The sequence below is a fragment of the Mesoplodon mirus genome (genome assembly GCF_964341445.2).
Source record: "Mesoplodon mirus genome assembly, chromosome: 16".
Classification (NCBI taxonomy): domain Eukaryota; kingdom Metazoa; phylum Chordata; class Mammalia; order Artiodactyla; family Ziphiidae; genus Mesoplodon; species Mesoplodon mirus.
Window position 1 is genome coordinate 20,731,983 of NC_138992.1, and position 72,089 is coordinate 20,804,071.

The 72,089-nt window shown below is 40.4% G+C and overlaps 1 protein-coding gene across 1 annotated transcript; it reads right to left on the minus strand.

The window, feature by feature from the left end:
• Nucleotides 1-26,417: 26,417 nt before the first annotated feature.
• MED30 (mediator complex subunit 30) lies at nt 26,418-45,784 on the minus strand. The gene is made up of 4 exons (XM_082600702.1): nt 45,441-45,784; nt 38,297-38,455; nt 36,254-36,358; nt 26,418-26,813 (listed from the first exon to the last, which is right to left on the minus strand). Exons 1-4 carry the CDS (start codon nt 45,615-45,617, stop codon nt 26,718-26,720), a joined length of 537 nt encoding a protein of 178 aa, XP_082456828.1. The 5' UTR covers nt 45,618-45,784; the 3' UTR covers nt 26,418-26,717.
• Between the last annotated feature and the right edge of the window lie 26,305 nt (nt 45,785-72,089).

The following is a 72,089-nucleotide window of genomic DNA, read 5'->3' on the forward strand; positions in this document are numbered from 1 at the left end:
GTGCCCCGGTCCGGGAAGATCCCACATGCCACGGAGCGGCTGGGCCTGTGAGCCATGGCCGCTGAGCCTGCGCGTCCAGAGCCTGTGCTCCGCAACGGGAGAGGCCACAGCAGTGAGAGGCCCGCGTACCGCAAAAAAAAAAAAAAAAAAAAAAAGACTGCCAGTCAACAAGCCCCACCTCCTTACACAAAATTGAAATTTTAGTGCCTCCTCCAAATATTGCCTAACATTTGAGGAAAATCTTCAACATGAAAGACTGAGACCAATATAACAAACAGAAGAAAGGAATTGGGATGAGAGTGATATGAGTGGAAAAAGAAATGCTGAAGAAAATGCACACATATACACACACACATTTATCTCAGGGAGATACAAGGATATATTGCCTCCCTGCCCTGGGAACAGGAACAATCAATTTAAAAAAATGATTGCTAAAATTAAAAATTCAATTCAAAGTTTTGAAAATAAAGTTGAGAAAATAGTCTAGAAGACAGAATAAAAGGACAATGAGAAGAAAATTCAAGAAAAAAAATAAGAAAATTAGACCCCATTTTACATTTTAAAAATTCAACACATAGAAATTCCAGAAGAAAAGTGAGTAAGTGAAGAAGTAATACAAAAAAATTGCCCAGAACTGAGTAACATCAGTTTCCAGATTGAAATGGCTAATGGGTAATGCCCAACACAGTGAATAAAAGAAAACCCACACCAAATACAGTATGATAAAATTTGAGATACCAGATATACAGAGAAGATCCTAAAATCAGAATGAAGTTGGCTCAGAAGACAACAAAAGGACATTACAAACATTCCGAGGAAGCATGTCTTCACCTTGAAATTCCAAATCCTCCCAGGTCTTTTTTTTTAAAGATGTCTTTTTTTTTTTTTTTTTTTTTGATGTGGACCATTTTTAAAGTCTTTATTGAATTTGTTACAGTATTGCTTCTGTTTTATGTTTTGGATTTTTGACCTCGAGGCATGTGGGATCTTAGCTCCCCACCCAGGGATTGAACCCGCACCCCCCTGCATTGGAAGGTGAAGTCTTAACCCCTGGACCGCCAGGGAAGTCCCATCTTCCCAGGTCTTGATCAAGTGAGAGAGTAGCATTAAAAATATTTTCAGGGCTTCCCTGGTGGCGCAGTGGTTGAGTCTGCCTGCCGATGCAGGGGACGCGGGTTCGTACCCTGGTCCAGGAAGATCCCACATACCGCGGAGCGGCTAGGCCTGTGAGCCATGGCCACTGAGCCTGCATGTCCGGAGCCTGTGCTCCGCCACGGGAGAGGCCACAACAGTGAGAGGGCTGCGTATCACGCAAAAAAAAAAAAAAAAAAAAAAAATTCAGATATGCAAGGACTCAAAAATCTTACCTCCTAGGCCCTATTACTCAGAAAAGTACTGGAAGATGTGCTCTTGCTAAACAAGGTAGTAAACCAAGAAAGCTCAAGACGTGAAACCAAGAAATAGGCCATTGAGTATAAAATGAGATGAAGAGAAGTCCCAGAACAGTGAGAGACCTGGCCTAGAAGGCAACTGCTCAGATTTGGGCAGGAAGATGAGGGCTCCAGGAAAGAGTTGGAGCTGATAAATTATCAGATGCATTTGACAACGTGGAGAATTGTGTGTGTGTGTGTGTGTGTGTGTGTGCGCGTGTGTGCGTGTGTTGGGGAAGGGGTGGTAGAGTAGATCTTTCAGAGCTGTAGGGAAGAGGTACTGATCGGCGCATAAGAAAATTAATCAAGTAAAAAATAAAAGACAACATAAACTCCAGGAAAAATAGAAAGGAAAATTTGCTGAGCAGAGAACAATATTCACATAGTCATAAAATATAAGCACACAGTCTGACTTAACCAAAAAATGTGGATAGAAATAATTTTAAAGGACAGGCTTATGAGTGAGACTTTGTGTGTTAGTGTCTGTGAGGAGGGGTGCTAGCCTTTATCTGCTGGAATATAAGTAGTGCCTCAAATTGATAACATGAAAAAATAAAATCAGTGCATTATGAAATTAAGGAGGTATATTCTAGAAAAAACAGCTAAGCGAGTCAAAAGTAGCTGCTATTGGGAAAGAGAAGAGATACTTTCTTTTATAAGCCCTTTTCTACTATTTGGCTTTTAACAATGTTTATGTATTGCTTTGATAAAAATCAAAGTTCATTAAAAATAAAGAGCATGGATAAAATTTTTTAAAAAGGTATTGAATAGATCTATGCAACTGATGACTGGTTCTTATCCGTGGCATAGAAGTCCAGGATAAATTAAAAAGTGGAATATGCTGCATTTTTAAAAAACAAGCATCTGAAGATGTCAAACTCTTCAGCCATACTTTGCTAAATTTTACTGGGGCAGGAAGCAGAGAATATGTTATAATGACCTTTTTGCATTTGGAAATTCTTGAAGATCTCTGATTATATCCCTATGAATGTCAAAGATTTATTGAACTAAATCCAAACTAACAAAGCAAATAAATTATGAAGAGATTTTTTGGCATTAGGGAGAATTCCTTTGTTTTTTGAAGTGTTTGTGAGAATTCCTTTAAATAGCAGCCTCCTCTGGTACACTGAAGTTTTAGTAGATATCAACCTCTAGCAAGAATCTAGGGAAGATCAAAAGAAGAGATACTTAAATCTAAAGAGCTAGGAGTTGCTGCTGTTCCTTGATTGCTCAGGAGATAAGATAAAGCAGCTCTGGCACCGCAGTGCAGTGTGAGTCAACAGGAAAAGACTTTCTTCGCCAAAGTTTGACATCTGTGCCGCGTGTAAGGAGCAGACCCACTGCTTTATTAAAAGCAGGGTGCATATTTACAATCGTTGAGTGCAATGACCAAACATGTGAACTCTTCTCAGCTTGACTTGGAAACTGCTGAGATTCAGAAACTTCCAAACCACTGAAAACATTTTTTAAAGAAAGAAAAATCAATCCCCTTGAACAGAGCTAAAGGTGAAATTTACTTCACTTTCGAAAAATTTCTGGCCCTTCTTGTTGCAAAAATAATGTAACTGTGAGAGTTGCCCTCACTGGCAGGAAAGTAGCAACCTGTACTGTCCTGAGGAAGTAAACCTAAAGGGTAGGTCATCTTGAAGCCTCATTAGGCAAAGCTCGCTTAAGACTAGGTCCCCAGGGCTCTGTGAATGGATGGCGACAGCCAGCCCCTTTTCTGTCACCTGAGCCTGAAAATTCATCCGCAAGTGATCAGATGACAGAGCTGGTTAAAGAGCAAGGCTGAGAACAGCTCCCTCTCAGTGCATTTTCTCACCTTTGTTGTCTTCTAGAAAGCTACCGCCTCTGCCATCAGTACCTCCAGCACATCCTAATGTCTACTTGAGGCATCCCCGTCCCCCCCACCCCCAGGTGGGCCGATGCATCCAGTTCCCCCAGAGTGTCTGGGGAAAAGGAGAACAAGAAAATCAAAGCAGCAGCCTCTTTTGTTGCCATTCCAGAACAGAAGGACATTTCAGAGTCTTTAAGGCATCTCACCAGGGAGAGAAGATTCCGGTGTAGCAGGAAGGAGGCCGGCAGTGTTCTGCGGCAGATTTAGATTTACACGGGGCTGGTGAGAAACAGCCGCTGGCTCTGTCGGTGCCGAAAGGACGTATGAGCCCTGAGCGGCAGCCGGGCAGCCTCTTTTTGCAGGGAACCTAGGAAGAGGCCTTCCCGCCTATTTTCCCTGTGAACCTGGGCAGCCCCTCCTTCCCCCACCCCTTCCCTTGCTAATTTCAAAGGCCCTCACAGATGCCAAGGCCAGCAGCCAAAGCTCGCTGAGAAAGTTCAGCAAGGGAAGAGCTCGAATGATTCGGGATGACGATTCCTTCTCCTTCATCTGCTGGGTATTAATAATAGTCACTGCTTCATGGGGTTGTCGTGAGGATTAAAGGAGTTATTAATTAAGTGAAGATGATGAGAAGGATGTGTGACCCAAAGAGGGTTAGCGGTCTTTAGTCATAGTAGCTGTGGTCGTATTCAAAAGATCAGCAAGAATGTGAGAGATGAAATTACACTTCATCTAAGGAGGCAGTTGGGTGACCAGATGACTCGATATTATCTGATTGAAGTGAAGTGTCACAGCTTTGAATGAGGACTTCTGTGCTGGAGGAAATGGGTCAACAGAGCCCTGCAAGTGAAGCCTAGAGAGGTTACAGAAACTGAACCCGTCGGAAGTTGGCTGTTGATTACAGAACCATTGAATGTAGGAGAAGAAATGTTACTAATTTATTCATTGATGAATATTTTGGAGACTTTGGTCCAAAGCTTTCTTGAACAGTTGAGAACATTGAGGGGTCAGGTTAGATCAACTTTTCCTAAGGACCTGATCCCCAAGGAAGTAGGAGACCCTCAGAAAGCCTTTCTCCTTCATTCCGTGGTGTCCTCCTATGAAAAAAAGGTCGCAGGGTGGAAGGCCCACTCTTCCTCAGTTTGTAGCCAGTTTTGAGCCTTGACAGTGATACAAGTGGGACATGGTCTGGCTCCTTTAAACAAAGGTAGAGCAGGTGATCTCGTTACACATGTAAAACTTGGTCAAGTATGCTACCTACCTCTTAGAATTGTGAGGATTCAAAGGTGCTTGACCCAGAACCAGGTAACTGATCAATAAATGTTGATTTATCCCCCTCCTGAGAGGGATTCATAGTAGTGTCTGTGGAATGCAAATAGTATTGTCAGAATTGAAATTTGCACACAGTACTCTCAGACTCCAAAGCCTGCTCCCAAACTCGACTATAACGTAGGCAACTGTGGTGCAAAGCAGAATCGAAGCAGAGAGAGAGAGGCGAGAAAGTTGTAGCTCCGTGTCCCAAGTACTGCTCAAATGCTCACATTAGATTCCAAACTTGAGAGTAAATTAAATTCTTAAGTTGGCACTGTGGTTGCAATGAGATGCTAATATATATTGCTTTTGTATCCATTCGGGACTGGTTTGAATTGCCAGTATCCTGTTCAGTGCAGAGGGAGCCCAAGGGAGAGGCCCCGAGTGAGGGAGATTGGGAGATTGGCCCAGGCCGTGTTGGGAGGTAGAAAGTGGGAACTGGCTCCTGACCTTCAGCTGCGATGCCCCAGGCAGTCACTTAGCTTGTGAGAACCACAGTGCATTCAGCAAAAGTCTTCTTTTGTCAAGGATGAATGGGAAGAATCCCTCTGGAAAAAGATGGCAGCTGAAGAATAGAAGGGGCAATCAGGGCTCTTAATATCAGGAGCTGCAGAACTGGTATGCTGAAGAGGTGAAAAAAAACTCTTATGTGCAATTAAACAATTTGCATCCTTGGAACAGGGCTGGATCCAGAAACTTCTAATATATGTTTCTGGAGATTTGGTGTCTTTCCCACAAATGCATGTGCCCCTCCCCTACCATAGCTCAGCATTCATTCATGCAACAAATACTACTACATGCCAAGTGGAGTTCTAGGTGCTAAGGAAATGATAGTGTTTCGTTGTTGTTTTCTTTTGTTTTAATGTGGACAAAGCTCATGGGTCTTATATTCTAGAGAAGACAGACAACAAACAAGTAAAGAAATACATAATAAAATACCAGGCTATGGGGCTTCCCTGGTGGCGCAGTGGTTGAGAGTCCACTTGCCGATGCAGGGGACAGGGGTTCGTGCCCTGGTCTGGGAAGATCCCACATGCCACGGAGCGGCTGGGCCCGTGAACCATGGCCGCTGAGCCTGCGCGTCCGGAGCCTGTGCTCCTCAACGGGAGAGGCCACAACAGTGAGAGGCCCACGTACGGCAAAAAAATACCAGGCTATGGTGTGGAGAAAAAGTAAGCAGGGTAAGACATAGGAAATGTTTGGAGAAAGCTGTTATACACTGGGCTGTCAGGGAAGGGCTTTCTGATGGATGATCTTTGATCAGAGAATGATGGGAATGACCAAGCAGGTATCTGGGGTAAGAGAATTCCAGGGGATGGAAAGGCAAGTGCAAAAGCCCTGAGGCAGACACGTGAGGGATGTGGGCCAGGGCTGGGGTAGTCAGAGCAGAGAGAGCAGGAAGGAAAATGCAGGAGATAAGGTCAGACTGAGGCAGGAAGCAGAGCAGGCAGGACTTGGATGGCAGGGAAGCTTGACTTGTCTTCTGAGAGAGAAAGTCTCACTTCTCATTTATGTTTTAATAGTATCATTTCATCCAAGATGAAGGCCAGAATGTTTGGTTCCTAAACATTCCAAAAGGAACAGTTCATTAGTGCAGAAAAGGAGACAGTAAAGAGGAGGGTACCTTGTAGGAGAGGTGTGTTTACATTCCTTCAAATTTTAAGTGAACAGAATTCCTACACAATAGAGGTCTGCTTTCAAGCATGATAGGATGGCTGTCCATCAACCCCTCTCTGCTGTGGGGATACAAAAGGAGGAGAAATTGTACAGAGAAAATTCAAAATAAGCAGGGGTTTGTTTGACTAATGTCTGAAAAAGTCATATAAAAATTAACTAGTGTCGATGGCAGGGCAATAGATACAGGAGGCAGGAGCCCAGTGGTTGGCCTGGGAAAGTCACACCAGTATTAAAACCTTCCTAGAAATGGCCCACAAAGTGGATAATCCACAGGTGAGTAACAAGCGACTGAAATACAACAGTTAAGACAGAAGTTTGATGAAACAACCTCCAAAGCTTATTAAGTGATTTTTCAAAAGAAAACAAATTGGCTTGAGCCTCCTCCTAAAATAGGCAGGTATCTAGCAAACTATTGATATAATGATCTTGGGAGGTTAACACAAGCCTTGCTCTGGCCTTTTGCTTCTTGTTGCTCTACTTGTAAAACCGTGGTCTCTGGATTGTTGATTAGGAATAACTTTGCTTTTAATGGTTCAGAATCCTCCCAATACTGTGGCCTCGGTGTGGAGAAACCCTTCGTATCATGACACCTTTGGACCTTTGAGTCTCCGAGCCACCAACGTGTACAGTCCTGATACCTCGACTCTTCTACTATCATCATTCTCAGTCCTGAAACACAGGCACTGGGTCTACAGAGCCCAGACTCTGGAATCGAACTGCCCATATTTAGACCTTGGCACTGAACCCTGGCTCTGAATTTACTGGTTGGGCTTGGATGTACCTAGATTTCCTCATGCATAAAATAAGGGAAAATAATAGAGTACTTGTAAGAGCTCAGTGTAAATACAGACACACACACACACACACAGAGTCGTGTGTGATAAAGAGTTCCTTACTGCTAGTTATTCATATTATTAGTGATATCAGCTTATAGTTTGGTTATTTTTCTGTCTTTAATTCCTTCCTTCCCTTTTTTCTTTTTTTCTTCCTTCTTTTAAGATTTCTCTCTTGTTGTTTGTTTCTTCTTTTCCCTTATTACCATCATTAATCTTCATCCTGTCCTTATTGTTATTGTATCCCAAGAATAGGCTGTAGACCCACTTGATTTTGGCAAAGAATATGGCGGCATGATGGTGAGTGGAATGTAGGCGGAGTCCGTGCTAGTACTTTACAGATGATACAAAGGCTAATGAACACACCTTCTTACAATCCCTGGCCCAGAAGGAAGGTGGGTGGAGGAAGGGGCAAGGGAGAGGAGGCGTGAAAGGGGAGGAAGGAGGGGGAAGATGGAAAGAGGATAGAGTGAAGAAGAGCCACAGAAAATGCTGAGGTGGGGGGGACAATACCCACAGTGTACAGAGCATAAACATGAACTATGTCCTGAAGTGCTTTGCCATCTTATCATGGGGATAATTTATCCTTGATGATAAGCACTGCTGCAGTTAACACTTCAACATAAACACGTGCATCAGGAAAACCTGCTCTTGTATGAATGAGGCCCTTATGGGCCACCATAAAGGTTGGGAAGATGTATAAATGGAGTGGGAGGTGGAGACCAAGAGAACATTGGAAGCTTTAGGGAAATGGATGAGCAGGTTGATACAATATCAGCTAATGGGGTGCATCTGAGGCAGATAAAAAGAGCACTAACTCACAGGAGGAAAGTCAGAAAACACTCCATCTTTGGGGAGCAGCCGTGTCACCTTGGCCATGACAAGCTACTGTATGTCTTGCTGGTAGTACATTTTACAGTGCTGGATGGCATCAGTGAGAGTGAAGAATCCTTATTTTGGTTTTCAGGTGACACCAGGGACTGCAGAGAGAGACGTTTCCTTCTGGAACTGGGGAGATGGACCTGAAACCCAGAAAAAACGGAGCCATTACCTAGAGATAAAGGGATGAATTCCCTGGCTGGGAGAGGGATAGGGAGATGGACAACCAGGCCGGGACTCAGACTCATGTCATCCCACTGAGCGCCAGGGTGCTTCATCCGTCTCCCGACCGGAGTGTGCATCTTCTCGCTTGCTTACATCCTGGTCCTGGAACCTGACCTGCGGCCGAAGGAGAGGTAAGTTTCTGCCCCATCTCACCATGTGAACTTGGGCAAATTGCTTACGCCTTCAACAGCTCAGCCTCCTAATCTGCAAGACGGGCGATGGAAGAGTGCCTTCACATCAGGTTAGTGTCCTTAAACGGTGTCCTTTGGAAGCCCTTCAAGGACAAAGGTCTCGGGGGACAGGGAGAGTGGGAAGAGGTTGTGTTTCAGTTTTCCTTACATCCACATTCATCCCCTACCCTGCCGCCACCGTGGAGAACAGCTTTTTCTTGCATGAACTGTGTGTTTGCACTGCAGGGCGATGTTAGGTCTGCGAAAGGCTTTTCAAGGCTAAGGTTGAAAACCCACTGCGTCGGCCATCTCTAGGATTGCTTCTGCCTCTTATTTTCTGTTCTGTTTTTTATGAGGTGACATGAGAGTACCTTGTGCTGAACACATGGCGGGAAAAAGGCCCAGAGAGAAGTACATTGGAAAAATGAGTGTGTGGAGGGTACCAGGGCTTTGGCTGGGGGGACCCCCAGGGCTTGCTGAGCAAGAGGCAGAGGAAGGGTCTGCGTCTCGCTGGAAGGGGTCGTTCTCCCCTACCCCCCTCCCGGTGGTGTCTCTCAAACGCAAAATTAATTCCTCCTACTTTAGGTTACAGGAAGAATCCAGTTTGGAGCACCTATTTCTTACTAAGAGTGTGCTATGGAGTCTGTAACTTAAGGTACATTACCAAAGACAGTATGATAAAAATAGGTGCTGCTAATTGCCCTAATTGGGATACACATTGCAGGGCTGGTTCCCTGCAGTGATGGTTGCTGTAAATGCTCAGCTTTCTTTATCTCCAGTTGGCGGCAGAGCTTCAGATATTAGCATATTGTTATAATAGGTTAACATTGAGATGACTGGTGTTCAAAATATGTGGATTCTAGAAATCTCATATTATAAAAACCACTCTTGTTTTTGCATAGAGCGCTGCAATCCAGGGAACTCAGCGGTCTGTACTCTTCACAGTGCTGCCTGAAGCTTGATTCTGAAACTGCCCTTTATCTGGCAGTTGATTCTGCGATTGCCGGATTCATCCTCTAAAATTAACAGAATCTCTGCTTCCAGAACACTGTCACTTTGGTTTATGCAAGGACATGGTCAGAACAGTTAAGAGGGCAAAGTTTTGGGAGTTCATCCAGTTTATAGAGCAGGTTGGACGCCTCTTTTGTTCCTTTGCAGACTTTGGTTTGAGGCCTGTTTCTGATAGAACCTGGGAGCAAAGTTTTGGGGGCAGAAACTTACATGTTTGCCACTCAGCATGGTGGATGCAACCAGCAGCATAGTTATCACCTAGGAGTTTGTTAGAAATATAGAATCGGGCCCACCCCAGACCTACTGAATCAAAATCAGTATTTTGATGGGATCCCAGGCGATTCATGCACATTCTGTTACAGACTTCACCTACCTCTGACTTTAGTTGTTGGTACCAAAAAGAATCCAATAATTGTGAAGCATGAGATTGGTTTAGGCCAGTTTGCAACAGAAAGGAGAGTTTCCAAGGATTTTATGCTGAGAGGAGCTGGGAAGGAAGAGGGAAAGGGAAGCAGGGATGGAAGTAAAGCTTAGTAAAGGTTGCAAACTCACATGCTTCCGTGGACAAGGCCAGTATGGGAAACAAGGAAAGCGGGCGTGATAGGAAATACCGCGACCTGGAGAATTTGTGCCGCTTTCAAACACAGCCATCACTGCTCCGCTCTGGACGGTTGCCACACAGAAATGTGGGCCCAGCATTGTTAGACCTTCTGACTTTTTCAAGAGCCTGGAACATACATTTTAATGGGAAATTCTCTCATTTTTATTCATTGAGGCCCAGTAGACTAAATCTAATTCTATCAGCTAATAACAGCTGAGCTTACACAGTCACTAACTGCTTAAAAGGGCTGTGGCAAGTCACTTCTCTCTATTTCTATTTGTGCATTCCTTTCATGGGTTATTATTAGAGAACATGTAATTTCCCAAATCCATTAGGATAATAATGACGTGCTTGGGAGACCTGAGCCAAAGGCTCTGAGAATACATCGCTGGTTTCAGTTGGAGATGATATCCCTTGGAAAGCTGGAAACCTGCAGTTTTCTTACGGGGTCTCAATTTTCTGATGGTGAATCCAAGGGTTTGGAAGACACGCTACTTAACCATCCATTGCTATGTGAACAGGTGGCTACTATAAGCTTTGCAATTTGGTGTTATGTAACTGAGTTCAGAGTTGAGGTGTTTGATTGATAGAATTTTATTTCTCTAGGGAGACACCAGGCATTGGGAGTGAGCAGTGGTAGAGGGTGGGAGAGCTCGGAACCCCCAGGTGAATGCAGTGAGCTACTTCCCTGGGGATGTGCCTCAGAATTGATCATTTTCAAGGCTTTGTCTAAAGACCACCTCCATAAAAATCGCTTGGAGCGTATTTTGAAATGCAGAATCCCAGGTGTGATTACAAATCTGCTAAATAAAAATCCAGGGAATGAAGCTATGAAAAAATTTTAACAGGAACTCCAGATCATTTTTATAAAAATTAAAATTGTAGGGCAGTAGCATTTCAGTGAGATAATGCTAGGTGGTAGCTGATTGTTCTCCATTTCTACTGAGGATAGAGCAAAAAGAAATGCACTTAATCTGCTGCAAAAAGAATGCGACCGTGTTGGAGAGGACAATAGGACTGAGATGCTTGAATGACAGTATCATGCCAGTGAGAGAGCACCCCTGACTTAGACCAGGTCCACATGTTGTCCTGTAAGCCAGTTCTCTGGGAGGAAGAATACTATGACTTGTAGTGTCTCCCTATTGCTGTGGTGCACATACTCCCATCATGGCCAGTTTCTTGCTACCAACATGTCGTCACTGAATGGGAAGTTGGGAAGGGACATGAGCCTGTGCCAGCTGGCTCTAGCTGACCACAGGCAGCCCCTCACAAAGCAGTCCCAGAGGAAAATGTAAGTGCATGGAACAGTTAATGCTATCAGTACATACAGGAATTAGATATAAATGTAACTATATATCTAAATATATAATTATATATATATAAATGTAAAAAAAGTATATATATAAATGTAAAAAAAGTTTATAATTATATATATAAATGTAAAAAAAGTATATATATATATAATTAATATAGTTTAACCATATAGAAATTTATACGAAATCCCACTGTAGTGTTCCAGATAGCTAGGTTGGGCTAGGTGCAAGGTTTCTTTACCTTAATGAAGCCAGTTTACACACCTGGGGCTGTGCTTCCCAAAATGTCCATGTGAATCACCTTTGGATCTTGTTAAAATGCAGATTCTGGTTCCATAGGCTGTGGGGCGTGGCCAGAGAGTCTGTGTTTCTAACAAGCTTCCAGGTGAGGCAGTGATGCTGGTCCATGGACCGCTTTGAGAATGTCAGCCGAGAGTCAAAGCAAGTTGACGCATTTTGCCCCTTTCCCTTGAACGCAAATCAAAGCCTCAAAACTTATATTCCAAGGGGTTGAAACGTCATACCTTAGTTAGCACCAGTGCAAGCAGAGATGGAGAGCTCCAAACATGAGAAAAATTGTCCTGGTGTTTGGTTAACCAGTTCCACAATGTTCTTCCTCAGGAAGGGAGTAATTGGAATGGGTAGAAAGATTTCTTTTGCCTAGGGACCAAAATCAAAGGGCAGTTCCCTGCCTGTCTGTGTGACTGAAAATAGGGATCGTAAACAAAAGCTGACTCTGAAATCTGCTTTACTAAAGATGCCTGCAGACGTGATAAATCGATTGCCTGTAGAGGCCACGTTGGACTTGGGAGGACCAGGGACATCCACTGTAATGAGGGGTTCTGCCTGATGTCCCTCTTTTATATGTACCACTTTAGGGTTCCTAAACAATCTTTTAAATATTAGGACTGGCTCTTGGGGCCAAGAAACCCAAGCTTGATAGTGAGACACAACATCTCTCTTCCGATTGAACAGGAATAGAGTGTTTTGAGTGTTTATGGGTGTTAAGCATTGTGCTGGTGTTTCACCTGCTTTTGTTTTTTCCAAATCCCCCACCAGTTACACAGGGAAGGTATTACCGTCCTAATCCTCAAGTGAGAAATTGAGGCACAGTGATATGATTCAATGTGCCTGATGTCAAAGGGCAAGTAAGTGGTAGAGCCAGAATGGAAACCCAAATCTGTTTCTGCGTTGGCTGTGCATGTTTGTCCTTTTTGCTTCTTATCTGTAAACTTTTGTGAATAAGGATTTTGCCTTCTCTCTTTATTTCATCGTTGAATACCCAGGTAGGATTGTGTCTGTGTGTGTCTGTTGTTTATATACACAAAAAGTCTACACACAATGCTTTGTTTCTTGGAGCCTTTGGGGACTGATAACTGTGCAAAGGCAAATGAAAATGTTAAATCCACATTATTTATAGGCTTATATGTTCACACAGTCAGTGTGTTACAAATAATTCCAAACTATTCAATGATCATTGTATATAATTTTCAATATGCAACTGATAGAATTGGCTAATCATGTACAAGAAAATGTGTATGTGGTATGGTATGAGCACACATATGGACCACTCAAGGAGAAGTTAACAAACCCAGTAGCAGAATGGAGCTGGAGAAGCTCTGTACATCGCAGCGGGCCCACGAGAGAAAGACATGTAAAAGCCTGGCAAGGTCAGAGCAAGATGATGGAGGAGGCAAATCCTGAGCTCACCTCCTCCTGCAGACACACCAAAACTACAACTATGTATAGAACAACTGTCTCTGAGAACAACCTGAAGACTAGCAGAACAGATTTTCTATACCTAAGGATATGAAGAAAAGGCCCCATTGAGATGGGTAGGAGGGGCAGGGATGTGGTCTAATCAGAACCCACACCCCCGTTTTGGCAACCCACAAGCAGGAGGGATATCACAGCCACAGAGGTCCCCACTGAGGGGCGGGGGTCTGAGCTCCACGTCAGGCTCCCAGCTTGGGAAACCTGCACTGGGAAGATGAACACCCATAATACCTGGCTTTGAAAACCAGTGGGGCTTATGTCTGGGAGAGCTGGAGGGGTGTGGGAAACTGAGACTCTGTTTTTAAGGGGGTTGCACACAAACTTACTCTCCCTGAGTCCCAGCGCAGAGGCAGCAGCTTGAAAAGCACTTGGCTCGTACAAGAAGGAGAGGCACTGACTAATTTTAGGGCATGTGCTAGAGGGACCAGGATCTATTGGAACTTCCTCTGGGTAGGGAGACACTGGCAGGTCACATTTCTTTTTGCTCTCCTTCTACCTAGCTGGCCCAGTGCTGGTGGATATCATTTCTGACTCTCCCCATCTACCTTGCTAGCACCTGTCCTGTCGCTCACCTGGGGACTTGCCCCAGCTGGCACTCCTCCAAAGTGTCCCCCTGCCACATCACACCTGGTGGGCAGCCTTAGACAGCACTGGTACTCCTCCAAAGCAGCTCCCGCTCTAGGGGGATCAGTGCTGCTCACCAGTGCCGCCCACAGCAGCCATAGCCAGACCTCGTAGACAGCTGGGCCAGGGACCAGCCCCGCCCAGCAGAGTGTCTGCAGCAGTTGTGGCCCAACCACAATGAAAGCATTCATGCAGCCCACACAGGGGATACACCTAGAGCCCCTGGCTCTGTTGATCAGGGGAGATTGCACTACTGGGCCCCACAGGACACCTTCTACATGAGGCCATTCTTTCAAGACTGGGAGACTTAGCTGAAATAACTAATGCATAGAAACAAACACAGAGAGTTAGGCAAAATGAGGAGGCAGGAATACCCTCTAAAGAAAAAGCAGGTCAGGGCCTCCCTGGTGGCGCAGTGGTTGAGAGTCCGCCTGCCGATGCAGGGGATGCGGGTTCGTGCCCCGGTCTGGGAGGATCCCATATGCCGCGGAGTGCCTGGGCCCGTGAGCCATGGCCGCTGGGCCTGCGCATCCGGAGCCTGTGCTCCGCAACGGGAGAGGCCACAACAGTGAGAGGCCCGCATACCGCAAAAAGAAAAAAAAAAAAAAAAAAAAAAAAGAAAAAGCAGGTCAAAACCTCAGAAAAAGAACTAAACTAAATGGAAATAAGCAATACCAGATAAAGAGTTCAAAGTAATAATCATAAACATGTTCACCAAACTTGGGAGAAGAATGAATGAGCTCAGTGAAAACTTCAGCAAAGAGATAGAAAATATTAAAAAAAATTTGAAGAATGCAATAACAAATGAAAAATGCACTAGAGGGAATCAGCAGCAGATTAGGGGATGCAGAAGAATGGATCAGTGATCTGGAAGACAGAGTAGTAGAAATTACCCAATTGGGATAGCAAAAAAAAAAAATTTTAAAGAATAATTTAAGGGACCTCTAAGACAACATCAAGCATACTAACACTCACATTATAGGGGTTCCAGAATGAGGAGAGAGAGAGAAAAGTACAGAAAGCCTATTTGAAGAAATAATGGCTGAAAATTCCCTAACCTGGCAAAGAAAACATATCCAAGTCCAGGAAGCATAGATTTCCAAACAAGATGAACCCAGAGACCCAAACCAAGGCATATTATAATTAAAATGGAAAAAATTAAAGATAAAGAGAGAATCTTAAAAGCACCAAGAGGAAAACAAAAATAGGTACATGAAAGGAAACTCCCATAAGACTATCAGCTGATTTTTCTGCAAAGTTTGCAGGCTAGAAGGTAGTGGTATGATATATTGAAGGTAATGAATGGAAAAAACTTACAGCCAAGAATATTCTACCCAGCAAGGATATCATTCAGAATTAAAAGAGATATAAAGTATTTCCCAGAGAAGCAAAAGCTAAATGAGTTCATCAACACTAAGTTGGCCTCACAGGAAATCTTAAAGGACCTTTTTTAAACAGAAAAGGCCATTACTGGAAACAAGATAATTATGAATGAAAAAAATCTCACTGGTAGAGGCAAACATATAGTAAAGGTAGTGGATCAACTAGCTATAAAGCTAGTATGAAATTTAAAAGACAAAAGTAATAAAATGATCTATATCTAAAATAATCAATACAAAAAATAAAAATATGTAAAATATGACACCAAAACCATAGCACATTGGAGAGGGATTAAAATGTAATGCTTTTAGAATGTGCTTGAGTTGAAGTGACCATCAACTTAGAATAGACTGCTATATAGAGGTTGTTATATATGAATCATGGTAACACAAACCAATACCTGTAACAGATGCACAAAAAATAAGAGAGAAAGGAATACAAACATAACACTTAAGAAAGTCATCAAATCACAAGGGAAGAGAACAAGAGAAGAAGAAAAGAACAGAGAAGAACCACAAAAACAACCAGAAAACAGTTAACACAATGGCAATAAGTACATACCTATCAATTACTTTAAATGTAAATGGATTAAATGTTTCAATGAAGAGATATGGGGTGACTAAGTGGATGTAAGATGCATCTATATACTGTCCACAGGTTACTTCAGATCTAAAGATGCACACAGACTGAAAGTGAAGGAATGGAGAAAGATAGTCCATGCAAATGGAATCAGAAAGAAAGTTGGGGTAGCAATAACATATCAAATAAATAAATAAAAATTTTAAAATAATAATAAAAATAAAAGCCTGGCAAGTGCCTTGACCTAGTGAAAAGTCTGAATCAAGCCAGATATGAGATGCCCTTCTCAGATCCCCACCCATTCTCAGACCCCAGAAGTGTGGGTTCAACTCCGGCAAGGCCTCCTCAAGCGGAGGTCTGCTTGGCTCCCTACAGACCTCAAACTCAAGGGACACTCGGGAAAGGGAGTCGGATCACCCATGCTCTGGAGAAGGAATCTCAGTTCCACAGCACCATCAGTCTTCTTGGCAGCTTTTCATGTTTTCCTTTAAGAATAGAGCACTGGTATTAAAAGTTGTGGGCTGCTCCCATCTGAGGAAGGGTTTTCCTTCCTCATGCTTCTGCATACTGTGGGGTAAACGGTACATGCTTCTTGAAGTGAGAGTCAGCTCTATCAACTTCTAATCTTTGTAAGTATGCAGATAGTGTGTATGTTGGCCCAATTATTATTCTTCTCTGCTTCCTTCTGGCAGAGCCAGCATCCAGTGCCAATGACTAAAATGCTATATACCCACTTGCCCAGTATCCCTTATGGCTACAGGTGGTCATGCCATTCATTCCTGCCAAATTAGATTTAAGGAGACGTGTGTTAGGGAGTTCAGGGTAAAATTTTCTTCCCTGATGAAAAAAGGTAGCCAAAGAAGTCCCCGCTCCCCTCTGTCTTGCTTGTGGTCTGGTGGTGTAAACATGTGGTGTCTGGAACTACAGCAGCCATCACACAACCATGAGACACGAGGCCTAAAGACTGTAAGCCAACATGTCAAAGGTGGAGGAGAGGAAGGATGGATAGAGCTAGGGTCCTTGATGTCATTGTTAATTTAATGACCCAACCCTGGGACCCAGACTTCCAGACTCCTTGTTCTCGGGGATAACTTGAAGTGTTTTTGTTTAAGCCATTGTTAGGTATTCTGTTGCCTGCGGTTCAGAGCATCCTAAGTGAGACCCAAGTTATGTGATCTCTCTGAACCTAAACTTTCTCATCTAAAAAGTGAGGTCAGCACCACCTAGGAGAATTGGGGGTAACTAAATAATTTGATCTACATAAGTCACCTGACAAAATGCCATCTCAGAATAGATACTCAGCCCATTTTAGTTAAATGTAAAGAAAAACTGGAAGTTTGATGCACTGCTTTTGGCTGAATATGAATATTGCTACAGCTATTTTATGAACCTTCTAATGTATAGAGTGAGCAGTACAATGATTTTTTTTGCTTTACATTGCTTTATATTATTACTTTGTAAATATCATGTATGTGTAAATATGCATACCCACACTTACATGTTTTTTTTTTCTCCTAACATCTTTTTCACTGCTTAGTTGGGAAGCGGACTATTTCTCCCTTCTCTGGGAGGGAAGGGAGATGATCACAGTAGAGTTCAAAGGCTCAGAAAACAGTCTGAGTACTTAACAATAGCTCTCCATTTAAGGACTCTTTCTACAGCTGGCTAGACTGGTTTAAGCCTCATCCTATCAGATTTTCCTGGTAACATTTTCCAAGTTTGTATAAGCTTCAGCAGGCTACAGACTTTACCAGAACCTTAGACAGGATGCTCACTGATCTACTATGAAAACACTGTGAAACCCATCTTCCTCCCAGATGGAGGAAATGCGTTCGCTGGTAAAGCTTCCTCTCTTTTGTTTCTCATCTCTTTGTCATTTCATAAGTGGCTGCTCTCACAGACTCTTTGGTGGTTGCTGAAATTGGCTTTATTTGTCTCCTTCTTAGAAAGCAATCAACTTATCTATGAAAATCATCTTCCATTGTCAGGCCAACAATGGCTCTTGCAGCCTCCTCTGTGTCTTCAAGGGGAATTCAAAAGGCATTGGTCTCTTCCAATTCCAAAGGGCCAGAAAGCGCCCAAGGCTCCGCTCTTGAACTGCCTGACTAAAGTACCCCTGTGTCTTCCTTCCTTTTCAAGGAAGTGTACAAAATGGTCCTTCCTCACTGGAAATTTTCAAGAGTGCTGGAGTGGACAACTTCTTATATGCTCCTCTTATCTACTTTTTTGCGGTACACTATACTGCAAGATGCAGAGACCCATGTCTTTGGTAGAAGTGGCTGCAGGCTGATCTGGCATAGGCTGGTGCTGAATTGCACCAGCTGCCAAGGAGGGCAGCCCTGGTCCCCATACCCACACATTATTTGCCTTGCAGGCTGAGGTCATACGGTTGTGACATCTCACCAGATTCAGAACCAAACCATTGCTCAAGATGCCCCTTTCATGAGTAGTGTGAACTGGAGGCAGATGCTCAGTACAGACGGTCCCTGACTTACGACTTTTCGACTTTATGATGGAACGTGATAGGCATTCAGGAGAAACTGTACTTTGAATTTTGATCTCTTCCCCAGGCCAGGGATTTGTGGTTCGATACTCTCTTGTGATGCTGGGCAGTGGCAGCAAGCCCCAGCTCCTGGTCAACCAGTCACGAGGTAAACAGCCGATACACTTACAACCATTCTGTCACTTTCGGTACAGTATTCAGTAAATCACATGAGCTGTTCAACACTTTGCTATAAAATAGGCTTTGTATTAGATGGTTTTGTCTAACTTTAGGCTAATGGAATGGTTCTGAGCAAGTTTAAGGTGGGCTGAGCTAAGCTATGATGTTCGGAAGGTTAGGTATATTAAATGCCTTTTTTTTTTTTTTTTTTTTTCTTTTTGCGGTATGCGGGCCTCTCACTGTTGTGGCCTCTCCCGTTGCGGAGCACAGGCTCCGGATGCGCAGGCCCAGCGGCCATGGCTCACGGGCCCAGCCGCTCCGCGGCATATGGGATCCTCCCAGACCGGGGCACGAACCCGTATCCCCTGCATCGGCAGGCGGACTCTCAACCACTGCGCCACCAGGGAGGCCCTAAATGCCTTTTTGACTTACAATATTTTCAACTTGTGATGGGCTTATCTGGGACCTAACCCCAACAGAAGTTGAGAACGTTCTGTATTTACATTCCAGAACATTCTGGAACATAGTCAAGCAAAGCTGCTCCTTCAAGAGTGGCAATGAAGCATGATTCTTAGGAGCATATGTTGTTTTTTTAAAAAATTAATTAATTTAATTTATTTATTTTTGGGTGCGTTGGGTCTTCTTTGCTGTACGCAGGGCTTTCTCTAGTTGCGGCGAGCGGGAGCTACTCTTTGTTGCAGTGCACAGACTTCTCATTGTGGTGGCTTCCCTTGTTGCAGAGCACGGGCTCTAGGCACGTGGGCTTCAGTAGTTGTGGCACACGGGCTCAGTAGTTGTGGCTCGCAGGCCCTAGAGTGCAGGCTCAGTAGTTGTGGTGCACGGGCTTAGTTGCTCCACGGCATGTGGGAATCTTCCCAGACCAGGGATCGAACCCGTGTCCCCTGCATTGGCAGGTGGATTCTTAACCACTGTGCCACCAGGGAAGTCCCAGGAGCATATGTTTCAATCTACGATTATCTGAATGTCTCCCAGGCAAGCTGTTTCACCTTAGTTTCCTCATTTGTAAAATGAGGGTTTTAATAAAACCTACCTCATAGTAGTGTCTATAAGGATTAGGTGAGGCAGTGGCTATAAACCACAGGGCACAGAAGTTAATAACTGTTGTGTATTATTTTCATAAATTCTTTATAACCTTATGAGTCATTTTTCCAAGAAATATTTATTGGGTGCCTATTATGTGCCAGGAAGATTCCCTTCTTGTTGATGTTCAAAATGATACATTCACCTTGAATGACGTGTGGCCGACAAGCCCCATCACAGGTCAGTTGTTCATGTCCTCTGAGATGCTGCTGTTTCTTCAGGAGTTTCCTCCAGAAAGCACTGCTCTGGCTGAAGAAGGCGATCTACCCCGCCCACCCCCCCCACCCCAACCAGGTAGTAAAACCCCCTCTTGCCCAGCTTTTGTGCTCTGTAACCAACTGTGGCTTGTAAGAGCATTTCAGACTCTGCCAAGAGCCCTTGGAGCCCAGGTCTTACTGAATTTTAGCTAACAGGCCTCACAGAGTGGAGTGCTGTGCTCAGCCAAAATATTGCTCCGATTTGCTGGATGCATTTGGGTTCTCCTTATGGTGAAATGCCTGGTGGCTTCTGAACAAGTGTGTAACTAGAGACAAGGAAAATAGATGAAAGAAAGTGCAAAAGATATCTAGGGCAGGAAATAAAAAAGGAAGACGATGTTAGCTCTGTTTTTTCAAATATTACTTTTTTTTTCCTTTCCACGACCTGCCTGTTCACATAGTCCTTTATAACACTGCAGAAGGAGAAAATAAGATAAAGCGTACTGCATCTGCTTCTGTGAAAGCAAGCAAGAGTCCAGTCTCATGTTCTAGGAAGTCATAGTTTTGAAGTGGTGCTGGTCCTTCCGCCGCACCTGAAGGGAAAACAGCGGTGGCCATGGCAGGAGTGCCTGACATTTACCAAGTGCTTGTACGGACCAGGCCCACGCTAAGGGCTGTACTAATATTATCTCATTGTGTGTGTGTGTGTGTGTGTGTGTCTGTGAGGGGTCACCTGATTGCTAAGAGGAGCTCAAGGTCTAGATCTTCCAGGAGCATTCAGATTTTTATACCATACACATCTGTCTATGTTTTACCCATGTTGTTGAATCTTCTAGTCCGTGTACTGGTTTATCAACCAAGTTGATTGTTAGGTGAGGCAGTGGTAGATTTTAAGTATATAGCTTTTTTAAAAAATGGTATTTGTCTTTCTCTTTCTGACTTATTTCACTTAGTTTGATAATCACTAGTTGCATACATGTTGCTGCAAATCTCAGCACCAGTTTTTTAAAAAATTTTATTTATTTAGTTAATTTTTATCTTTGGCTGCGTTGGGTCTTTGTTGCTGCTCACAGGCTTTTCTCTAGTTGCGGCGAGCAGGGGCTACTCTTCTTTGCGGTGCGTGGGCTTCTCATTGTGGTGGCTTCTCTTGTTGTGGAGCACAGGGTCTAGACGCATGGGCTTCAGTAGTTGTGGCACATGGGCTTCAGTAGTTGTGGCTCGTGGGCTCTAGAGTGCAGGCTCAGTAGCTGTGGTGCATGGGCTTAGTTGCTTCGTGGCATGTGGGATCTTCCCAGACCAGGGCAGGCAGATTCTTAACCACTGTGCCACCAGGGTAAGTCCAGTATATAGCTTTTGTAAATATAAACTTTCCAGTTTTCAGAGCTATCTAAAAATATGATCCACATAACATACTATGTGTCCCTTGTACAGAGGGGAAAACCAAGTCATAAGCAAGCTGAAAAATTTGCCCAGGGGAACAGCTGGTAAGCAGCAGAGCTGGGACGTAGGGAGTTTGTCTTTAGGGTTCACACCCTCGCCCACTATTCAGGACTCAGTCTCATAGAGTGAGAATTCTCTAAGAGCTGAGATATTTCTCTCACCATCTAGAAGCAGAAGACCCTCTCCTATCTATGCCCATCCTCCTCCCCCACAAATACAGAGTCTTGTAAACAAGTAAATAACCCAGTACTTATACAAAAATCCTTCAAAGGCTCAGGAGAAAATATGTGCTCAAAACAGAAGCTAGCAGCTCCAGGAAATGCCCCAAACTCTCTGACCTCACTAGGCCAACAAACTGTATTGCTACAACCTTGCATGTATTGGCAAGAACAGGCAACATGTAGGAATCCATCAAGACGAGCAAGGAAATAAACTCGCTACAACTCTGTTTCATGCTTTAGTTATTTCTCACCTGGACTGTGGCTGGCACCTTGGCAATTCCTTTTCGTTCATCCGTCTTGCTTTTACTGTCTATTCAAAACACAGAAACACATTTATTTTTTCCCCACCAGCTGTAATTCTCAAATCACCCTTTACTCAGGCAATTATACCAGTTTTCTGTTTCATCAGAGAATTCAATTTAAAATTTTAGTGTCAGTGGTTAAAATATTTCATACATAACTTCAAGTGTGTATGGTTTTAATTCACGTTTATGTTTCCATTCACACCCTGCATTCTTTAATTGATTTATTTGTTAGTGATGCCATCTGTAGATTTTAAGTACTGAGCTTTCACACATGACTTTTCTTCCCCCTCCCAAAGCTGCTTTGAAAGCGATTTCCCTCACCTTATTGCAATTAAAGCTCTGCTACATTCTCATTTCCGGAGTTGAACATTTTTATAGCATTGCCTTTTTGTGTCTTTAGATTGTTACAGGTCTGGGCATACGTAGCAGTAACTTTTTAACCACAGAGATAATTTTTTTGTGTGGAACCCCTGGGAAGGAGACCTCTAGCTTGAGCTCTGTAATCTGCTCTGTAGGCACCAAGATAATCTAAGTCCCCATGGAATAAAAGCAGGCCATTGGTTCTTTGGTTTGGTTGGTGAGCATCCAATTTGTAAATGTGAAGAAGTCCCCTGAGAAGCCTAGAGTTTGTGTATAGGGACAGCTCTCTTCTAGCTTATATTCCGTAACCTTTGAGCAAAAGGTCCTTTCCAACTTGTTATATCCACCTCCTAGCCTGGTGCCCAGAGTCTGTAGGTGATCAACAGATGGCTGTTAGATGAGTAAATCATAAATCCAGCTTAGTTATTTTATCAGTCTAAAACAAGACGTGGCTGGAACTTCCCTGGTGGCTCAGTGGTTAAGAATCCGCCTGCCAGTGCAGGGGACACGGGTTTGATCCCTGGTCTGGGAAGATCCCACATGCTGCAGAGCAACTAAGCCCGTGTGCCACAACTGCTGAGCCTGTGCTCCAGAGCCTGCGAGCCACAACTACTGAAGCCTGCGCACCTAGAGCCCGTGCTCCACAACAAGAGAAGCTGCTGCAACTAGAGAAAGCCCGTGCGCAGCAACGAAGACCCAATGCAGCCAAAAATAAAAAAGATAAATAAAGAAATAAATTTATTTAAAAAATAAATAAACAAGACGTGGCCATATACAGCATGAAACAGGGAACAAGGAGAAATGTCATCTTCCTTTTGTCTTCACTCAACCTCTTAAATGTCTTGAAATTATTACGATCTATAAGGATGGAAGATCATGCATCAATCCCATTGCCTCTAAAAGTTGTTGACTGGATGGCGTTCTCTCTTCAGTTTTTTCCTAAGCGGTAAAATTGTGGTTGATGATGCCCACACCCCTGACACCCGAGAGTGTAGAGTCAGCCAGCTAGCCTTCAAAAATACATTAGTGTGGGCTTCCCTGGTGGCGCAGAGGTTGAGAGTCTACCTGCCGATGCAGGGGACGCGGGTTCGTGCCCCGGTCCGGGAAGATCCCACATGCCGCTGAGCGGCTGCGCCTGTGAGCCATGGCTGCTGAGCCTGCGCGTCCGGAGCCTGTGCTCCACAATGGGAGAGGCCGCAGCAGTGAGAGGCCCGCATACTGCAAAAAAAAAAAAAAAAAAAAAAAAAAAATACATTAGTGTATAGGTGAGTTTTAGGACTTTTTCCTCTTGAAGTTCTTTGCTCCAAAGATTTAACTATTACTGGAAAAATCAGTCCTTGAAGATTCTTTCCATGCTTTTAAATCTGCATACAGCAGTGGCTCTTACCTTGGCTGGACGTTGGAATCACCTGGGAGCTTTAAAACACATTGCTGCCTGGATCCCACCCCAGCCATTCTGATTGAATTGGCCTGGGGCATGGCTTCACAGGGGATTTTAACATTTTCCAAGTTGATTCTTATGTTCAGCCAAGGTTGAGAACTGCTCATATAAAGTATTATTTCTAAACTTTTTTTTTTTTTTTTTTTTTTTGCGGTACGCGGGCCTCTCACTGTTGTGGCCTCTCCTGTTGCGGAGCACAGGCTCCAGACGCGCAGGCTCAGCGGCCACGGCTCACGGGCCCAGCCGCTCTGCAGCATGTGGGATCTTCGCGGACCATGTTAAAAATATATATACATCTTTCAGTTTAGGCTTAAAAAAATCAGTCCTTGGTCCACAAATGTTTTAAAGGAATAGAAAAAATTTTAAGGCATCCAGTTATGTTGGACAAATTTGATAACAAAGTCTTTGAGCTTTAGGACAAAGCACACATTTTAGTTTAAGGCTGAAAGACTCCTCTCTCTACCTTAAACTTCCTTGGGAATTTAAGGAAAGAAAATGAATTACTCAAACTGGAACTACATCAAAATGTCAAGTTAACACATTTTGTCTTGTAATGGTGCCAAGGGATCTAATGTCTGAATGATGAGGGCCTTCGGTTTCCAAACCATTTTAAAGATAATTTCATTACCAGGATGCTGAAGTTTTCATCTTATGTTTTTCTTAGCTCTTTCGTATCTCTGCTTTAACCCATGTGAGGCTAACCAAGACCTGATAAGATCACATTGCAATTAATTGAAAAAGCTTCAAAGAAAAAAAAAAGGCTGTAAAGAAAAATGTCAACACAGAAGTCCACAAATTGAGAAAAAAATTAAAATTAACAATTTTCTCATGATAGTCAATGATGCATTTAGTTTTCTCTAAAACTTTTCTTGGGGTTTGAGAGTTGAATAACTGATGTTATCTGAGACAGTATTAGAACCAAGGAAGAACATCAGTGGATTGTGGTTGCCATTGTTGTATACTTTTCTTGCAAATTTTTCTGATTGGTATTTTTTCCCCTAGTATTTGTTCCCTGCTCAGTAACTTTTCCATGACTCTCACACCCAATTCCTAGCCACAGAGATGGGCTTATAACCTGGCTGATCTAATTATAGGCTTAAGCCATTTGGAATTGGGTTTCTAACATTTGCAACTAAAATTCTAACATAGAATATAAGATCAACTAATCCCACCTATCATTTTACAGACAAGAAAACTGAGATTTACTTGTCCAAGGCCACACATCGTGATTGAATTGCCTTTCTGGCTCTTCAGTCTCCCGGCATGCTGTCCCTCAAAAAGCTGAAACTTTGTTAGTGGAGTCTATGTTTTTATAACCCCAACACATTCATAACAAGCCTCACGTAGACTAGTGAGTGACTGGATAAACCAGCATCAGTTTTTTTTTTTTTTTTTTTTTTTGCGGTATGTGGGCCTCTCACTGCTGTGGCCTCTCCCGTTGCGGAGCACAGACTCCGGACGCACAGGCCCAGCGGCCACGGCCCACGGGCCCAGCCGCTCCGCGGCACGCGGGACCCTCCCAGACCGGGGCACGAACCCGCCTCCCCTGCATCGGCAGGCGGACTCTCAACCACTGCGCCACCAGGGAGGCCCACCAGCACCAGTTTTGAGGACTTCAAGAACACACAGAATTTGAGGTTCCCAGAATTTGGGGCTACTGCTCTATAGCTGATAGTAGGTGCATTGATTATTGCTCCATATTGAGATTCTCTATAGAACCAAGCCCCCAAAGATACAATTTCCACATTCCTTTCAAGAGTTGAGTTTGTGACACCTTGAATGATATAAGGAGTTGAGTGTGATTAAAACAAAACCAAAAAACTCCATTTGGTTAAAACATTTTTTATAACTGCTTTACAAGTTGTCAGTACCAAAACACTAAATTCCCAGTAGTCATCAGCAATCTACCATGCAAAGAACATACAGTGAAAACCTGTAAAAAAACAAAACAAAAAAAACCCTCCATGTCCAACTGGTGATAGGCTAAATAAAATAGATACTGCAGACTTCTGGAGTGGATTGAATTATTGATCCTACTTCTTCTTGTCTTAGCTTCATATACCATTACCTTCTGCCTTATAACTGCTATGCTTTCCACTGTGGGGTCATTTCCCCATTTGACTAACACTGGGCTCGCTCAGGGGAACTTGCTCTGATGAACGTACAGTTAGAGAGTCTAAAGATGTCTCCGTGGTTTGGCTTGTCTTGTCGTGCTTCTGCCACTTATTAGAGGTGGGAATCTGTATAACTTAAAATGAATAGGCAGTATTTGCACATGCTGGAAAATTCCACAGGTATACAATGAAGAGTAGACATCTTCTTTACCCTCATCCTCAACCACCCAGGTCCCCTCCCCAGAGGAAGCTGGTACCCTCCAGAGAATCCATATACTACAAAGGCAAATAGCAGTATTTATTGAGTCAGAACCAAGGCCAGTAGGTAGGGGCTTCTGGATCAGGCTGGGAGAAATTTTTCCTGAGAAGAATCCAGCTCTCTTATTTGAGGATACATTATTTATAATCTGAGAAACCAGCTCCTGTAGGCAGACCTGTAAAGGACTTATTACTGTAGACCAACTACCAGTCTACAGAAGCACTTGTCGTGTAGAGCTATCTCATTTAAACTCTTAAAAATTCACTGTTTCTAAAACATGCTTAAGATTACTTTAGGATATATCTGAAAAATCAGATAGGGGGTTGTTGCTTCTTGGCCTAAAGCAGGTAGCAAATAAGCACATAGTTGGGATTTCAACAAATTTTTCTCTCCTTTTAGGGAGAGATCATTCCAATTAAGGCCAAACACCTGAAGAACCACAATAAAAACAATTTCAATTTTCATCTGCTTACAACAATAGAGAAGTTAACTGTTTTCTCATTCTAACTTCCTTGGGACTCAAACTAAATTTTAAAAGTTGAGCTGAAATGGTAACTTATATGTTTAATTTGTACCACAGATGGACTGAACTTGGTATTTTCATCTGCAAAAATGTTTAGACCTTTCATTTTCTCCTAAAAGGGTAATGAAATGAACAGAACAACCATTGATTAAATTTAGAAATTTATTTACAAAACCTAATTACTTTGCTTTTATTTATTATTCAATTCATGAAGATTAACCAAAAACAAACCCCATCAAAGTTTATTACTACTATAATCTTTCACAGAATCAATAGCTTAAAGAAAAACCACCAACGAATGCTTTCATGTAAAACCACAGTGTAAAAAATAGAAACTTTCATTCTAGTGACTAGAATAAAAGCAGATAAATAATCTTCTTTAAAGGGAAAAAATACTTGAGGGGAAAAAAATGGTATAACGTGTAATGCTGGAAATTTAAATATCAGTTTAGTTCCTCATTGCTAACATGGCATTTATATCCCAGATGAGATTTCTTAATTGATCCATAATTTGCTTCAGCTGTTGATTCTTCTGTTTGAGTTTCTGTAAAAACAAAAGAATTTATCAAAAATGTTTCATGAAATATATACCATGAAGGTAGAAGACTAAAATGTCATGAGTTAGAACTCTAATGATCCAGACAGAAGTTAAGCTAATTTCCTTAAGGCAGAAGGTCTCAATCCTTTTCTGGCTGCAAACATTTGCTGCAAGGCATGATGAATTCTAATGCAGCCCCCAGCGGCCTACAGCTCCATCCCCCACCTCCCTTCACTCCTCCACTTCTACCACCAAAGAAAATAAGCTAAATATTTACTTGTTATAAAACCTAAGTACATAGGTTTTCCAAGAGGCAGTGTAGCATAATGGTTAAAAAACAATCTCTAGAGCCAAACTCTCTGGGTTTATACTCAGCTCCTTCACTAACTAAATATATGATGTTGGCCAAATTACTTAAACTCTCTGTCCCTCAGTTTCCACAACAGAAAAATGGGGATAATAACTGAACCTACCTCATAAGAGTTTTTATGAGGATCAAAAGATTTGATTCATGTCAAGTGTTAGAACTGTGCCTGGCATACAAGTAAGCATTCAACAAATGTTACTGGTAGCCACAGAACATAAACCGTCAATATAGAATATAAAGTATAATAAAAATGCAATGCCTGATGCAATTGGGCTTTCAAACATGTGGCAGAAGTCACTGTTTGCTCTCAGCGTGAAGTGCGATCTAATGCTGAAAACTGAAGACAAGATGGCACAGCCCTGATATAATCTTCTTCGTAACTGAGATTTGCTGGATGCCCTGAATGCACATGGCAGGTGTCTCTGTATCTCTAGATCTGGGTTTCTACTAGACCACAGTTTGTAAACTTCTTTTTAAGCATCCTTTCTTCAAAACCTATGTAGTAAATGTCTGTGTAGATAAAACAAGATAAACATAGAGAATTTCAAAGTGCTTACTAGTTATTATAATAATCATTACTATTAAGTAACCTCTTGGAAACATTACATTTGGAAGTAATATATTTAGTTAGATAATTTTAACGATACTATATTAAAATACCTCCAGATCAAGTAGTACATGTTCATTATAAAGAGACCTAAAAATCTTAAATTCTTATTGGAAAACAGAAAAGCAGTTTAAAGAGACTTCAATATTAATTAAATTTAATTCATATTTGAAAAGACAATTAAGACAACACAGTCAGATTAAAACATATGGCCGTAGAGAACACAGGGTAAGCATACAGTATTCAGTACCATAAAGCTCACTTTAACATAGTTTTGGGGAAAAAGATACTATTACTACCTTAGGTACTCAGTCTCCTTGTTCAGTTTCACACGCCCGATCTTCTAAGTTCTGTTTTCAGAAGTATGTGTCATCCTAGAGAGCAAGAAACTTCTGCCAGCAATCAAGGGTGGCAGCAAAACAGGAATATACGAATAAAGGTGTATATTGGGAGGTTGAAAACCTCAGTCCCAGTTCTGACTTTGCGTCTAACTTGCTATTTGATCTTAGACAAATTCCTTATCCTCAGTTTTCTTCTGCAAGAAATTGGATTATATAATCTATTAGGCCCTTGCCAGTTCTAATTTGTTTACACCCATACATAAGAAGAAAATCAGTTACACAGACACATGTAATGAAAACCAGTAAGCTTAGTTCAGGGAACTAATTCAAAGCTTCAAAATGATTCAGTCAGCTGCCCTTTTCCACCAAGCCATCATTCCCCTAAGCTGTGAGAGACTTCAGCTACCATGATTCCCTGCTCAATTCTCATTTTTCAGGAAGAAAGTAGAGAAGAGCAACTGAATAAGAATAAAAGGAAGAGAAAGAATATGAGTTGATTTTTAAAAAATTATTTGAATTAGTACCTTCTGACATGTCTTGAATATGGTCACTTTAAAAAAATTCAGAACTTCTCTTTGGAATGGAATTCTTAGCCTGTAACACATTTTGTTCCATAAATATTTACTGGGGGTATATTATGTGCACAGCTCTGGCTTAGGCACTGTAAGGGAAGAAAAATGAGTAAGAAACGGTCCATTGCCTTGAAGAAACTCAGCATGAAGTAGGAAGAAGATACTGCCCAAACGACTAGACCATAACCTGGTTAAGGCAGATGGCAGGGGAAAAATATCAGATGCTGTGGAACCCCAACTGGTAGGGTCAGCAAACAAGGAAAATATTTTTGTTTGGGGTCTAGAAAAGTTGGTGGTGAGCAAAGAGTGGAAGGAAGGATAAATTTGGTCTTGTTAGTAGATAATGGGGATCCATTAAAATTCTTGAAGAAAAAGAAATATGATTTAAACTGCAATGAAAAAGGCTAACTGGGCAAATGTGTGTGATGGGTTCTCCTAAATAACTTCAATAGTGACAAATCTGTATCCATGGAAAAGGAGAAAGAGGAGGTATTTAAGTTTTTGAAACAGTTGAAGACCATTCAAAGGCCAAGTCTGGTGAATGAAGCTTAGTGATCACATTTTCAGTATAAATTAAGGAGTAACTAGAAGTAATAAAATTATATTCTTGAGTGGTTAAAAACAGACTTTCAAATCAATATCAAAACAGAGGTTACAGATGGCTCCCACAATGGTTACATCACTGGAATAAATGCTACTTTCAAGAATATTCATTTGGAAATATAAATTCTGATATACTCATTTAAAAAATTTAGTGTCATTAACTCTTTTTTTTTTTTTTTTTTTTGGCCGTATGTGGGCCTCTCACTGTTGTGGCCTCTCCCGTTGCGGAGCACAGGCTCCGGATGCGCAGGCTCAGCGGCCATGGCTCATGGGCCCAGTCGCACCGCGGCATGTGGGATCTTCCCAGACCGGGGCACGAACCCGTGTCCCCTGCATCAGCAGGCGGACTCTCAACCACTGCGCCACCAGGGAAGCCCCGTCATTAACTCTTAAATAAAGTAAGAGAACTAAAAAATGTGGGATATTTTCAAGGTAATATTCAACTCTAGGGAATAGTAAAACTTTTAAAAACTATGATATGTCATAAGGCATTTGGACAGTTTGTCTCAAAGAGGCCACAAAGTTTTAAATTAAAAGAATTAGCATACAAGTAAAATACCTAGAGCCAAAACACATCATGAAAATATCAACAGCAAAGCTGACAGTTATGCTTATTAGTGGTTAAACCGTAAATAAATTTTCATGACATGATACAGGATTTAATATATATAATCTTGCCACTGATTGATTTTAACAGAGGTTGACAGCTGCTGTTATCAAAATCCATCATCTGTGCCTAATTTGTTACATTAACAGGTGAATGTGTAAGTAGAGTAGATACTTAAAAAAATGTTTATGCTAAGTCATACCATGTAATTTACTATTCATACAAAGGCTGTGACAATTGGTCAAAAATGCTTTAACTTCTAACTGCTTGAACTCAATTATATGTCAACTCTGTAAAAACTACCCACATATCTTTCAGTTTCATTTTACCATTAACAGAATACTTGTAAGCAAAATAGAACTCATTCTGATATCCTTAAAATATAGTCTCAAACAAGTGTACATCCTTTACTTGGGTATTAAGGCTTATGGATTCAAGGACATATGAAAAGAAAATGAAGTACTTTAAAAAGCCAAAAATTTGACTATTAAAATTAGGCCATTCTTCATCTGATGATTTATATCAGATACTGATGACAAATTTCATGCCCCAAAGTTTCATGCCACTATGGTAGACATCAGTGATATATATGTTGTTAGAAACCAGACTGACCATCAATATGTTCTGTACGATTTCAAGTACACAGTGACCCTTAAACAGTGTGGGGGACTGGCTCCAGGACCTGCCGCGGTACCAAAATCTGAGGATGCTCAAGTCCCACAGTCTGCCCTCTGTATCCATGGTTCTGCTTCTGCAGATTCAGTCAACTGCATATTGTGTAGTACTGGAGTATATTATTGAAAAAAATCCGCATATGAGTGGATCTGCATATTTCAAACCTGTGTTGTTCAGGGGTCAACTGTAGTTGAAAAATTAACTCAATTAATTTAAACTACTTTTAATAGCATCTGTGTGATTATGTAATTAGGCCAACATTTTACCATCTGAAGGTGGCTATTTAAAATAAACATTTTTCACAGAAACACTCAGGTAGGTATGTGTGCCATTAAGGCAGAAAAATATATATCAATTGATCATGAGTTTACTCAGTGTTTTAAAATTTTTCAATTATACTTTAATCTTATATTCTAGAAGGGAGGTACAAAGTTGGAAGAAGTGGGGGAAAAGAAAAAATAAAATACCTTAGTACCACTAATTATACATAAGATAACTTGGTTAACAGTCAGCATATGTATTACATAAATCCACTTTGGTTTTCAGCTGTTAACTTTATTCTCTTCTGCCTTTTTTAGGGGAATTTCAATTTGAGTTAACCAAATCTTAGTCCTCTCCCTCTTTATTTTGTTTTGTTTGTTTGTTTTTGGTTTCTGTTTACTGCTTAATTCTCCAGTACTGTCTCAAATCATAGTAACAATTCCCAGGAAGTAAGAGAGAGCCATGAGGCCAATCAAATGAATACTTCCTCTGCCATTCAAGAGAAGATATTTTCTCTCTAAATTCTCTTAAGAAAAAAATTCCCATGGAAATATAGCGCTAAGCTTTAAATCTGTTTAATTTAAAACATGTATGGATTCTTTCCTCTTTGTATAATCTTCAGTTCAATACTATGTTAACTAAAACAAGTTTTATCCCAAAGTTAGAAGTATGTACAACAGCAAATTCAACAGATTCAAATGGTTTATTCAAAATCAAAACGAGTTCTCAAATGCCTGAAGTATAAATGGGAACACAATTTAAAATATGGGCTTTTATTCCATAAATAGATGAACGTTCAAAAATACTACTTTGTGCATTGAAATAAGCCTGCTGCAGGTAAACACTGCGGACTAAACACATGTGTTGATCTTTTCTTTTTTCTCAAACCCTAATAACATGGGAGGAGAGGAATGAAAAAGCTATAAATCCATGTGGAGAAAAATGATCAGAAAGGAGACAACAGTAGATGTCAGGTGTCCCTTTTTTGTGTGTTTTTTTTTTTTTGCGGTATGCGGGCCCCTCACCGCTGCGGCCTCTCCCGTTGCGGAGCACAGGCTCCGGATGTGCAGGCTCAGCGGCCATGGCTCCCGGGCCCAGCCGCTCCGCGGCATGTGGGATTTTCCCAGACTGGGGCACGAACCCGCGTCCCCTGCATCGGCAGGCGGACTCTCAACCACTGCGCCACCAGGGAAGCCCAGGTGTCACATTCTAAGAATGAAAAGTAGAAGGGGAGCAATAAATGACATGGGAGGAAACTACTGTACAACCCAGATGGATGCAGGAAGGATGCCAGTGAGAACGGGCTGATCCTCCACGGAGAACTGGAGACAGGTGCCATCGCAAAGTCAGCACGTGAGGCCCAGGGGGCAGAAACTGGAGGGAAACAGCCACAGGGACTAGCGGGAGCCCCAGGTGCTCACTCCCACTCCCCACCAACAGGGGACTGAGTACCCTCTCCCGTGTCCTGTCCCACGTTTCAGGGAACGAGAGGTTTGTTTCCTATGAAATTGAACCAGAACAGCTGGGGATTCAGTGCCACCAGCACAGCAGACGGCAAGAAGACATGAGACTATACTCTGTGTAGGGCACTGGAAGATTCTTCTCTGAAGAAACGGAATAGCCCTCAAGAAAAAAAGCCTCAGTAAATGATAGTTGGGGGTCCCCCCAAAGAGAAGAGCCAACTTGCTTCCAAATCTCGCTATGATGAAGCCAACTCACAAAGCCTATGATAGGCTTTCTAGTGCTTCCCTCCCAAATATAAATGGCTCATGTTTAAGCATCAGATGCTCACTAGATCTTTTAGAGCCTCTATCTGCAAAGACAACAAAGCATAATGGGTTGGCAAACTATGGCACATGACCTGTTTTTGTAAGGCCCATGAGCTAAGGATGGTTTTTACATCAGAACAAGGACCATGGGCTTCCCTGGTGGCCCAGTGGTTAAGAATCTGCCTGCCAACACAGGGGACATGGGTTCGAGCCCTGGTCCGGGAAGATCCCATGTGCCGCGGAGCAACTAAGCCCGTGCACCACACTACTGAGCCTGTGCTCTAGAGCCCATGAGCCACAACTACTGAGCCCATGCGCCCAGAGCCCGTGCACCGCAAAGAAGAGTAGCCCCCACTCGCTGCAACTAGAGAAAACCCACGCGCAGCAATGAAGACCCAACATAGCCAAAAATAAATAAATAAAATAATTAAAAAAAAAAAAGAACAAGGACCACATGTCTCACAAAGCCTAAAATATTTACTAACTGGTCCTTTAAAGTTTGCCAAACCCTGTATGAGAAGATTATGGAAGAATACCTTCTAATTTCTGAGGGAACTTAATTTACAACATAGAATTTTATATCTAGCCAAACGATCAACTGGACAGATATGTGAAGGCTAAAAACTTAAGTCCCTGCATTCCTCCTAAAGAAGCCACTGGCGTGTGGACCTTACCAAGGGAGAAATAAACCAAGAAAGAGAAAGATAGGAGATTGAGGAAATAGTGAAACCAACAGAAGAGGTGAAGGAAAGCCCCAGGGCAATGGATGAACAGCAGGCCTAGGGAGCATTCAACCCAGACCTGAAGAGATTGGGAGGACTCGGGGTGGGGGTGGGGGGAAACCTGTAAGTCGTCTGATAATTTGATTCTGGAAAGTTGGAAAACAGTACTGAGGTGCGGCCACAGATGCATAAAGAACTAACCAAAAATTTTCAAAATTACAGAACTATTAACTTTAGGAAAACAAAATAATTATTCGAGGAAATGTAATTCTAGTTTACTATGTGGCTTAGCGATAAGCAGTATTTATGTGCCATAATAATATGAACACAGAATATTTATTGAACCCCAATTATGACAACTGCATTGAAAGGACTGGGGGAAGGGAAGTATGTAGGTGGGTTCAGGACAGAGGCTGTACAGAGAGCTACATCCTCATGTGGAGAAAGAAATACTTTTATACATTACAGTCTTGGTATCAATTACATCCTTTACTTAAAATTCACAAAATTCTACGTCAATAGCTAGTAAGAGTTTTTGATTACACACTGTCAAAGTATTACTATAGTCTGATTATATGATAGGTCTTTAAAAAAAATCAAGAATAGGTTATGACTAAACCATCAGATTAGGAAAAAAAGAGGAACTTAGAGAAATGGAAAGTGAAATGAAACTTACCTTTAGAAAAATTACATCTTTCTGAAGTTACACAAGCTTCCCCCCACCCTACCCCTGACCCCCCTGCAAATATCATAATATCTTCTATGGTAGAGAACAAACTATATGTATGTCACATGTGGTACTCTGAAATCAAAGTTACCATCACAATTGTGTTTTATTTATATATACATTTCATTGTATTTTATAAATAATATCCTTACTATAGAGAAAAATAACAGAACACATCCATTGTGAATTAATACATAGATTATCAACAGAAACATGTAACACTTAATAAATGAATGTCTTATATCTCTGTACTACCAAACACCACTTATTCTTCAAGATCGAAGTTAAAAGTTCCCAATCCCCTCCTAATCCCCTTGTAGTTTCCTACTGTAAATTGTTTATGCTTATTACTGTCAAATTTGCTGGAACTATTCTTCTTAATTTATATTTCACCTCTTAAAAATTGTTTTAAATGTTATTTTAGAAAAATCTATCCATCTTTTTCTTTTTTCCTGAGTTTTGATATACATTTTTCTTTTAATTTTCCAATATTCTATTTTGCAAGTCTTATTTTCAACTCTGAAATTCATTTTGACACATGGTGTAATGTAAAAGCTAGCTTTATTTTCCCCAAAAGCGTCTCTTTTTAAAGACTAATTTTCCACACAATCCCTCTTATGTCATATTAAATTCTCATATACAATAGGAAGACTTTTTCTGGCTATTATTTTACTAATCTATTCTTCTGCCGGTATTTCACACTTAATTATTGTTTTTACAATATACTTGATATCACGTTTTATTTTTTGAAGCAAAGAGTTATTTTATTACTCTTATAGGAATTGTTTTATATATGTATTTTAGTATGCTCTCAAGAAAAAAATTCCAATTTGCATTTTATTTGGATTTGTTTTTTGATTGGTATTGCACTAAAATCTTACTAGTTTTGTGCAGTTTCAAGAGAATTCATATTTGGATTTGGACTGTTACTGTTTAGAATAGTTATTGCCCATATAAGAACTCAGTGTGTTCTTTCAACTATTCAAAATTTCTTTTATGTATCTTAATAAGTTTAGTTACATATATCATGGAAATAATTCCTAACTACTTAGTATTTGTTGTTGCAATTGTGAATAGGATCTCATATTCTAATTTCTTTATGGCATTATAGAAAAATGGTATCAATCTTGTATTAAGCTCTTCTTTCAAACACTTACTGACTCATTAATCAATGAGCTTCTTTGAGCTTAAGCTTGAGTTAAAATGTTATGTACAAGCTTAAGGAACTTAACAGATTTGTACATAATATTATAACCCCTGTTCCCTAAAGTTTATTTCTGTTTCACTGGCTATAACTTCTAAAATAGTACTAAACACAGTGGTGTAAGGCATCCTATTTTATGCCTATATTTCATCTCAATGAAAAATGTTGGCTATTTATCTGAAATAAGTTTTTTTTTTAAAAAGACTATCTTGTTAATAGTTTTAAGCATTCTTTTTTTCAATTTAATCTACTGATATTATATGTAAACTGAGTCATCCTCCTCTACCTCAGAAAACCCTCTGTGGCTGTGGTGGATTAATTAATACCCTGATGAATTCTATTAACTAGCATTAAGAATTTCAGGAGTGGGGCAGGAGGTGGGAGTGTGTATTTGTAAGTGAAGGAGCGAGATTGGTAGTTTTATTTACTGTGCTATTTGTTAGGTTTTGGTAACCACGTTTCCACCACAGAATGAACTGACAAAATTCCTTATTTCCCTATGTTTCTAGAGAACTATCTGAACATTATCTTGTGAACTTCTAAAAGTACTCAGCAATAAATTCAAGTTAGGAACTTTTGGGGGGTGGAGGGTGGGATGGGGTAGTGCTCTGATAACTCAATTTCTTATTCAGCTGTTGAGACATTCACCTCTCCTACTTGTAAATTTTTATCATTTGCTGCTCCAAATATGCTCTAAGCTAGAGAGCTGCAATTCTGCCTAGAAAAGAAAAAAGTAAATGGGTTGTGACTGAGTGCCTATGAGGCTTTTCTAAGAGCTTTACTGCCTGAATTCTGTGATCTCTCTTCCGACTATTCAGATGGCATTTCTGCTTACCTTTTAGTCCTGGGTTGTACTCTAAGTAGGTTAAATTTGTCACAGAAACAACGTCAGGTAATTCTATAATTCAAATTATGTTTTTGAGTCACACAGACTCCCTTGTAATTTGTATCAATAATTCGGAAATATAAAACATACAGACTAGCAACTCACTTTATTGACCTCAGCAATTTCTCGCCTCTCTTCACCGGCAAAACGAGGCGGGCCGGCCCGGTCATCATTCTTTGAGCCATCTTCTTCCACGTATGGAATGAGTTGCTGGGAGTGACAGACAAAAGTTAAAAAAGGCAAACATATGACACACAATTTCCAATTATACTGGTATAGATAATGCATCCGATTAAGATCACTTTTTATGCTTTTCTCTTAATAGTACAAAAATATATTTTAATTCAAATGACGGCCTAAAATAAAAGCCTTAGAAGTCTATCAGTTCAGTGCACTCTACACATTAGCTTTTCAGATTTCTTTTGCAAAATAGTCCTTTTAGCAAAATTAGTTGTCACATGTAATTAAGTAATAGCCTACTCAGTCAATCAGCAAATATTTAATCGGCAGATAGTGGGTGAGGAGACACTGCAAAAATAATGACAAATAAGATATAGTCCTACCCTTACGAAATTTATAGTTTGTTGAGATGGAACAGGCTTTCCTTCATCTATACTAAAAAGAAAGTAACTTCATGGATGTGTATTATATAAATGTCCTTTACTTGCTATCTAGTATCTGTGCAGATTTCTAGATGTCTTTTAGTTGGGAGAAAGTTTTTTTTGTAAGAGAAGAAAATTTATATAGCAATGAAACTTCTAGCAGGATTATAATTAAATACATATGATTTGTGATGAAGTTTATTTGATGAAGCCTCTTGTAGATGCGACAGAGACTTCAGGAATTATCTAGTCCTTCCATCTTATAATACCAGTGCAGGAACAGGACAGAGGTAAATAACTGGTACAGTCAGGAGTCAGTCTGCCCAAACTTCTATGAATTCTTGGGACAAATATAAACTTGCCCACATTCACAGCTACTTTCTTCCTTTCCTCTCTCCTAATGCAAGCAGAGTGGTCCTTCCTCCTGAAGACACTTAGTCTCCATTCCTGTGCCCTGATTTCTCTGCCCTCCTGTCTTCATTATTTATTTCCCCCAACCTCACCCTACCATTTTCTTCCTTTTTTAACTAAACATGTTCTCCCATTTGGAGGAAAAAATCCCTAACCCTCAACTCTATCCCTCCTTCCATCTACTGCTTTCTTCTCTTGCTTTTAATCTAACCTTCTTGAAAGATGGATATCCACTTTCTGGCTTCAGTTCCTTATTTCCTGTTTAATCTTCAGCTCACTGTGTGTGATCTAACTTCTTGTTGTTACCTTTTCACAGAAGCTCTGCTCAAATATACCAACAATTAATCTGGTGGACAGTTTTCATTCTTTATTTTCCTTGACTTCTCTGCAGCATCTGTCAATGTCAACCACATTTCCCATCTTCCACATCTCTGACCCCTTCATTTCAGGCTGTATTGCAGTTTACTCTTTCTCTGTTCACTCTTTACATGCTGATCACTCAAACAAGAAAGCACTGATCACGGGAAACTGTTCCTTATATGTAAAGAGAGAACATCCAAACCTTCCCAGCTACCTTTGGTGGCAGACATATAACTTGTCAGCAGGAAAAGGGCACCTATAAAAATATCATATACCTAGTTAACTAAAATATATCTATGATCCAAGATTAAATTTAAAAAATATTTAAAAACTAGAGTGATGCCACTAAGATAATTTAAATTAATAACGATAAAAATAGTTATAACCTTTTATCCGTAAAGAACTTACATGAAAGCCACTTTAAAAGGATTTTACAATACTATTAATATGCCTACTAAAACATCATGCACTGATTTAATTAAAATGAGACACTGGAAGCAATAATAAAAATTGCCACAGACAACCCTCTCCTCCCAACAACAAAAATTTACTATCAGCCTGGATGTTAAAGTCTACTAGAAATTATTAACATGAAAAGACAGTAATAATTCTATGCATATATATATATATATCACAATTTCATCTTCTCTAGTCAAAGGCAAAACCAGTATGTTTCATAATCTGGAAATACGGTGAAAACGAAGAGAGAAAGGAAAAAATTACAAATGTCCTGAGACTATCTTAGACTCATCCTCCCTCTACCCCTAAAACTTGCCTCTACTGGAATGGGATCCATCCCTCCGCAGTTTTCATTGCATTTATCATAGACCAATCTCAGCTTCCTGAAGAGAATAGAGAGTTGGCGAAGATGATCCTGTAGCTTTGCTAACCGGTCTTGATATGTTCCAGTATGGTAAGTGACACCATTTGGCAGCTTCTCAACAAAAAAACAAAAATATAAGGTAATGAAAATCAAGATTTTCTTTAAGTAAAGCTAGCAAAAAGAAACAATCTTTAAGCAATGCATAAAAGCTGTTCCTCACAGTTAATCAAGTGCAATTTTAAGAATTTAAGAGTAAATACATGTTCATTTATTAATTGGCTCCTTGGCATACTGTAAAGCAGCTCTAGAAAAGACTTTGTGATAAGCCTCTCTGATCAGTTGAAATGCTTTCCACTTCTGACTTTTGATTATATTTATATCACAGCTTTGTATCATAACTTTAAAAAGAATATACAATTTTAATATCACTTACTATTATATAAAGGCAGCAAGCTTCTGAACTCAACCAGGAAGTTAAAAACAAAATACAATTTAAAGAAAAAGAAGAAGAAAAGAAAAAAATTAAGATCAGGACTTTTCAGCAGAAGAAAAAGAAGAGTATGCTGCCATTGTTGCAAAAATAATCTCAAAATACCTTAAATTTGATAAGATAATTAAGATTCTCAAGGTATGCATTAAAACATAAAGCTGTTGCCAAAAGTTTTACTTTAAAAGGAAATCAATAGCAGGAGATAGGTGCAAATCAATCTGTACTTGAACATCATTAATAAATTATTACAAGTAACTGCTATGATCATAACTCTGTGTTGGATGCTTATATGTTTTTAATTCAGGAATTTTATCAAAAGCCAAAAATATATACTGAAATGACAAAAATCACAGATAAATGGAAAAACTACTACCTATTTAGAACTAAGTGCACCTTTTGTGCAGTGCTGAAACTCACAAACAAAATCTTCCTTTCTCTGTACATCTTAACAGTATTTTATTCCCACAATTTGATTTGTGAAATCATCCTGAAATTAGAATTAACAAAATTTGTACCATGTTTTCTAGTATAACAGGTAATTTCATTATAAGCACTCATACATACACTTACCCTGGGGAATAAAGTGATTTAAAACCAAGACCCAAACTACTGTCTAATAGCTAGAAGATCAGTCCAGTCTTTCTAAACCTCAGTTCATCCTTTTTTTCTTTTCTAAACAGATGAGGTAGGAATACAAAACAAAACAAAACAAAGAAAAGCCTGATAGAGTGTTCAGAGAAGAAAGAAAACAAGACACACTATTGTTACAAGTAGGTAACACCATAAACACTAAAAAAAAAAAAAAAAAAAAAAAAAAAGACTGTAAAGGCCTAATGTAGTTGTTAAAAGGTGTAATAGTTGATAAAAGATGTAATAGGAAGGTAGGCTTAATAATTCATTTTCTTCTTTTCTCTCATTTCCAAATTTCCTGTAATATTATGTTTATAAGTTAAGGAGATGGATCTTCTGAAATTCTTTGAAATGAGTTTTATTAGGATTTTTGGAAATTCTCAAGAATTAAAACATTCTGAGGATTATATCTCAAAGAAATGTGATAAAAGTACCAAGGACTGAATTAGTCAAAACAGTTTAAAGGAGAAAAGCATTATAAGAGTTCACCCACCAGTACAACGTAGGATTTCTCATGACCTTTCAATTTATGAACTTTCACAAACATTAACAAATAAGAGAAAAGTTTCAAAGGGTCTCTGCTTTCTTGTTTGGGTGATAATAAGTATAACGATTACATCTTGCGTACAGAAGCAGGCTCTACCTTTATTATGGTACTGACTACGTTGAGTACTTTGCCCATATTTTGTACTTAATAAAGATTAGAAGCAACTGACATTTATATCCCTGTATTTAGTATAGTGGACACACAGAAAGTTTTGAAGTACAGTCTGTATTATTTTACTTTCATGAATTATTTTTTCTATAAATGGACACTTAAAATTCGCTAAGAATCCTGTGTTATGCAAAAGAACTCTTGATAAATCCTTTCATAAAGGAAAACAAAATCCTTTGAAATACAAAGAACCACCTTCCTCAAATTCACCCTCTTAGCAAGTTTGGGTATTAGTTTTCACATAGAGCATCAGCTTCTCAAAGAAGGGAGCAATTAATTCATTCAAAAAATTTACTTTTCATGTGTCAGGCACTGTTCTAGAAGCTGAGGTAGAGCAGTGAACATGAGAGAGATGAGTTTCCTATACCACAGAGTGTAAGTTATAATAGTGCCTAGGAGCTCTTGGGATATACTATACAATGTAGATGTTTAGCTAACAAGCTCATCAGTAACCCATCTCATTAGTGAATACTGAATATATGTAAATAAATATATGATCATACCACTAGATACTAAAAAGGCATTCAACTAAATTCAACATCCATTCTTAAAACAAATATAAAACTCTTAATAAAAATTCCCCAACACAATAAAACACATTTATCTCAGTTAAAAAGTCAGCACCATGATTAATGTGGACATATTACAAGCATCTGCACTAAAGTCAGGAACAGAACAGGATGTCTACTAAGACCACTAATACTACCAGTGAACACTGTTCTGGAGGTGCTGGCCAATGCAATCAGAAAAGAAAAAAAAGTTGAAATATTAAAAAGCTGTGGCATAATCGTCACTATTTACAAATGATATAAAGTGCTACTATCAATAAAGGAAGTCAAGAGAGAGATGGGTACAAAATTAATACACAGAAAACCATAGCTCTTCTTTCAAATATAAAAACAAAAGAAAATGAGAAAGGAAAAAGACCCCATTTACAACAGCAAAAATAAAATATCCAGATAAAATATTTGACTTAAAAAATATCAAGATAAATATGAAAACTTAAAATACTTCATAGAGACACAAAAAAGGATATTTTGTGTTCTTGGTTAATAAGACTCAACATTCATACCAATATAAAGTCTCTCTAGGTTAAATCAACCAAATAAAAGCACTAACAGGATTTTCTCAGAACTATTAAGGTGATTCTAAAGTACATGTGGAAAGATAAGCAATAATAGCCAAGGCGATTTTGAAAAATAAGTGTAAATACTTTATAAAGCCTCAATAAATATAAGAAAGTTTGCCATTACTACATAAAAGAAGGCAGCTAAGTGGAATAGAGCATCCATAAATTGATTCGTTTATATGAAGTAGCATCTGAAGTCAATGGAGGAAGAAAATGAATTATTCAATCAACCTTTTGGAAAAAGTAAAGCTGGGGCCATGCCTTACAGTTCATACTAGGATAAATTCCATACAGATCAAAGTTTTAAGTATAAAAATTGAAACAAAACTGAATTTTTCCTGATTTTGGAATGGGGAAGGACTTCCTAACTTAGACACTGAACCTAAAAAGACTGATAAATTCAGCTACCTTAAAAAAATATATGTATGGCAAAAGGTAAACAACAGACTGGGGGAAAAATACTTGCAAGTTATATCATACAGAGCAAGTTTTTCTAATATGTAAATAGCCAAATCTTATAAGTTGGGGGAGAGGGTAAAAAGACCCAAAAAAAAGATAGAAAAATGGGCAAATAATATGAACAAGCAGTTAACGGAAAAGGAAACAGAAATGATTCATAAATATATGAAGAGATGCTAGAACTCATTAAGACTAGGAGAAATGTAAAGTAGATTTTCACCTATCAAATGATCAAAGATCCAGAAATATAATTTGCTGTGTTAGTCTCAGCCTGATTGTTGGTCAGGAAATGGTAGCATAAGGTGGTACAACTCCCATGGAGCACAATTCATCATAATTTATCTAATTACAGAAGCACAAAGCCACTTCTGAGAATTATCCTGCAGGTATACTTGAGCATTTATGTAGGAAGGTATTCACTACAGTATAACAGTGAGAGATTAAGAGCCCTTCACTAGAGGACTGGCTAAATAAAGCACAGTATGTCCATGCAGTGGATTACTATACTATACACCTTAAAAGGAAAAGGAAGTATTTTCTGTATAGATTTTTCGAATAAACTCCAAAATGTACCAAATGAAAAAAGCAAGGTGCAAAATGTGTATAATATACCAGTATTATCTGTGCAAAAAGGGAGGAAATGAAAGAATATATATATACATTTGCTTAAATATGCACAGACTATCTGGCAGGATATATTAGGATAGTAATAAAAATCTGTAATAATCATCACCTGTGGAGAGAAGTTAGCTAGCAGATAGTGATGGGAGGGGGAATGTTCACTGTAATGTCCTTTTTTATTTATGAATTCTGAATGTAATATATATTCAAAACAATTTTTTTTTAAGATTTAAAGCATAACAAAGAGAACCAAAGCAATACTTTCTTATGCAGGGAATCTTAATCTGGGATCTAGCGATCTTTAGGGAGACATCTGTTAACCCCCTGAAATTTTATTCAAAATGTTTACATGTGGATTTTTCTCAGAAGAGAGTCCATAGTTTTCATTAGCTTTTCAAGAGGCTAAAGGACAATAAAGAACCATTTCTCTAAAACAAATGCTCAGAAATAACCTCAGCAGTTGATATTTATGGCACTTCATCCTTCTAGATTAATAATATAGAAGATAATTTTAAAAATTTGAATACTTAAAAGAATGCATTAATAAATAGCTTATATATAGTCTTGTTTGTACCACTTCTCAGCTTTTTATAAATGAAGGAGCACATTGTTGCTTCATTTCCAGCCAATTATGATATGGCCCACAGGGTCTTAGAGGAGTTAAATCCAGAATTCACAATATAAGCAGCACAAAGAAATAACTATTGTAGTCCCTTACAAATTGTTTTTGACTATATGTCCACATGTAATCTAGTTATTAATAATACTTTTTTGAAAGAGTTCAGTTCTTCCAGGGTCAGTTATGGATGTGTATTGTATCTCGGTTAATAGTACAAATTGTTTGACAGCAAGTTAGTATTATAAAGAGGTTAGTAGGACGAGCTACCAGTCATGTGTGATGTTGGGTAAAGTCTTCTCTCTTTAAGCCTCAATTTCCTTAACTGTAAAATAGGGATAAAAATACTTCTTAGAACTGTTCTTATAACAGTATACCTGACCAAGGAAAGTACTTGATAAATGTTAGCTATTAGCTCTACTAGTCCAATAGAGCAGGTTGATAATAAAGAAATATTTGCTAAATTCTGAGATCATTTAACCCATACTTTAATCATCTTATATATTAATCTATTAATTTTTTAAACAATTGCCAAAGATTTCATATCTTCTCTTGGATTCCCTTTGTATTTTATTTCACACTGGCTTTACTGACATGGTCTTAAAGGATTTCCATACAACTGCATTACTTCTAGAATCAAGAGGAAAAAAAAACCTCAACCATTAATAAAAAAAAAAAGGCAATAAAACATTCTTTAGTGCACCAATTGAAATAAGAGTTCTAAAGTTCTAAGAGCCTGAGGGCCTGGATTCAAATTTACCCTATACTGACTAGATTTGGACAAGTCACTTCACCTCTCAGAATCATAGAATCCTTATCCATAAAACAAGAATGATATCCACATCGCATAGTAGTAAAGATAAGCATTAAAAATGGGTTAGCAAGGGCTTCCCTGGTGGCGCAGTGGTTGAGAGTCTGCCTGCCGATGCAGGGGACACGGGTTCGTGCCCCGGTCCGGGAAGATCCCACATGCCTGCGCGTCCGGAGCCTGTGCTCCGCAACGGGAGAGGCCACAACAGTGAGAGGCCCGCGTACCGCAAAAAAAAAAAAAAAAAAAAAAAAAGGGTTAGCAAAATGGTGCTGGAATAATTGGATATCCAAATGCAAAAAAAAAAAAAAAAAAAGCACTCAGATCCATATCTATCATTATATAAAAAAATTAACTCTATGCGGATCATAGACCTCAGTGTAAAACCTAGAACTATAAAACTTCCAGAAGAAAACATAGGAAATCTTTGCCACCTTGGGTTAGACAAAGATTTCTTAGATATGGAACCAAAAGCAAAATCTGTAAAAGAAAAAATCAATAAGTTGGATTCCATCAAAATTTAAAATATCTGTTCTTCAGGAGGCAATATGAAGAGAATGAAAAGCCACAGACTGGGAGACAAAACAAAGACATACAATACAGAAAAAAAAAGAAACGACATACAATAACAAGTGCTGGCAAGAATGAGGAGTAACTAGAAGGCTCAAGCACTGCTGATGAAAATGTGAAATGGTGCGGCCACTTTGGAAAAGTTTCTTAAAATGTTAAACAGACATTTCCCTTATAACCCAGCAATTCCACTCCCAGGCATCTATCTACTTAAGAGAAATGAAACACATGTTCACACAAACATTTGTAGCTGAACACTCATAGCAGTATTATTTATAAGAGCTCCAAAGTGGATACAACCCAAATGTCCATCAACAGATGAACAGATACGCTAATTGTGTTATATTCATACGGTAGAACACTGTTCAGCAGTGAAGAGGAAGGAACTACTGATATATGCTGAGTGAAAGGAGCCTGCACCAAAAATCACAGTGTATGTTATATGAAACGCTATAAAATGCAAACTAATTTACGGTGCCAGAAAGCAAAGCAGAGATTAGCTGTGGATGGAAGGCCAAAAGTAAAGATTTAAAAGGGGCACGAGGAAACTCTGTGGGGTGATGGATGGTTTCACAAGTCCACATGTATCAAAACTTTAAATGCATTGTACTGTACGTCAATTATACCAAAATAAAACTGTTTAACAAAATGCTTAGCAGAATCTGAATTCAACACCTTGGACCCTCAAAAAGTATTCTGTGGGAAAATATGAGATTAAAATAATCCCAAGAGCATGACGGAATGAGACTCACCTCTACCTTCAAAGATACAAGAGTTAGCCTAGAAACCTGAGAACCCGGTCGAATATAGAAAATGTGGCTTCAATCTTCCAGAAATCCGGCCTGGAAAACATCACCTCCACATCTTGGGGACAGACACATTATTGGGGAACGCTTCTGAGTGTAAATGGGGGCGACCACATACTCGAGGTTTGCCCAGGGCAGCCGCGTCGACGCCCAGGGGCCCCACATAACATTTAAACCAGCAGCCCCTTCCCTCGCAGAAACATCCCGCTTTCTCCACGCACGGCCATGACCGGAGCCCTCCTTCCTTCCCACCTGCATGTTCCTCAGGAGCTGAAAGATCTCCATGGTGCGGTACACGATGTCCTGGACCGTCTCCTGCCCGATCCGGCAGAGCGATGCGGTGTTGACCTCCCGGGCCGCCTGCTGGGCCTGGGGCCCGGCGAAGGGCCCGGGCGCCATCCCCGACGCAGCCAACGGGGGGGTGGACATGGCGTGGCAGCGGCGTTAGGTCAGCAGGGCTGCAGAGTAGGCGTCAGGGGGTCCGCCCGACGCTGGGCGGTCGCTGGCCTCGCGTGAGCAGAAGCTTCTAAGATTCGGGCGGTCTGTTTTCAACACAGCTGCCGTGACTTCCGCCACCGTGACGTAACACGTCATCAAACGTCACGGGGACTGCGCCCTCGGCGGGGCCCCTGGGAACCTGTGTCAGCGCAAGGTCGGCCGGGATTGGACTGGACGCCCGGGCGGGGCGGGACGGACGGGTTGAATAGCCAATCAGCAGCTGCACTCTAGCCAGAGGGGGCGGTGCGCGTGGTGGAAGGCCGGGGGCTTTCCCACCACTTGGTTTCCCAGTCTCAGCCAATGGTTAGAATTCTTGATAGAAACGCTTACTTCGTCTTAATTTCCTTGCTGATCTTTTTTTTTTTTTTTTTTTTTTATAACAAGCGTACGAAGTTTGTAGTAGTATTGCCCTTTTACAACTAGAAGGCCGGCCCAGAGGGGCTATTTTGACATGTTTAGTCGCATACAGCTTGCAACTGATAACCTGCGATTTGAGTTTTTGATCTTCATGCTTCACTGTGACCTGACACCAACTCCCCATTTGTTGTTGGTCCCTGCTGAAAAGTCAGTTTATTCGGGAAGCTTTCCCGATCACCGGAAGTATAAAATTAACACTTCTCTCTCACATACACTATCCCCCCACCCCCTTCCCCTTTCTGACTTTGGCACTATGTTGTGTATAATTTTCAGTTTGGTTACATTCTGACTTCTCCTCGCCTTATTCACACACACTAGTATGCAAACTTTGTAAAAACAGAGACTATGTTTTATTTGTTTACTGTATTCTCAATGCTTAGTGATTGGCACATAGAAGGTGCTCAATAAATACATGTTATGACATTATAAATATAAGAAAAATTAGAATAAAGCCATTCTCTCTCCTACCTCTTCCTGTCCATTTCCAAAGGAGGGGGAAAGTCCAGAATGTGAAAACTGGTGATAGGCACTAAATTACTGTGTTTTAAATAGTATCTGAACACCCCATTGGTAAGGACTTCACAGGAAAATGTTATTAAAGATGACATAGGAGCCATTGTGGAGATTTTAAGCATAGTGATTTACAGCTGTTTAGTGAGCAATTGCCATTTGACAAATATTTACTAAGCACCTACTATGTGATGGGTGCTAGAAGTGGAGATAGAGTAGTGGACAAGTCAGACAAAAACTCTGCACTCCTGGGACAGACCACTAAATATTGTGATGAGTGTCTAGAAGCCAAAGTTCAAGGTCCTAATATCTAGGTGCTGACAATTTAGGGGCTCAGGGACAATCTGAAGGGAATAAGTTAGGCCCTGATGGTGAATGGCAGAGAGTGCAGAACACTGGAGCCTCTTCTGTGAGGGGATAATGGGGCAAGGGGACCTCCAGATGCTTCCAGGGTCAGAAGTTTAGCATCAGGGTGTGTCAGGAAATAAGGCTGAAGAGAGGCAAACCTTGGAGGACCTTCTAAGACATGTCAAGCAGTTTGGGCTTTATTCTGAGTGAAAGAGCAAGCCATTGAAGAGTTTCAGGAGACAGGAAGAATTGCCAGAAATATTCAACTTAGAAGGTTTATTGTGGCTGCTAAATGGAGAATGGTGAGTATGTACTGTCTCCTTGTTCCCTCCCAAAGGAAGCTGATAATGATGGTGATGGTCTGTATTAGAGAAATCGTACAGTGGGTAACTTTGAATAAGTATTTGGTAAGTAGAATCTGGAGAACTTGATGTTGACTGGATTGGGAGTGTGAGGAGAAGAAGAAGAAGATGGCACATGTTTCTGCCTTGAACAAACAGCTGATGTTTATGCCATTTACCAAGATAGGGTACACTGAAGAAAAACATGTTTCAGTGAAATTATGACTTGTATCAGTTTCCTATTGCCGCTCTAACAAATCACCACAAACATAGTGACTTAAAACAACACAAGTCAATGCAATCCCTATCAAATTACCAATGACATTTTTTTTACAGAGCTAGAACAAAAAATCTTAAAATTTGTATGGAGACACAAAAGACTCCGAATAGCCAAAGCAATCTTGAGGGGAAAAAACGGAGCTGGAGGAATCAGGCTCCCAGACTTCAGACTGTACTACAGAGCTACAGTAATCAAGACAATATGGTACTGGCACAAAAACAGAAATATAGATCAATGGAACAGGATACAAAGCCCAGAGATAAACCCATGCACCTATGATCAACTAATCTATGACAAAGGAGGGAAGGATATACCATGGAGAAAAGACAGTCTCTTCAATAAGTGGTGCTGGGAAAACTGTACAGCTACATGTAAAAGAAAGAAATTAGAACACTCCCTAACACCATACACAAAAATAAGCTCAAAATGGATGAAAGACCTAAATGTAAGACTGGACACTGTAAAACTCTTAGAGGAAAACATAGCAAGAACACTCTTTGACATAAATCACAACAAGATCTTTTTTGACCCACCTGCTAGAGTAATGGGAAAAAAAAGAACAAACAAATGGGACCTAATGAAATTTAAAGCTTTTGCACAGCAAAGGAAACTATAAACAAGATGAAAAGACAACGGTCAGAATGGGAGAAAATATTTGCAAATGAATCAACGGACAAAGGATTAAGCTCCAAAATATATAAACAGCTCATGCAGCTCAATATTAAAAAAAGAAACAACCCAATCCAAAAATGGGCAGAAGACCTAAATAGACATTTCTCCAAAGAAGACATAGAGATGGCCAAGAGGCACATGAAAAACTGCTCAACATCGCTAATAATTAGAGAAATGCAAATCAAAACTACAATGAGGTATCACCTCACACCAGTTAGAATGGGCATCATCAGAAAATCTACAAACAACGAATTCTGGAGAGGGTGTGGAGAAAAGAGAACTGTCCTGCAGTGTTGGTGGGAATGTAAATTGATACAGCCACTATGGAGAACAGTATGGAGGTTCCTTAAAAAACTAAAAATAGACTTACCATATGACCCAGCAATCCCACTACTGGGCATGTACCCGGAGAAAGCCATAATTCAAAAAGACACATGGGGCTTCCCTGGTGGCGCAGTGGTTGAGAGTCCGCCTGCCGATGCAGGAGACGCGGGTTCGTGCCCCAGTCCGGGAAGATCCCACATGCCGCGGAGCGGCTGGGCCCGTGAGCCATGGCCGCTGAGCCTGCGCGTCCGGAGCCTGTGCTCTGCAACGGAAGAGGCCACAACAGTGAGAGGCCCGCGTACTGCAAAAAAAAAAAAAAAAAAAAAAAGACACATGCACCCCAATTGTTCATTGTAGCACTATGTACAATAGCCAGGTCATGGAAGCAACCTAAATGCCCATCGACAGACGAATGGATAAAGAAGATGTGGTACATATATACAATGGAATATTAGCCATAAAAAAATGGAATTGAGTTATTTGTAGTGAGGTGGATGGACCTAGAGTCTGTCATACAGAGTAAGTCAGAGAGAGAAAAACAAATACTCTATGCTAACGCATATATATGGAATCTAAAAACAAAAAAAAATGGTACTGATGAACCTAGTGGCAGGACAGGAAAAAAAGATGCAGACATAGAGAATGGACTTAAGGACTCGGGTGTTGAGGGAAGCTGGGATGAAGTGAGAGAGTAGCATTGAGATATATACACTCCCAAATGTAAAATAGATAGCTAGTGGGAAGCAGCTGCATAGCACAGGGAGATCAGCTCGGTGCTTTGTGACCACCTAGAGGGGTGGGATAGGGAGGGTGGGAGAGAGACTCAAGAGGGAGGGGGTTATGGGGGAAAAAATAAAGAAATGCATGAATTAAATCACCACTTCACACCAAAGAATGGTTCGTCCCCCAGGTTTAGACAATTTGTATGCCCTGGTCAACTGTTTTGGGTATTTAAGCGCTTAATGTCTTTTTTCCTTAAGTGTCACAGTTATTGCCAACCAAAGTCTGCTATTCAGACACACTTAGCCAGTATCAGGAGATATTTGTAAACATCGTCAATGAGAGCATGAGGCTTTAAAGAGACCACATGTTTTGGGATGAAAAGGCTCAAACTGTATATGAATTTGCCGATTGTTTGTGGTTGATTGTCTCACAACCACATGTCCTGATGATGGTTGTTCCTTTTTTGGGCTAGAAGTAAATATTCTACTCCCCCTTTTCAAGTTTTATGGTCATCAAACAAACTAGTAAAAACTAACTATAAGAGCTTTGTGATCATTGATACTTCAAGGTGAGTAGTAAATGAGGCAGAATAAAGTGAATAATTCACCTGCCAGAATTTCCTGTACCCTTGTCTACTACGACTTCTCTTGAAGTTTTTTTGTTTCAAACCTTTTCATAGAGTACTGGATGGAAAGCCTTCTGCATTGCTGTTAATGGTCTAAAGCATGGTCTTCAGATTTCTTAATATATTAGAAGATTGGATACTTGTTTAAAAATACCAGTATTGACTACATTCACCCTGCCCCAAACTGCATAACATCTACTGCTTCAGTATCTAATGGGATGCCTGGAAAACTATTCAAAATTACACCTTTTCTTCCCTCTCTCTCTTACTCTTTCTTCCCTTAGCCTCTCACTTCCATTTGTATTTTGATATAATTTCTTTTCCCCACCTCCCACCTTACCCTATTGAGAACTTCTGATCTAAAAAACAGAGCCCTTTGTCAATTGCTTTAGTGAGAATCATCTTACAACCAATTTTGTTTAGTTAGGATGATGATGTAAAGTGAAAAATACCTACATTTAAAAATATTTACACACATTCTGGGGGGCAAAAAAATAAAGGTATGGTAAGTCAAGGCATTTCTCTTAGGGGGACATCATGTACAGCCTGAATTTTGAGCAGATTTTTGAGAGAGGAGTAACAGGTAATGGTGCAGCAGCAGAGGAGGGAGGCACCTCGTGTATTGGCAGAGGATGAAACAGACAAATCAGGGGTGAGAAATCACAAATCTTCAGGATAGAAATAATGTTGGAAGAAAGTACTTGCTTGTCACTGGCCAAATTTTCGGAAAGGACCAATTATGAGAAACAGCTCCTACTTTGATTCACTCTTTCACAAGGTCAGAGAGGTGATTGTGTGATGAGACTGGGTCTAGGATCAATCAGTGAATCTCCGCCCCCCGCCCCGCCCCCTATCTTCTTTCTCTCCCTCAGACTAACCCTCCCACAGTGCAGTGCCCTCATCTCCTCTCCCTCAGGCGCTGCCCCTACCCTGCCCCTACCCTGCCTGGGACTGGCAGATGATAGAACAGAAAGGCAAAGCTAAAGCATATTCTATAATCTAGCTTTACCAAGAATAAGGCTGATATTTTACCTTCATCCCTTTGATTTTTCTGTACGTATTTCTCATCTCATCTGATCTGCTAGGTTAAAAGAAAGGCAATGTTATGGCCTTTAAATGTCAACGTATGGTCTAATTGCAAAAGAAGTAGAGAATTAAGATAAACCCCCTGTCTTCCTGAAACGCCTCTTTCATCGTGTTAGTCTCTGTTTATGTCCTTCATATGATTCCAGTCATCTCCATAAAAAGTCTCAGTTTCCCTGACTTCTCAAGGCCTCCCATTTTTTACTTCTATTCTACTTGAGCAACCTTATTTCTCACTGTCTTGAGCAGATCAGTCCTGGACCTTGCCATCCTCAGGGTCCTTTCTAAAGGAAACTGCTCTTCCTACTTAGGTGGCCATTTCTGCACCATATGACTCCTCTTCCATCCTACTACTAGGGCTGTGACCCAAGGGCAGCCAGTTTATAAACTGGCCAACAGTGTATCGCTGGCTTTGTACAAAAAGCTCTGCCCAAACAAGGATGAAGGTAATAAAGTGGGATGATCAGAAAGTGTTTCTCAGGACTTTTCAGGGGAAAGAAAGAGTGAATCAGGCAATAGTCAAAGGGAACAGGATGGTTGGGAGCTTGAAGAGAAGTGAACCCAAAGACAAGTAGAGACTGAGAGAGGCTGGTGGTGTTGGGAGGGGTGACTGGAGGAAGCTTATGCTTCAGGACCATATAACCTCACGTACCATCTTTCTACTATAATTTATTTGACCTCAGAGGGCATACTTCTTTTACACAAGTTGCTCACAAATTGGCACATGAAATCTGGACTCCTGGACATGCCTGGTGGGGTCCTGCATATTCTGTCCAGGTTCTACCGTTTCTCAGCTCTTGCCTCTCTTGCACCCATGCACCGTGCATTGTCACATTGTCCTTGAAGCTTTTTATTTTTTTTATTTATGTCTGTGTTGGGTCTTCGTTTCTGTGTGAGGGCTTTCTCTAGTTGTGGCAAGCGGGGGCCACTCTTCATCGCGGTGCGCGGGCCTCTCACTATTGCGGCCTCTCGTTGCGGAGCACAGGCTCCAGATGTGCAGGCTCAGTAGTTGTGGCTCACGGGTCCAGTTGCTCCACGGCATGTGGGATCTTCCCAGACAAGGGCTCGAACCCGTGTCCCCTGCATTGGCAGGCAGATTCTCAACCACTGGGCCACCAGGGAAGCCCGTCCTTGAAGCTTTTCAAAGGTCCCAAGTACTTTCTGTCCTCTGAGTTTTCTTACAAGTTGTTCTCTCTCTGTGGATCGCTTTACCCCATCCCACTCACTCCCAGCCCTTTTATTTCCCTGCTGGCTTCCCTTCAATTAAATCCCAGGTGAAATGTCACTTCCTTGGACCCTCCCAACTGAAATATGATCCCTCTTTTATTCATAGTACTTCCCGTTCCATCCTTTCATAGCACTAACCATATTTTGCAATTATATATATATATTTTCACATCTTTATTGGAGTATAATTGCTTTACAATGGTGTGTTAGTTTCTGCTCTATAACAAAGTGAATCAGTTATACATATACATATGTTCCCATATCTCTTCCCTCTTGCGTCTCCCTCCCTCCCACCCTCCCTACCCCACCCCTCCAGGCGGTCACAAAGCACCAAGCTGATCTCCCTGTGCTATGCGGCTGCTTCCCACTAGCTATCTGTTTTATGTTTGGTAGTGTATATATGTCCATGCCTCTCTCACTTCGTCCCAGCTTACCCTTCCCCCTCCCCATGTCTTCAAGGCCATTGTCTACGTCTGCGTCTTTATGCAATTTTTTTTAATTTGCACATTTATTTGATGACTGCTCCTTCCAGTAGTCTATAAGCAGCATATGGGGTAAGGAGTATATGCATATTTGTTCACCACTGTGTTCTTAGCATTTAGCTCAGTGCCTAGGACATTGTAGACTTTTAATAGCCAATGCCTGAAGGAAGGAAGGAAGGAAGTATATTAAATGGTTCCCTTTCTTCTCATTCCCATCTATCTTTCTCAAGTCCAGACATAAGATCCTTCACTCCTTTCTCTATCTCAGTGCTTCTTTTTTCTCCTGTCTTTTAATTACATTTATAGTTTAACCACTACAAGCACATTTGACATTTATTATTGTATCATCTGTTATTCCTTAATTGTTTTATGCATGCTTGGTTAATTTATCCACTGATGAAAGCAGGGACAGTGTCTCATGCCGTGTATCCCCTCCTTCCACAAAGTGCCTAGCACAGTACCAGACACGTTATGAAATTTAATAAATAGTTGACAACCTAAAACAAGTCCCTTTCAGTGAATGCACCAAAAGATGGAGATGTGGGGTGCTATGAAGTTCTAGAGACTTACTTTTAAGTCTCACACATTAGGAAAAAAAGCTCTTCAGGAGAAGGAACTGTACTTTCCATCATCATTGTCCTCATGACTGAGAATTAAAGGCCCACAGATGCAGAGCTCTAGAGTAAGCACAGGGGAAGTTTTAAAGTCCATTTACAAACATAGTCCTAATATGTTTTTCAATTAAAACTTAAACAGACAACTGAGACCTGCTTTATGCTTTGAATATTAATAATCAGATTCATTGGTTACCTTTGCATGAACAAAATCATAAATGGTGGAAAGCCCTGCTGATTCATCTAAAAATTAGACTTTAACATTTACTAGCATAAATTTTTTTAATATATACTGCAATTTTATTTTAGTTGCACAAAGCATGTAGGAAATTTAAATGAAACAGTACGGTAAAAATAGCAGAGAAACAAAAATATCTAAAAAAGGAAGTACACCTAAAGCATGAGAATTCAACATTCATTAAGTATTGCTTTTAGTTCTACTTTTTGGACCTAGCTACCTTAATCAGTAAAAATTTTACTGTTTCATCTTTATCTCATCTCCATATCTAGCTTACAAAAGTCTTAGAGAGTAGGCATCATATCCTCTTTTTTTCAAACAAGTAGTGTTTATTAATTTAGTTTCACTTATTATTAAAATAAAACTTATATACAATAAACTGCACATATTTCAACTGTACAATTTGATGAGTTTCGACACATGTTTACACCCCAAAACTACCACAATCAAGGTACTGAACATTTCTTTTTTTTTTTTTTCCTCCTTTTTTCTTGCGGTACGCGGGCCTCTCACTGTTGTGGCCTCTCCCGTTGCGGAGCACAGTCTCCGGACGCGCAGGCTCAGCGGCCATGGCTCACGGGCCCAGCCGCTCCGCGGCATGTGGGATCTTCCCGGACTGGGGCACGAACCCGTGTCCCCTGCATCGGCAGGCGGACTCTCAACCACTGCGCCACCAGGGAAGCCCAGTACTGAACATTTCTAACACCTCCAAAGTTTCTATGTGCCGTTGTACCTCATGCCTCACTTTATTCCTTATGTTATGCAATCACTGATCTATTTCTATTGTTATAGGTAAATTTTCATTTTATAGGCTTTTATAAAAATGTAAACATAACAGTACATGCACTTTTTGTTGCCTGGATTCTTTTATTCAATATAATAATTTTGAAAGTCATTCCATGTGGATGCAAATTTTAGTAGGTGGTGCCTTTTGGCTGTTGAATACTATTCGATTGTATGGTCATACCATATTTTGTTTATCTGTTCACGGCTGACGGATATTTGCATTATTTCCACTTTTAGAATATTACAAATGAAGGTGCTACGATCATTTGTAAACATGTTTTCATATGGAATTGGGTATCACTGGGTTATACATGGTGTATGTTTAAATTTTTTAAAATCTGCTAAAACGTTTTCCAAAACATTTGTACAATTTTACATTCCTACCGGCAGTTTATGAGGACATATCACCCCCAACAGTTGGTATTACCTGTGTCTTTGATCCTAGCTCTTTTGAAAAGTGCTTAATTTAGGTATATCATTGTTTAATTTTTTTCTCTTGATGACAAATGATGAACATTTTTTCCATGTGCTATCATGCATCTGTGTATCTTCTTTTCTGAAATGTCTGTCAAATCTTTTGCCCATTTGTAAACTGGCAAGTTGGTAGAGTTCTTTATATATTCTGGATTCAAGTCCTTTGCTCGATGTAATTTTCAGATTTTAGCTTCTTGCGGTAGAATATTAGGTCGTTGAGAATGTGTTGTATTTTTCTGGTTCTTTGTATTTTGAGACATTTTGGATTCTATCATGGGCATTCTGAAAGTTTTGTTGTATAGACTCTGGGTTCTATTATATTCCTCTGAGAAAGTTTGTTGATGTTTCCTTTTTCACCATCAATTAACCTGGTATGACATAAGCTATAACTCTTTTATTACTTTCTGTGGACAGTCATCTAAATTTTAGTTCAATTCTTTAAGCCATTGCTGTATTGCTTTAAATCTGTCCCACATATGCACGGTAACAGGGTCAACCTTAACCTTTTAAAACAGTTCTCATGCATAGAATTAGGGGATTTACTCCTCTGGCTTTCTCCCTCTGGGATTCTCTTCCCACTCTCCAGTGGTGGCTGTTGTCCAGGCTCTTTCCTTGGTTCTTCCAGCAAGAAAGATGGTGGGGCTTCTCTTACAGTTATAGCTTCCTGCATTGCAATAAACTCTGTTACTGCAGCCCAACTTTGGGGCAAAGCCATAGGAAAACACAAAACTCACCCCCATGCTTGTTGCTGCTCCAGATTTCTAGTTCCCTCCATAATCTGCCTGCTTTTGTTTACTCTTCAAAATCTTTAAGTTTAAGTGTTTTTTCCAGAGTCTATAAGTGTTATAAGTGGGAGGACTGGTCTGTAAGGGAGTTACACCACCGTACCGGAAGGGAAACTCCACGATATATTCTGTTATCTCTTTTATTCCTTGCTGCAGTGTCTTTAGAGCCAGAGCAGGAGCTTAGAGATCAGGTCACCATTTTTCTTTCTGCTTCTACGTGAATATACACAGCCGAGACAACTGAAAGGGCATACAGGAGACAAACAGAAGTTGGGAGGTTGGGGACGTGGCTGAGGGAGAGATCAGAAGTGTCAAAGATTTCCTAAGCATCGCAAAATGGATATTTTGGATCATCGTTTAGAAGTAGTGGAGCACAAATCCTTTCCTTTCTGTTACCAAAGCCCTGTCCCTTTCCCTTCATCACCCTCCTTCTCAAGCTTGAATTCTGTGCTAATGTCTCTACCTCTCCATGTTATTTTGACGTGGCATCATTTTCTTTTGTTGACTTAGGGAGCTGTTGATCCCCCCCAGAGGGGTTACCACCTATGCAAGGTTATGTCCAGATCTAAACAAAAATTGGGAACTGAAAGAAAATTCTGTGTTTGTATTACAAAGGGAAGGCCAGTCTCATTTCCCTTTTTTTTTTATCAAAAAGTACACTCCAGGTATTTGCTCACACAAGCCTTCAATAAATGCTTGTTGAAATGAACTGAGTCCTTGGAAAAGCGTTTCGGGAGATTAAGTGAATCATGGAAATAACCAGGCCAGTACAAAATCACATACAACTTAAGATCTATTAGCACCTTCAACTGTGCCTTAACACATACGTTGTAACGACTTGAAACTCATTAACAGCTTGTTCTCCGTCTTGTATGATCAATGGTTTGCTTTTCACTCACAAGATTCTTTTTCTTGCTCTGCTTCACGAAAGAAGAGATGAGGACTAATGGGTAAACATACCCAAATCAGGGAAGTTGTATGCATTCTTAAGAAGTTTCTTAACATTTCTTAACATCTTTCAGAGTTAAAAACATAGGGGTTTATGTCCAGGAGTTCTTTTCTTTCCCTAACATTATCGTTCTGTTTGTGTCTGTGAACCTGGTTATTTCTGAAAAGGCTGGGGATTTTTCTTTCTATGACTCATTTATTGTTCATTTAACAACATTTATTGAGCGCCCAATATGTGCCAGACACCGTTCCAAGCCCTGGAGCTAAAGCAGTGAAGAAAATAGAGAAACATCCTTGCCCACGTGAGCTTACCTTCTAGTGAGGGAGACAGACAATAAACTAATAAATGAATCAAATAACAAACAACAGAGGGAAATATATACTATGTCAATGGTGATAAGGGCTACGGAGAAAAACAAATCAGAGAAAGGAGATAGACCATGCTGTTTAATTAAACTAGTCAGAGATGACATCACATAGTAGATGATCTTTGAGTCAAGACCTGAAGGAGATGAGGAATCAGGCTCTGATGTACTGAGTAAAAACATTCCAGATGGCTTGAGAGTGACAGCTTGTCATCTCTCTTACGTGACCAATGGTTTGAGGACCCTGAGCAGGGAGGCACTGGGAAGGGAGCTGCCTGGTACATTCAAGACCCAGCAAGTAGGCCTATGGGGCCCGCACATTGCAACCGCAGGTGTGGAGCTGGTGGACAGAAGTTGCTGTATCATGTAAGGCACTTATTCTAGAAAGACACAGGGCTGGAGGGCTGGTTTGAGCAGAGGAGGGAGATGTTGTGACTTTGATTTTAGCAGGATTTCTCTGAATAGAATAGACTGTAGAAGACCCAGATCAGAAGGGGAAAAACAAACAAACAAACAGAGGAGGTGATTAAAATAATTCAGAGGCAGGATCCTGAAAGGTTGGACCGGGGTAGCGACAGGGGAGGAGGTGAGGAGTGGTCATACACTGGACTTGTTTTGAAGGAAGAGCTGGAAGGAACTGCTGAGCAGAATGAGAGCAAAAGAGAAGTCAGGGATGCATCCAAGATTTTGGCCAGAGCACCAGGACCAATGTAATCATCAGTAACAAAGAGAGAGGGCCTTGAGAAGAGTATATTATGAAAAAATAATAACATAGTTATTACACGTAAAGTGTGAATGAAATGTCCATCAGACACCCAAATACTGGGCAGTTGAACACAAGAATGCAGAGTTTAGGGGAGAGGTTGGACTAGAGATATAATGGTGAGAGCTTTCAGAATATAGGTGATGTTTAATACCATGAGAATGGTTAAGATTGCTGCTGATTTCTGGAGTGCTGTAAAATTAAGAGATCCAGGAGATGAGGAACGATAAGGATGATAGGCTGAGAAGGTAAGGCTAGTGAGGTAGGAGGCCAACGAGGAGAGGAGAGTGTCCTAAAACCCAAATGAAGAGGGTATTTCAAGGAAGTGAGCAATCAGCGTGTCAAATGCTACTCACGGGTCAAATAAGGTGAGGAACAGCACCGTGGAGGTCATTGGAGATCATGATCACATTAAAACAGCTTAATTAAAGGGAAGACTGGTTGCAAAATATTTTAGAGATGATTGGAAGAGAGGAACTGTCGCTGGTGAGTATAGACAATGCTTTCCAGGAATTTTCCTCTAAAAGAGGGGCAGAGAAATAGTGGGTAGCTGGAGGCAGCTGGAGGGTCAAGAGATTTTTTTTTAATTTAATAAGATGAGAGAAATTACAACACGGTTGTATGCTTCTAGAAATGATCCAATAAAGAAAGAGAAATGGTGGTGCAGGAGCGAGTGGGGAAAACTACTGCCAAAAGGAGCAAGGAGGGATGGAGTCTAGTGCACAAGTGGAGGAGTTGGCCTTGGGTAAGAGGATGGGCAGTTCATCCAGAGTAAAGAGGAGGGAAGACTGAGTGCCTTGGCAGAGATCCAGGTGCATTTGGATTTTTCCTTCTAATTGCCAAAAGTTTAGTTGGTAAGAGGAAGATGAAAAAATTTAAAACCATGTTGGCACATAACATAAAGGCATAGTAAATATTATTGTTTTTACTGGGAAAAATCAAAACTGGAAGGGGTCAGCTTCTCAGGTCTTTAATTTTTCAAGATGAAGAGACCAAGGCCAACACGTTAATAAGCTAGTTGTTGCTAGAATTGATTTCATCTCATAATCCTGTGCTTAGCTCATTACATTGGTTACTTAAAAAGGTACCATTCCGGGGCTTCCCTGGTGGCACAGTGGTTGAGAGTCTGCCTGCCGATGCAGGGGACATGGGTTCGTGCCCCGGTCTGGGAGGATCCCATATGCTGTGGAGTGGCTGGGCCTGTGAGCCATGGCCGCTGAGCCTGTGCGTCCGGAGCCTGTGCTCCGCAACGGGAGAGGCCACAGCAGTGAGAGGCCCACGTACCGCAAAAAAAAAAAAAAAAAAAGGTACCATCCCCATTGTTAAACATAGTATATTAAATGGAGTATCTGTCTGTGAAAAAAGTTTACGTCAATAAGCAGTATATACACCAAGTAAGCATATAGTAATAGGATATCATGAACTACAGTCTTTTATATTCTTTAACCCAAGCATCACAACAACCATGAGTTATGAATTATTGTTACCAATTTTGCAGATAAGAAAATTGGGATCTCAAAGTATTCAATAGTTAATTAACTTGGCTAAGGTTACACAGCCATAGGTGGCAGAACCAGATCTGAAATCCAGGTTTTCTGACTCAAATCCAATATATTTTACAATATATTTTGTTATTTCTAATAATGAAATCTCAAATCATATTCCTGAGTTATCCAAAAGTTTCTATTATTTTCAATGTCTTCTATTAAGGTAGGGAAATAAATAAATCAAGTGCAATTACAATAAATGTTTTAACACTTTAGGGAGTAGTTTCAGTTGACTGAAGATATCACTCATCCAAAACTCCCTTTTTCCCAGTGATAAATGAGATGTGGAAACACAGAAGAGAACTGATGATTAGAAGGCAACAGATGAAAATAAAACTTTGGGGATGAATTCAGCTTAAAACAAGGTAGTTTAAATGTCATTGATCCTTTGAGGTATGGGAACATTTTTAATATTTCTTAGGCCTTGAGATCATTGGTGGGAAGAGAAGCTGGTATTTGAGAGATGTGATTGAAAAGATGGTCCTGACTCATGTTAACTTGCAACCCAATGAGCTGAAAAATCCAAATATTTCAGAATCAAAGTTTTTACATTAGTATTGTGCCCAATACCCATGAACCAACTAATGTGAGCAAAAGTGATTTTGAAGCTCGTTTTCTCAGGACTGCAGAAGTAGGAAGTTGACTGGATAACATTGCCTTACTTCCTCTCAGTTAACCTTGGGACACATGGTATTATCCCTGGGCCAATTTATCCCAATCTGGGTGCTAGACTGTTCCTCTGGATCTCTTCGTAGACTTTTTGTTGTCCTCTGGGTCAGTCAGTTATCTCTCTGAAACTGAGGTTTTGCCATCTCACTGGTAGGAATGCGTCTCTTATCTACTTTCTCATCTTGGACTTCTAGCAGCTTTTCACTGTGGTGAAATGTTTTCATCAAGAAGTAATAACAATCATGACAGTTTATGGAGTATTTACCAGATGGTAGTCATTTTACAGAACACTTTTAAAAAATGTGTTTGTACTCATTTTATTCTACCAATGACTTTATGTAAGTACTGTTTTCATCGTACTTATTATACACATGAGTAATCTGAGGTTTAGAGAAGTTAAGTAAATTGCCCAGGGCCCTATAGCTAGTAAACATTTCTTATGTAACTCTGGGCATTCTTTCACAGGGAGGAGGACTTAGGGAAGGGCTTGGAACTGACTTGTTTTTGTGAGAGAGGCCTTGGAGAGAAAGGTGGAAATAAAAGGTAACAAGTTGACAATACAGTGTTTCTGGTAGTTGAGAGTCTCCTTCTAGCCCAAAATCTCTATTGTCCTCAGAAAGAGAATCGTTATGGGGCCACCAACGGGGAGATGCATCAAGAAAGTTTCGTATGGCCTCATCTATAAGCTGAGAATCATGTTCTAATTGAGTGGATACTTCAAACTCACGTTGGTATTGTAGTCAATGCTTTAACAGAAATGAAGACTAGACAGAAATCAAAAGCCAAGTGATTTGGGTTTTATTAACATGTTACATAGTTTGCTTTCCTGTCTCCTGAAAGTATCTAGTTAATTCACAGTGACATGAACAGAAATATACTGTTTTTATCCCTTTTCTGTTTCACACTGAAGACACTGGGTTGGTTTCCCTGAGTCGGCTCACTCAGAGTGGGATCCACGGAGCCTTGCCCTTGGTTCCCATTCATATGTTCCGTTACTGGCCTCCTTTGTCCTTCCTTGTTCCTTAGCACTGCAAACCCATCTTACATTTGGTATCACATCTTGGAGTTTCTTCTAAGGGATCCTGATCTTTCTGGGATTTTCAGGTTGGTTTCTCTCTACTGGTACATTTCAACACGTCATCACTTCATTTTGGCCTTGCCACCCAGCTGTCCAGGGCCATAGTGGGTAGCTCTAATTTCAGTATCTATCTACTCTCCCTTCCTTGACTCTCTTGTTTTGGACACAGGATCATGTTTCATTTATGCAGCCTGATCATTCATTCATTCACTCTTCATTTATTTAAATCAACAAATCTTTTTTTGAGGGCTTTCAAGACGCCAGGCCTTTTGCTGTGTTCTAGGTGTATATTAGTGAATAAAATAGACAAGTTTATTTCCAGTGTTGAGAAATTCCTTTATTGGTATTTCTTACTGAAAATCTCTGTCTACTATAGTGTTTCAATCAGGTTGAATCTAGGTGAAAATATATCCTGGTGCATTTCAAGCATTAATAGAAAATCTTAAGGAATCAAAATTTGTTTGCAAGCACATTTCTATGAAAAGTCAACTAAATGGAACAGTCAACTAAATAAGAATAAAAGGGAAAGGGAAAGCTAGTTAAATAAATGCACTTTTAAGGTCTCTTATATTATTTTTCAGGTCTAAATATAAGGAAATGTGCAAATTTTCATAATTGCTTTGGATAGAGTGTGAAACCCAGGGAATTGCTTGAATTCAACTTCCACCACCATCCAGTGGTTATCTCGCATTACATCATTTAAAGTATTTTCTTGTTTTAGGGGCACTTATTTTTCATATGGTTGAAAACATACCCATGTTTGCCTTTTTTTCGTTTGCTGGGAAGAGAAATTATGTATATGCTGAAGACAATTTTTTAAAATTCACAGTTCCCCTTTCCTTCAGTTACCGTCATTGTTGGAACCATTGTAGGTTTGTGACAGTGTCTAACTGGACAAGCAATCAGGAGAGAGCATTAATGTGTTAGGCACTTTTTAGGAATTTAAACATCTTTGGTTCAAACTGTGAAGTTAAAGTGGATAGACTACATTGAAACTGATGGCATATGCATAATTTTTTGTAAAATGTGTGATGTTTAGGATCTGGAGAAGGTAAGCAAGAGCCCTGTAGTGGTGCTTCTGAAGAGTGAGAAAAAGCTAATAGGAGAGTGTTTGGGGACAGAACACACAAACCTGCCACTAAAACTAAGCAGCTGTAGCTCTTTTTTTTTTTTTTTTTTCAAGAACAGATTAATGAGGAAAAAAGTCTTAAATATTGTGCTGTTAAAACATGCACACACACTAAAATCTCAGAGCCACTTTGGTAAATAATAATTTGTTTTTTTTTTTTTTTTTTTTTTTTTGCGGTATGCGGGCCTCTCACTGTTGTGGCCCCTCCCGTTGCGGAGCACAGGCTCCGGACGCGCAGGCCCAGCGGCCATGGCTCACGGGCCCAGCCGCTCCGCGGCATATGGGATCCTCCCAGACCGGGGCACGAACCCGTATCCCCTGCATCGGCAGGCGGACTCTCAACCACTGCGCCACCAGGGAGGCCCAATAATTTGTTTTTTAAAAGACCCCCAGGGCTTCCCTGGTGGCGCAGTGGTTGAGAGTCCGCCTGCCAATGCAGGGTACGTGGGTTCGTGCCCCGGTCCGGGAGGATCCCACGTGCCGCAGAGCGGCTGGGCCCGTGAGCCATGGCTGCTGGGCCTACGCGTCCAGGGACTGTGCTCCGCAACGGGAGAGGCCACAACAGTGGGAGGCCCATGTACCGCACACACACAAAAAAAAAGACCCCCAGTCATGGCACTGTGCAATTATAACTTTAATAAGTAACTACAAACTTTAATTAACTAGCTGTGAAATGCAAACTCTCCTAAGCTGCATAGGCATTAACACGACTTCAGAATGAAACTATCCAACTTAATTCTAGTAATCAACTTAATACATAGGAGATTCATTGAGTATTATCTTTTCCTACATTGTATTAATGGTTTGTGTAAAACTCTGCCACATAAAATGCAGAATTGCCTCAAAATTACAGACTACATGCCTAATTGAATCAAGAGAAAATAAATATCAATAAAAGACAAACTCTTGGAAACAATATACACGATTCAAGTATGGTTGTTTGGTGTGTGTTTTGGTCACGCACTTTCTTCTTCGTGTTCACTTTGATTTCTGTGTTTATTTTGGAAGTCCAGAATTTATACTTTGGGGATAGTATACGTATAATGGTGAATCTGAATTTAATGACTTACTACTCCAGAAAATCTTTTTTTTCTTTAGAATATAACATATAGGACAAAGTGAGAGAGTGGCATGGACATATATACACTACCAAATGTAAAACCGATAGCTAGTGGGAAGCAGCCACATAGCACAGGGAAATCAGCTTGGTGCTTTGTGACCGCCTAGAGGGGTGGGATAGGGAGGGTGGGAGGGAGGGAGACGCAAGAGGGAGGAGATATGGGGATATATGTATATGTATAGCTGATTCACTTTGTTATAAAGCAGAAGCTAACACACCATTGTAAAGCAATTATACTCCAATAAAGATGTTAAAAAAGAATATAATATATATATATTAATACTGTGGCATAACTCATTATGATACCACATTTAGTATGGTGGCAAGAATGTAGTAGGTATTCAGTAACTATTTGTGAAACTGAACTTGATCTTGCTTATCTCTATCCAAATGATGATTGCTCTATATTTACTCCCCCTTTCTCTGTCTATGCAGTAAAGCCTATCCATATTGTATCTATGATGTCCTATAGGATACTCAAAACTCAACATATCCAAAGAGAAATTTATCCTCTTTCATCCATCCACCTGTGGTTCGTATCATCAACATCTGCCTAATCATGCAAGCCAGGAACCTTGAAGTCATCCTTTCTTTGCTCTCTTTCAACAACCCCTGTCCATCCATATCTGTCAAGTTTGTCACTACTTCTCTATATCTATGGCTACTACCTTAGTTTAATGCACCATATCTTTATCTAGGCTGCCACGATGTGCTCCCAAATGGTCTCCTTGACTTCTTTTTGCCCCTATTCCCAGTCATTCTATACATTGTTATTAGAGTTATTTTTCTAAGATATGATTTTCATCTCTTCCCTTTTGGGAATTCTGTCAAGCATAGGATGGAGTCTAAACTCTTCAGCGTAACAGTTGAGAAACTCCGTGATCTTCAGAAGTCTGTCTCTTTCACTCCCATCTATAGCCACTTTCTCCAACACTTCCTTCAAGCTCACTGAAATTCTTGAAGTCCCAGGAGGATGCTATAAACATCTCTGCATCTATTCTTTGCTCATACTGTTTTCTCTGGCTGGCAAATTTCTGTACTTTATTCCAGCCTTGGTTTAAATGTTACCTGCTCTGAGGATTTTCTTCTCTGCTCCAGAAAAGGGTAAATATTCTAGGTTATCTGCTTTGTAAATTTCTAGTTGACATTCTATACTGTTATTTGTTTAGATGTCTGAATCATCTGCTAGATAGTAAATGTGGCTCTAAGGAGGCTTCCAATGATCCCCACTTCCATGTACTCATGCCTGGTGTAGCTCCTTTCCTTGAGTGTGGGCTCCACTTAGTGACTCACTTCTTTTTTGTATGTTATTTTATAATGCTACTATTTCCCTTCCATCGCATTTACAAAATGAGATAAATTTTAAAAATTCAAAACCTGTTCTTTACAGTTTCATATGACTCTTTGGTGATCATGGTTTAAAGAGTAGAAATCAAAATTGGGAGATGAAGGGGATGGTGGCCGGGGTGGAAGGGATGCAGGTTATATTAAGGTAATTAATTTAAGTAGTCTTTAATCATTTCCACAGCAGTCATTTGCCAGTACTTGCTGGATACTCTCATCATTTCACATCCAAAGCAGAGGTACCTTCCCTATCCATTGTTTCCCACCCAGTCCTGTCCCATCTCCTCCAGGTCCTAAATTGCTGGCCCATCACTGTTCTCCCTCCCTGTGCCCAAGCCTGGAGAGCATCCCTGGTAGACGGAGGAGGAACTTCTGTCTGTTCTTGACGTTCTCACAAGGTACCTGACTAATGTTGTCCTTTTTTCTTAAACTCACAAGGAAAGAAAATTACATAATTCTAATTTGTGACCAAGTGTTTGATTTGGGAAAGGATGACTGGACAGTACAGAGGGAGAAAACCAAAGCTCAGTATTTCAAAAATTACTCTGTCCTGCTTTCTTTCGTATTTTGTATTGCTTTCTTTCTTCCTCAAAAATGTCTACTACTGGGCTTCCCTGGTGGCACAGTGGTTGAGAGTCTGCCTGCCGATGCAGGGGACACGGGTTCGTGCCCCGGTCTGGGAGGATCCCACGTGCCGTGGAGCAGCTGGGCCCATGAGCCATGGCCGCTGAGCCTGCGTGTCCAGAGCCTGTGCTCCGCAACGGGAGAGGCCACAACAGTGAGAGGCCCGCGTACTGCAAAAAAAAAAAAAAAAAAAAAAAGTCTACTACTTAAGTAGTTTTCTATAATGATACAGGAACTGTGTTCACATGGGTAATTAACTTAGTCTTAGTTGGGGAGTTCAAGAAAGATTTGTGTGGAAGTGTGTTATCTGCTGAAGAGCACTAAGAAACCAGCTAAAATGAAAAAGGGCTATTTGGGCCATGTGGTCTGTCTATTTGTGAAAGTATTTCCTTTCTCTCTACAATGGATGTGATGTTGAATGCGGCTCAGCCAACACTCACCTCATTATTTCTGATGACCCAAGGAGTGTGTCATGTGGATGTATCAAATGGATTCAGAAATGCATTCTGAGAGACTCAGCTTTGTATTATGTGTCCTGGGCTTCCATCAGTTCACCTTTGGACATCATCACTGGGATATAGATGTGAGACCCAGCCACCAATGGGCCATTGGACCAAGAATTTGAATGGGTATAGTACTCAAAGGAAGGGTGAAACTTGGATATGAATGGCTTTGCGAATGCCACCACTTGCAACTAGTCTTGATTGTCAGGACTAGGCACAGGCTGGTTGTCCTAATATGACCTTGAGGATGGTGCCAGTGACTCACTTCTAAAGAATAAAAGTGTGGCACAAGTAATGGGATGACCTTTCCAAGATTTGGTGATACAGAACTTTAGTTTCTGTCTTGGGTTCTCAGCCTCTCTTGCTCTCTCACTTGCTTGCTCGGAGAGAAGCCAGCTGTCAGGTTGTGAGTTGCCTTACGGAGAGGCCCATGTGACGCAGAATTGAAAACGGCCTCTGGCAAACAGTCAGTGAGAAAGTGAGGCTTTTTGGTCCAATAGCCTGTGAGGAACCGAATCCTATCATCAAGCATGTGAGGGAGCTTGGATGAAGATATTTTCCCAGCAGTAGGAAACCAGCACACTCTCTTTGATACCAGGGCATCACTGCACCACAGTGTCCTTAGAGAAAGATTTATTTGAGGTCTCCTATCATGGGCTACCTAGGCACTGCGCTAGGCAGTAATTCAAAAATCAAAAAAGACAGGTCCTGGGACTTCCCTGATGGTGCAGTGGTTAAGAATCCTCCTGCCAATACAGGTGACACGGGTTCGATCCGTGGTCTGGGAAGATGCCACATGCCGCGGAGCAACTAAGCCCGTGCTCCACAACTACGGAGCCTGCACTCTAGAGCCTGCGAGCCACAACTTCTGAAGCCCGCGTGCCTAGAGCCCATGCTCCGCAACAAGAGAAGCCACCACAATGAGAAGCCCGTGCACCACAACGAAGAGTAGCCCCAGCTCACCACAACTAGAGAAAGCCCGTGCACAGCAATGAAAACCCAACACAGCCAAAAAAAAAAAAAAAAAAAAAAAAAAGGCAGGTCCTTTCTTCTTCTCCTTCTTCTGATTGTCTTTCTCTCCAAAGCTATTTCCTGTCTGCCTATAGGCATGCTCAGTTCTTAACCCTTCCCTCAACACCCATACTTTCTTAAACTGCTATCCTCTCTCTTTTCAATGCATGATGACTCCTTAGAACAAAAAAACTGCCAATGACTTGGACACAGTAATAAATGGAATAGTACATGAGGTGGGGTCAGAGGAGAAGATTATTAAAATTCATATAAAACATTATAGATCATGGTACAAAACTTGGTTTTATACCAAGTACAATGAGAAGACGGCATCATTAGTGGTAACCAAATGGCAGTTTTATCCATTAGGCACTACAGCCTTAATGGCAGTTGCCATAGACTAGTATATGAGCTTGTCAATAGCTTTTTTAAGATCTGGAAAAAATTCATAAAAATTTTAAAAACCTTTCAAAAAATTTTTACAGAAGCTCTATTTAACATGTGACATGGGTGTATTTTTATATGTTTGAAATTATGTGGGGTGGGAGCCTCTAAACTTTAGAAAGGTCTCATAGTAGCTGTGGACCTGTTTGCAAATATCTAAAAAGAGCATAGTGTCTCAGGAGACAAGAATGAATCAAAAGGTGAATAATATCCATGTATATAAGTAACTGTAAATAATATCCTATAGTCCTCTGAGATAGCAAAAATGCATGCCTATACATAATATTGGATATTAAATATCACAAATTAAATATATATTTCAGGTAGCTGTTATTTTTTAATTTCTATACAAGATGTATGGCATCGAGACTTCAGCTATAATATATACATCACTAATATATAATCCTGCCCCTTGAATAAGGATCAAGTTTATTTTCAAAGTCATAACAAGATGTATCTGGCAGTTCTTAAAACTAGACCCCATAAATATTTACTTGATATTTTCCTTGACAAGTATCTGAGAATTTATTTCCTAGCTGACTTGCAGACTGGGTACTTTTTCCCTTTGTTAATTTTTATATCATGTTTATTAGATACCTACAAAAACACACACTCATGCACAAACACACACAAACATACATATAAAAACACAATTAGGCATCAGGCATCTCACATTGCCAAAGAAAATTGAAGTGAGATTTTTGCTTTTTCTTTGTGTTCCAGTATAACCTGGAACCCTGCCAGCCACATCAGAATTGGATACATCTGTGAAATTAATTTGAAATTCACAAAGTTTAATTTGCTTGCCTCTAAATCAGCCATGGCTTCCTTCCAAATTTATTTCTCCAAGTTTAGGCTTTAATTTTATTCTGAGATCCTTCTCCTGAGTATATTTTGGTCCCTTTCACTAGAGAACTGTCCATTTTAACCATTAACCATTTATATTTCCTGTCTTCCCATTATTTGAGTTAGTCGTTTGTGTCTCAGACTAAGCCTTAATATAGTTAAGAAGGAACAATGTTTTTTAGTTCAAGGAAATAATTCCCAAGTCATTAAAAAAAACTTTAGTTGCTGGTTTTTACAAATGTTCACCCTAATTTGGAAGTTGTACATGGCAGGGAAGATGATGAAGGGTGAGAAAAAACCCAAAGCAGCCTTTTTTAGTCTTTTTACCCCAGAAGAACCTTTGAAATAATTTTCAGGTCTCAGGGAATCCCTGTATTAAATTATTATATCTACAGCTCTCAATACATTAGTGAGATCAGTGAGTTGTAGATATAGTAATCCAATAATAACCCTCAACACTCTTTTGAGTGTAGAAAGATATTTTTCTGTAGATAAGTTTATTTGACCAACTTTTGAGATATTCTTTTTGTATGGTTCTTCCTTCTCACACTCTTATACTAGTCAGTAATGAAGGTGCAGTAAACATCAGTTCTTTTGGTTTTTAAATTCTTGCTTGATTTTTTTTTTTTTTTGCGGTACGCGGGCCTCTCACTGTTGTGGCCTCTCCCGTTGCGGAGCACAGGCTCCGGACGCGCAGGTTCAGCGGCCATGGTTCACGGGACCAGCCGCTCCGCGGCATGTGGGATCTTCCCGGACCGGGGCACGAACCCGTGTCCCCTGCCTCGGCAGGCGGACTCTCAACCACTGAGCCACCAGGGAAGCCCTTGATTTTGTTTTAAACCTCATCCCAGTAGGTTTGAAAGTCTTATCACCACCCATTTGCTGAGGAGCTATTGTATATGGTAGATGACATGTACAAGAGTAGTTTTACTCCCTACTTGAAACTGAAAATATCTTTGTAGCCAAACTTTCTTTTAAAAAACTCTAGTAGGTAAGCTCAGCTTACCTTTTTTGAAGTTTTTTTTTCTTTCCTTTTAACAATTTTTTAAAAAACTCATAAGACAATGATAATACATTTCTATTAAATAACTGACTTAAGCCAGAAGAAGAGTTTAATTTGTTGAAAGGTAGGCTTGGTAGATTTAATGAAAAATCCAAATAGATTTTTTAAAAACGTTATTTATATGTGAAAATTATTGACAAGTGTTATTAATATATTGACTTATTGTACTGACAGTGGAACCTTTTCAACTTCTGATACTGTGTATGTCCTAGCATTTTATTCACTTGAATATTACATGCTGGCATTATTAGGTTCTTAACAATTGTGTTACCTTTACTTTTCTGGGCAGTTCATACTACCACTAAATAACTTGGCTCCTGAGCCTTTGCACTGGAAAAAAATATCTATATCTCTATATATCTATAGATGATTTCTTTAAACAAAATCATTGGCATTTAATTGCAATGCCAAATGTCGTGTGTGTGTGTGTATGTGTGTGTGTGTGTGTATGTTTGTTTCACTAGTGCAGTGAAATGACTCAGAAGATTATAATTCTTCATCAGTAGACATATCAGACTTGTTTATGAACCAAACACTAGAATCCTTCTCTTCCATCTTATATGTGCCTTAAAAACTTACCACATTATATCACCAGATGTTTTTAAACACAAACATTAATAATATATAAAATATAAGGGCCTAAAAAACTAAATGAGAAAATCACCCAAAGTGTAAAAACTTCATAACAAAATTGAGTTAGCATTTACACAGTTCGTATTTTGCAACATTCACAGCAATAGCAAAATGGCAGGATGTGGCTGAGCCATGGCATGTGAAAATTCCTTCCTTAAGATAGAAATTTCTCGTAAGTCAGTTGGTGACACATGATGGGCGATTGGGCGAGGTAAGCTGACACCATCAGCCTTCTGTCCTTTTGCACTTTTGTGCAATAAAGTGTTCACCAATTATCAATGACCTCCTTTGTCCCACATCAAAAACTGAAAATTGACTCAAGCAGATGAGCACGATCCTACTGGGCCTCCTCATACAGGATTGGAGGACCTTTATCACAAACCTAATAGGGCCATTCAGTCACTACTTACCTCTGCAAGCACTAACATTGAGTGGCCCATTAAGTTTAAAAGATAATGTGTTTTTTTTCCAATCACAATCTGTTGTAGAACCCCTAACCACAAATCTGAAATCCCTAAGATACCACAAAGTCCTTCTGAGAAACACTGTCTTACAGTTAAACGGTGCCACCTCTCCCTCCCTCCCTACTTTGACTAAGAAGTCAAAGATTCTTTTGTGTATCTGCTGAAGACACAGTACAGCATTTATCTTGTGATCTAGAGCTTGGCTTATCACCCCTTAAGCATTTGTGTGAGAGGACATAAGTGTGGAAGATGTGGAGATGTGCTACTCAGTTCTTTCAAGAAAGGACTCCCAGACCAGTGCAAAGGGTTTGATTAGCTGGCAGTCTGCAGCTCTGTGCTTCTTCCTCATGCACCTCAGCCTTTGAGCCAAGGTCTTGATACTCTCAGGTCAGTCCCTGGCCAATGACCAAGCAGGGTGGTGGAATGAGGGCCTGGCCATTTCCACCTGATGCCTGGTTCCTCCAATGAGCAGTCTTTGTTCCAGAGTTCTCCTTTGGGCTAGCAGAGACTTGTGAGGTCTGTATCACAGTCTAATGGCTCCCCCTGTCCAATCCAGCTTCCTTCCTTTTCTTTTTATAGGAGTTAGTCTCTAAGAAACTGCTTACATTCCAAAGTCCGTCTCAGCCTTTCCCTCCTGGAGAATCCAACATAGCACAGTTGGTACCAGGAGTGGCTGAAAAAGCAGGTGTGTAAAATGGCACTTTGGAAATGGACCACTCACTGACTGGCTGGTAAAGAGGATCCTATCCCTCACAGATAGCCCCTAGTACATGGTAGTTGCCCAGTTGTTAAAATGTTCACCCATGGGGAGCTGGGATGTTGAGATGGGATGAGACATGTACTGTCCAGGGCAGTAGATCAGGGTTTGACGTGTACCAAGAAATAATAAAGATCAGGACAATGGAATTGGATGGTTATTACTAAGTTGCATTGAATATCTTTGCCAACTTATAAAGAAGCCTTCGTCTTACGCAGACAAAGCTGGCAGTCAAGTACAAGATTTGATACAGTGGTTGAACTCCAAAGATGAATGAATGGTCAAATGAGGCAGACCTGCTATGTCAAAGTCAAGACAAGTTGAGAAAACCTAGGACCCTGACACATAGGTTGGGGACATTTGGCCTGAAGATTTGATTTCTCAGACTTATCTGCTCTTCCGGCCTTGAAGAAGTTACCCAACTCCTCCCCTTAAGAGCTAGCACCTGCCTCCCCCAGCTCGTGCCAGACTAGAAGACCAGACAGTAAGTATTCCACTGCAGAAGCTGCTCCCACTGCTTTCCTGATTCCAGGTTCTTAACCAGGGTTAAGGAGTAGTATAACTCAGCCAGGGATGAAATGCATCACATAAGGGAAAACAGGGCTACACTCCAGAGGAGCTATAAGACCAGCCATCGTGGACCAGCAGGGGCTGGGGTTAGTCCTTTCTTTCTTTTTTCTTTTTTTTTTTAAATAAAACTAGGAACATTTTAAAAAAAGAATTACAAACTAAATTATAAATAGTGTTAATAGCAAGAACACTCAAGGACAAAAGGTGGGAGAAGAGAGAAAAAATCATAAAAGGAAAAAATAGTTACTAAAATACATTACAAACCACAAGGTATGCATGGCAAACACCCACTCCCACTTAAAAACTACTATAACCTGAAATATATATATAATTGTTCTTCCTTCTTTCAAAGAAATATTTTTTCCCAGTGCCCCCATTCAGTCACAGCCCTGAGTATGTGCTGGAGGCTGAGGGTCTTGAACAAAGGAGTTCAAACATAAGATTGATTATTGAAGAGTTTATTGGTTTGGGGACACTTGTTTGGGGTACAGGATTGAACCCCCTGACAAGGACCCCAGGGGATGGTGCAAACTTGTGGCTAGGATGGCTCCTACAGCCTAGATAAGGCAGTGGTTTAGACTGAGTGAGGTTGAAAT

Bases quoted from the DNA above. Each gene is read 5' to 3' on its own strand.
- MED30 (XM_082600702.1), bottom strand. From the start codon at position 45,617: ATGTCCACCCCCCCGTTGGCTGCGTCGGGGATGGCGCCCGGGCCCTTC. The intron at 38,456-45,440 runs GTGGGAAGGAAG...TTTGTTGAGAAG, and splicing joins AGCTCCTGAGGAACATGCAG to CTGCCAAATGGTGTCACTTA. The intron at 26,814-36,253 runs GTGAGTTGCTAG...TTGTTTTTACAG, and splicing joins AAATTGCTGAGGTCAATAAA to AAACTCAAACAGAAGAATCA.